Here is a 71,576-nt window from a genome sequence, read left to right as displayed (position 1 = left end):
AGGCCCCGGGGAAGACCGAGGACACGCTGGAGGGATTATATCTCCCGGCTGGCCTTGGAACGCCTCGGGATCCCCCAGAATGAGCTGGAAAGTGTTGCGGGTGAGAGGGAAGCCTGGGTCGGCCTGCTGAACCTGCTGCCACCGCGACCCAACCCCGGATAAGCGGCTGATAATGGATGGATGGATGGAGGTTCTATAAAGTGTCTAATCATGGGGTCAAAACTCTCTGACTTCTCTTTTATCTGCCTCCACCCGACCTTCCCCGTCTCCTCCTCCAGCTGTGAAGGTCATCCAGCCCTACAGAGTGGTGAGCGCCAACGGGGAGGCGCAGGTGAAGTGCCTGGTCCAACCGCGACCCTCCCACGACCTCACCCCGCCTTACCCTCACCCCGACCCCGAGGAGCTGCGCGTCACTCTGCTCAAAGGCCTCTACGGCGCCCGGGAGGCCTGCTCGTCCATCCTCACCCTCACCGGGCAGAGGGAGCCGGCCGTGGAGCACCGGGGAGAGGTGAGCGTGAGGGTGGGCGGACGGTAACGCATTACAACTCAAACTAGAGGGAGGACATCTTAGAGGACATGTTGTGTACCGGCTTCCTGGTAACAGACGGCCGTCCTGCGTCAAAAAACACAAAGTTACTACAGTTTTGCATATTTCACGAGAGAGATTTTATGAACATGGGAAAATGATGATGTCACTTGATTAATTCTGATCCAACCACACACACAGTCCTGATGTTTAACAGTTAATACATATTCTATAATGATATTCCCTGAACTTTGATCTTCTCTTAGATAGTCATGAATTAACCAAATACTTGAGGCAAGTTTACTGATTACAGCCACAAGGCAATTAAAAGTGCTCTATATAATAAAAGCCTCAAAACAAATTGCATTCAAAAACAATTATTATTATTATTATTATTATTATTATTATATAATTCATAAAAGAACCAAGAGAACCATCATCTTCTACAGCCAGCAACATTGTTATTATTATTATTGTTATATAATTCATAAGAGAACCAAGAGAATCATCATCTACTACAGCCAACACCATTTTTATTATTATTATTATTATATAATTCATAAAAGAACCCAGAGAATCATCATCTTCTACAGCCAGCAACATTTTTATTATTCTTATTATATTATATAATTCATAAAAGAACCCAGAGAATCATCATCTTCTACAGCCAACAACATTTTTATTATTCTTATTATATTATATAATTCATAAAAGAACCCAGAGAATCATCATCTTCTACAGCCAACAACATTTTTATTGGATCTGTGTGAACTGACCTCACCATAATCATAATATCCCGGGTCAAAGGTCAATTAAACCAACAGATGAAATTGAAAGAAGAAGACTCTTCTTTTAATGAACACACGCAGCAAAAAAGAAAAAAACATGGCAAAAATAATAAAGCTCAAGTAAAAATATTCTTAAAGGTCACAAGCGCAAACGAGTTGGACTCAAACATAGAAATCTTTCTAGCCTGTAGAGCCCACAGGACATGTTCTCTACTGGGAGGCACATCGGGCCACTGAAGAGGCACTTCATTGGGTTTCATCTCATCCAAAGAGGCACTTCTGATTGTTTGAGTATTTACATTTATTTTTAAAAAAGGTCTCCCAGCAGTGTTCCTTCCTGACACATAACAGCACAAAAGCGATGGATGCATTTGCAACATAGATCCAGTTTTGCTATTTCAAGATCCTTAAAGTTGGAGTAACATTGTCGGCTTGGTCGTGATGGAGGAAAAGTCCATCCATCCTGAGGGGGGCTTTACAAAGTGATTGTGGGTAACATGAATGCATTCAGCTAAATGTATGTCAATTCATCTTTCTGGCCTGAGGGTGGCGCCAGAGTTCACACTGTCCAACGGCTAGAAGGGAGCATTATGTGTGCTGAGTAAAAAAAAGAAGAGATTGTTCCGTCTTAAATCAACATTTGTGACTGCGGTACACGTGTAAGGGTTGTCTTCACACATTCAAAGAACACAAAACGTGCATATTCACGCCTTTTCAACGCCATCAGAACCAGTGGGTGTAGAGGCGCCCCCCGTCACCTTTCCTTTCTACCTGCGTAATTGGCCCTTAGAATATTTGGAATCCTTTATTTTCCGTGTGTAGCCTCTTATTTGCCGTTGTTCCACTTGACAGTAATATATTAATATATCACGATATATATATTAAAAAAAAGACCATTTGTTATCTGCATGGAATGAAACTGGACCGAAACGTGTGTTTCAGGTGCAGTGCTCGGCTCAGATGACAGAGGGCGCCGTGGAGGTGACGGTGACCGGACTGAGGGCCGCGGACACGGATTTGTACCGCTGCGACATCGAGATCTTCTTCCCGCCGCCGTACCGGCGGCTCACCGGCAACGGCACGCTGGTTCACGTCTTAGGTGGGACGGCCCGCACCGAGACCTTCCTGTCTCACTCTCAGTCTCACTCTCCCGTCTCACTCTCACGTCATCCATTTCCTTTTTGTCCACAGGCAGCTCCGACTGTCCCGTGCCGGCGGCTCAGGGACAGATTGCACACCGGGGTGATGATGAGGAGGAGGAGGAGGAAGGTGATGAGAGGTCGGCACCAGTCAGTGTTCCTGTGGTTGTACTGGTGATACTGGTCCTGTTTGTACTCATCATCGTTATCTACTTCCAGGTCAGAACATTATTATTTGATTTTTTTAATTTACACATTTTATTGTTGTTATTTTATGTATTTAGTACTAGCAACAGTTATCACTGATGGATGCAGAAAGTTACAATTTAGCCCACACAACCTGGACTTTAAACTAAATACCATATTTGACACGGTTTAAATCATAAAAAAATCAGTAGGATTTTGAAAATCTATTAAGACTTTAAAATAATGTCAGCTAATGCGATGCTTTAATGGTCCAAATGTCCAAAATGAGTTAAATCAGATTGCCACACAGCAGTAACGCCTTCGCGATGCAGGCTAAATCCTTCCCTGAGCTCCCACAACCGTATTGAACGGAGTCCTCTCCTCTGTCCTTCTTTGCTGTTACTCTCTCTAATAAAAAAGAAAAAGGGAACTATCACCTTTTAGTTTATCGCTGTGTTTTTCTATTTGCAGGCCCGACAGTGGGAACGAGGGCGGAGGGAGGCAGTCGGACCGGTACCTGCTGCTGCACTTCCATGTTGACACTTTGCATGAAACACCCACTGAGTAAACCCCCCCCCCCCCCCCCCCCCCCCCCCCCCCCCCCCCCCCCCCCCCCCCCAAAGCCGAGGAACACAGGGGTCAGCATTGACCGTGTTATGAAATATCACCTCTGTTTTGATTGAGGTTGTTTTTGTTTTTCATACCACAGCTATAGAAAATGATATATTTGGTGTCTGTGGATATCTTACTTATTAAGTATAACATCATGTTTACATTGTTGTAAACACACACTGTATTACAAAGCTGAAAGACTTGTATGAATAACACTGTGAATACATTAAAAAGTGAAACGCTTGAAGTTAAACTTGGCTTAAACAAAATGCAACGCTTTGAATGGTTAAGGTGCATTACAGCTGTAGAAGTTTGCATGCAAAATATACTGTTCACGTTGTGTATTTCCTGACAATAAAAGGTCTTTACTTTAAATTGCATATTTGTGGAATGTATTATTATTATTACCACTTGAGGTGGACTCTAAAAACTAATCAACCCCCATAGACCCTCATGATAAAAAGCCTAACTTTACAGCAAGTAATACAATTTGTATTATATAAATTGTTTCATTCAACATATATATATATATATATATATATATATATATATATATATATATCTCCCCCATAAACATAAACATACACAGGAAGTAATCACAAGCTCAAGAAAACAGAGATGTTGTCAGTTTTAAGACAAATTTAATGAGCTAAATTATGATTTTAATGTTTGTAATTTTGAAAAGCGCTATATAAATCAAATATAAAATATTTCATTTATATAGCGCTTTTCAAGAGACAGAATATTATTATTAAAACCCTCCAATTGTTTGTTTGGTAATCAAGCACAGGGCAATGCAGTTGTTGTCTGTAATCTGTTTGAGACAAAAAGTATGAACGACTTCCTCAGATTCAGCTTGAGATATAAAAAAATTAATTTTCTGATGGTTTTTTTTCAACCCAAAAGTTGCCACATTTTACTGTCTGACTTTTCAGGCTCCCGCTAACGTGTGAGAACATTTCCTGTTTCTGTCTTCTAGCACCTTCTGTACCATAAGTATGTCAGTACTAGGCTCAGAAAAATCAGCGGTCATAGAGATAACGGGGTGAAAATATGAAGATAACTTATGTAAGAACCATAATTTACTAAATGAACATCGTGCTGTATTGAAGAAGACTTTAAACTAGAGATTGAGACCAAAAACTAATGTTTACAATGTTTACTGAGGGAATAAATCAAGAGAAGTAGAGTCATTTATATAGACTTCTATACAACCAGAGGAGTTGCCCCCTGGTGGTCAGGAGAGAGAATGCAGCTTTAACACATGAAGCATAGACTTCTATACAACCAGAGGAGTCGCCCCCTGGTGGTCAGGAGAGAGAATGCAGCTTTAACACATGAAGCATAGACTTCTATACAACAAAGAGGAGTCGCCCCCTGGTGGTCAAGAGAGAGAATGCAGCTTTAACACATGTAGCATAGACTTCTATACAACCAGAGGGGTCGCCCCCTGGTGGTCAGGAGAGAGAATGCAGCTTTAACACATGAATCATAGACTTCTATACAACCAGAGGAGTCGCCCCCTTGTGGTCAGGAGAGAGAATGCAGCTTTAACACATGAAGCATAGACTTCTATACAACCAGAGGAGTCGCCCCCTTGTGGTCAGGAGAGAGAATGCAGCTTTAATACATGAAGCATAGACTTCTATACAACCAGAGGAGTCGCCCCCTTGTGGTCAGGAGAGAGAATGCAGCTTTAACACATGAAGCATAGACTTCTCTACAACCAGAGGAGTCGCCCCCTTGTGGTCAGGAGAGAGAATGCAGCTTTAACACATGAAGCATAGACTTCTATACAACCAGAGGAGTCGCCCCCTGGTGGTCAGGAGAGAGAATGTAGCTTGAACACATGAAGCATAGACCCTGGTGGCCATGACAAAGAATGTACGTTTGAGGCACTTTTGCGTAGGTTTCACTTTTCGGAAACGCTGGTCGCTGCCCTGTGGTAACGGTGCAGATCCTGAGATGGTCTCTCCTGAAAGACGTGTCAGCTGTTCACATGAAAAGCGACAGAAGCACAAACCCCGACTCCTCTATCGCCTCTGCACGGCTGGCCAATCGTTTCCGTGAAGTTGGTGTGAGTGTCCAATCGGTGGTCACGATACTCACAGAAATGGTTAGCGCTTTCCTCCACAACCACCGTATAACCTTATTTCGGCTACAGAGGAAAAGTCAGTCAGCTTTGTCCTCTGGAGGCCATGATCGACTACCTTTACGGCAATGCATCGGGGAGTTGTTGAGATACAGATATTACACTGGAGCAAAGCGTTGGACTTTCTAGTACTGACTAATGCAAAGTCTGAAGGAAACAAGCAAGATTACAAGCAACATTATTTTGCTGCGAGGCCTAAAACCAAAAGGAAAAGGAAAGCAAGACCCAGTTTCATTTATCTCTCAAAGAAGGAGCAGAGCAAAAGTGGACCACACAGTTCAGGCTTTTACATTCTGATTGCGTCTGTGGTTTCCATTTGTCTCAGAGAAACCCGCACAGATTTTACAGAAGCACAAACTTCTGAAAAACAGGATGTGGACTCACACACTGCTGACTTGTTACGCCAAATCAAATGATTCATTTTTTGTAGTTTTTTTTCAAAGAAAACTTCCTGCTGATGAAGATGATGGACAGACTTCAGTGATAGACTGATGCTAATCCCCAGAGCTCTCTGTCAACAGTCACCTGTTGTCACTGAAGTGTAAGATAACCACTGTTGGTACATCTGCTCATGCCGTTTCTTGTCATTTACTTCAGTATTTCAAATGTTCAAGTTTTAAATATTTCTAAATAAAATATTATTAAAACAAATCTATGTAAATTGGCTGATTTAGAGCTAAATGCTAACAGAAGGTTCAAGCTCTGCTCTCCTCTGGCGTAGTCCCCATGGCGATGGGGAGGACGGATCCAAAAATACGAGTACATTTCTCGTTTTTGCAAATTTGGATTTATTCCAATAAACAAACAAATCCAAACTTGGACAGACCTTGTACCTTTAATGTGATTGACAGGCCCTCGGGTTAGCTCTACTTTATCGTCCTCTCATTGGACTGAGAGCAGACTGGACGTACAGTGACTAACAATGGCCTCTGGAGGAACAATCGTTCCATTGAGGTCATTGACATACTGTCAACACCTTAACCTCTTCACTTTCTTTTGATAATTGTGAGCTTACTAAAGTTCTGACCGGATGTCACACGTTGCACCTTTCACTAAAGTGAAGGATCTGGATATTTCTTCTACCGCTGATCTTTACCAACCAGAAGATTGTTGTTGGAAAGAGATATTGATGTTGGGCTTTTCATTTTCAGCACTTTTACTTGAAACCCAGTTCAATTGACCTTTTCACTAAGCCCCGCCCCCCTTCAGAGCCACCATGGAGCCCACACTGTCACTAACTGCACTACCTGAACATATCTACATTTTGGGAAAAGGAAAAGGCGTCTTCATTCACTGTTAATGTCTTTTCTAAAGCAATCTAGTTACATCCATTGTGTGACAATGTTAATCTTGTAAAACAACAAAAGCAAAAGTCCAAGGGGTAAAAAGTAATAGAACCAAATACATGTAATCCAAGCAGACAGGGAACAGGCAAGTGATGTATTGGAGAAGAGACATAAAGGCGTGCAGGCTGGCCGGTGGGTTGAGGACCAGGTCCATGTTCAGGTGGCCGTAAAGCAAGGCATGAACCAGCATTGAACATCGGGCAATGCAGTGAGAAGTGATGGAGAGTGGAAACAGGTGAATGTTCGACAATAACGGAAAAAAAGCCTGCATACAACTTGGCCTAATCTGGTACAAAAAGACACCTTTTTATTTTTTTGTTACTGAATTGAACCAATAACATTTCCTGCAGCACAGGAAGTGGTGTGATCTACAGATCCTGCTGTTCTGTAAAAAAAAACAATGACTTTAAGAGGCTACTGTTTGACGAATGTTCACTACAGGAAAGAGTGCAACCCACAGAAACTCCTCAAACAACAGAAGTTTGGAGTCTTCCAAGCACAGAAACTAACTCGGGTCGGATCCTCATCCGACCTCGAAAAACGTTGTTTTTCCTGTTGAATAAGGAGCTCGGCATCAGACCGAGCCGTTCGAGACGTTGGTTAACGCCGGTGTCTTTGTCCTGTGGTGGATTGTCAGGTTCAGCAGACACGCCGAGATGACAGCCGGCAGCTGTAACATCTTCATCGTCTTCACGGTTTATCTGAGCTCCATCTTCCTCCAAAGCCATGGTAGGACTCTCCATTTGACTAAACACCGTCGGTCGCAACTTCGATAGTTTTACTTTGAATTTGTATGTTCACGTGTTGTATTATAATAAATACAGTATGACCAATAATAGCCTAATAATTCACCTAATGAGCCAATATAATGCCGACTGTTGCTTTGCATATGCTGCTGTTTGTACGAGCTGTGTACAGTTATGTGTATTAGCACACTGAATAAAGAATAATTGTTGACACTTTTCATTTTATTACAAGAAAAATAAATACAGACTGAAAACGTTTCAAAAGAAATCCGAAGTGATTTTTTTTGGGGGGGGGGGGGGTTGAAAATGGACAAAACAATAAAGGCAAACTAGTTTCATCGTAAAGGCGTGAGCTTGATATGTTTTAATAGAGTAGCTGAATCCTTTTCCACTCATCAGGCTTCGAGGTGATTCAGCCTCAGAATCGGACCGTGAACCCAGACCGGTCCGCCTCGATCCGCTGTGAACACGACGCCAACGCCGACTCCGTCGCAGACGTTCGACTCAACGCCATATCACCGTACGTATCCTAATTATTGTTTTATTAACACGTCACACAACTCGAAAAACCACAAAATAACCAAACAGGTGCAAGAAAAATAAATTATGAATACATACAAATGTGAGGTTGTTTGGCGTTAAACCACTAAACAATCACTCTACTCTCAATGGGAACAGTGGGAAACATGGCCACATTTCTTCTTTTTATGGTCTTAAACGACTTTTCAGCCAGCACAGAGGCCAACAGTGGATTCTCTTAAAGAAGTTTCTTGTTTTTCTTCAAGAAAGTGTCTCAGAACACAACACTTACCAGTGTCATGACATATTTTCATAAATATCTGGTGATTTCATCACTTTACTGGCCAAAAGCTACATTTTCTTCTTTTCAGCCAGCACAGAGGCCAAAAGTAAAACAAACAAACTCGACTGGGTCCAAAGCTTACGCAATCACCCAATGAGCACATGTAAAGGTCACACCGAGTTTGTTTAATATGTTTAAAGTTTGCCGTCCTATGGGGGTTATGTGGAGGATTATTTCATGGCCTGGTGTGCTTGCGGTCTTCTCGTCTCCATTTCTTGGCAATAGTGTATCTCTAATTCGTCCGAGTCGGATTGAAGACTTGGTCTATGGTGGGAGACAAACTGTGTGACTCGTCTTTGTGTACCCTCAGAACAGATAAACCTAGAATGCTCTGCCAGAAGGGGAAGAAAAACTGCGAGAACACGGCCATGTACCAGGAGAGTCCCCAACAATGGCTGTTCGTCCTGCTCAACATCGGGCCAGAGGCCATGACTGTGAAGTACGAGTGTGAGGTCACGGTGAACGAAGGTGACTTAGACATCCAAAGGAAAGGAACGCCAACCCAACTCCTGCCCGGTACGTTCAACCCCCTTTCAGAACGTTTGTAGGGAGTAGAGTTGTAGTATTTGTAGAAATATTGTGAAAACGCAACACGTTCATATTCTATATTGGTCTTGATGAAATGAAAAACATAGTAAAATGACAATTATTACCTTTTTGTTTTGCTTGTGTTTTAGATAATCACTTTCCAAATACTTCTCTGTTCGTTGTTGGCGTTTTGAAATGTGGAACCTTGTGTTTGTGTTTGTGGGTCAAACACATCAACGCTGTATTTGTGTTGTGAACCAGAAAAGTTTAAACATGAAGTTTTCTCACCGTGGTTTTTTTATTTAGGTCAACAGGAAGCAGCCTGCCTCCTGCAGCCGTCGCCTTCTCCTTGTCCCCAGGCTCCTCATTCTCCTCAGCTCTTCTGGATTCTGATTGGCCTGCTGGCTCTGATGTTCCTGTGCAGCTGTGTCATCAGCTCCTTCTACATCAGACTGAGGGTGACTATGTGTCTGTCTGACAGTCAGTCTCACTCTAGGTCTTGGTGTCCTAGAGAAAAAAGAAAATCCGCCTGATAAATTCATGGCTACATGTGGGGAAAGTTGGACGGCCAACGGCTGAGAATCGCCACGAGTCTGGAGAACAACAGGGTCACTTAATCACTAAAATCATTTCAAGGGCAAATCCTTATTGTATGCACTAGGATAGGGACGCCTCAAAAACACAAACTGTGGACTCAGTTTGAGGCTATAATGTATTCACAAGTATTGATATACGCAGGCAAAATTTAGCTGTGATAATAAAAATAAAGATACGTTTTTTCTAGCTTCTTTTTTTTTCTTATTTTCTTCCTGCGCTGTATGATAAGAGGTAAAAAGAACAGCGCCACTGAAGCGCATGCGCACTTACTATCTCATAACTTTTGGCTGATGAAACTATAGAGACAAAGTTTTAGAGCATTTTATTTTGAAAGAAAGGGTACCAAAAGGAAACCACATAAGCTATGAACTGTTTAAGGCTCTTACTTCTGCGATCTCTTTTTACATACTTTCTCTGTTTACCCCAACGTCCCCAACCAAACCTAACCATCCTCGGAGAACCCCGCCTTTTATTAAACCTAACCCTAACCCCTAACCCCAACCCTAACCCCTAACCCCAACCCTAACCCCTAAACCCTCAACCCCTAACCCTAACCCTAACCCCAATCCTAACCCCTAACCCCCAACCATAACCCCAACCCCTACATCTGATTAAGAAGAAAAAACCTTAGGTAACCTGTTACTTTTTCGGTTTCTGTGTTTCAGTGCCGCAACGGAAGAACCCGAGAACTCCACCTATGTAGAAATGGTCTGCTCCTCTCGCCTGCCCATTTGCGCCTGGCTCTGCTGTCCTGCGTTTTTTTCCATTTTATTTTATTTTAAAAAAGTTGTAATGGTTTTAATCTGTTCATTTTAATACAATTTTTTAAACACAACCCTCCAAGTGCCAGTGCCCCTCTTGGTTCTCCTCGGAGAACCCCGCTTTTATCAACCCTAACCCCCAACCCCTACCCTAACCCCTAATGCTAACCCCAACCCCTATCCCCTAACCCCAACCCTAATCCTAACCCCTAACCCCCAACCCTAACCCCAACCCCTAATCCCTAACCCTTTTACTTTTCGGTTTCTGTGTTCAGTGCAGCAACGGAGAACCCGAGAACTCCACCTAATGTAGAAATGAGGAAAGCTCCTCGATTAAGGAATCCACCTTTGTGACTCATCTTTCTTCACCTCTGGCCTCATGATCAACATAACGAGAGAGAAAACTGCTTTTTTTATGCAGCTGGCATCGTAGTCTCAAGCTCTGGCATATATATATATATATATATATATATATATGGTCCTGACCTGGAATACCCTTGAATAAAACAGCGAGGGAAAGGAAGGAGGATGATAAATACATACACACATTGATATGATCTCCTTGAACCTTCCTCTCTGCTGCCTGTAGCCAAGGTAGTAATTGTATTCTTCATTACATGTATTATCTATTTTGTCTGTTTTATCCCAATATCTTTAATGTATCTTATATATTACCTTGTATTATTTTTCAAAATCTTTTACATTTCATTAATAAAATTAAACTGGAAAACCTGATCCAAAACTATCCTTCCAAACCGTCATAAAAATAATAAATATACAGAAAGGACATGACAGCCATTTAACTGAAATTACAAAGATTAAAATAAGAAATAATGTATTGTCATTCATCTATATACACAATGAAGAATATTACATAGGATGAACAAAATTATGTTTCCCTGTTCCCATTGCAAAACCAAAAGAATCAACGAATGAACATAAGGTCTGAACAAAAAGATACAATACAGGTACAGAACAATATACGGGACATGGTGCAAACCCATGTGCAATAAACAATCATGTAGTGCAATAATAGAAATATATACTGTACATAGTGTAAATGTCAACTTTAAGGACTAGAACTGTTTCTTTTTAAATGCAGATTTTGGGTAAGAGCATCATGTAGTTTACTGTATCCTCGTGTGGTTAAAGGACAGCAACAGGCTGCATTGCAGATGCAACACTCACAACGGACAACAGAGGGACACCGGAGACAACGAATCCTGATTTGAGTCCACTTCCTTTCCCACCTTGTCAGCCTCACAGTTACTGAAATAGTCTTTAAAGAATAACAATACCTCTAAAAGAATTTCTAAACCAGGGATGGAAAATATATAAATCATAAGATTCAGAGTCCAGCATTTAGGAAATGTATTCCAAAAAAAACTAAATGCAAATGCTTTCTAAGCTGATAGAGAAAAATACTAGTGAGGGCAATAGTAAGAAAAAAAATCAAAGTACTATGTGTCTTTATTACGCAAACAACATTTTTTTTTTTTTTGACAGCAAAGGTTTTTTGATTTGCAGCAACAAATTCTAGTTTCACAAGCAAAACTACCAATTAATTTACTTACAAATGAGAAAGTAGATCTCAAAACATCTTTTTTTTGTTTGCGTAATAAAGATACATATCTACCTTCATATAATACTGAGAGAAAAGAATACCACAAATACCAGACACACACGCACACACACCTCTTCTCACGGTGATGATGTGACACGATCGTGATGATGAAGAACAACAAAGGCAGTCTGCATTCAGAGCCTGACGGCCCGTGAACTGGGTGCATCCATGGAAGTGAGGGTGTGGAGCTGCCTGAAGGCAAACAGCATCTCGTGTGATCTGTGTGAATAGAAACATTCCAGCTATCATGATGAACGAGTCGGTGTAAAAAACCACAACAGCAGGTACACACACACGTGGTCACAGCTCCTTTACACCCCCCCCGGCCCACTTGTTTCATTCCATAATTAAAAATGCATCATCATGTAAATTACTTTAAAGTGCATTTATAGATAGTCAAGTTAAACGCCATCAAGACCGTAAACACACACCTTTTGAGGGGATTCAAGTATGGTCCTTTTTGCATGCAGCCTACTTTGACTCACGGAGCCGGTTGCACCAGTTGTTTGGTAAGTTTCAACAAAAGCATTTTACTAATCTGACTTTTATGCATCGTCCATTTGAAACGAGGTGCACCACTCAAATGCACAGGTGTAACTTGTGTGTGTGACTTAGCCAACTAAACCCAACTGACAAAACATTAGCTTATAATAAAAGAGGTGCACGCAGCACGGCCGATATGACCTGAAACGTAAGGCATTATGTTTAATAATGAATGTTGATTGTGGAGATTTAAAATCACACTTCACAATTGACTCAATGAGTGAAGCAGCCAGTTAGGCTAATCACATATTTTGCTCTCATTATAAATTTTGTCATGTAAGTAATAACAATGCCCTGAAATCTGAGTTAGACTTACATGAATTGTAAATAAATGAAAACATTAAAGTGAGCACTGTGTGTAATTGTTACATCATGTGTTACATTCTTTTGTCTCCTCACAGAGTTTGCATCATGGGTTTGTTTGACATCATCTGTTTGGAAGATGGATGATTTTCTTAACACCTGATCCCTCTGAGATTAAAGAGTTTGCAATCATGTGACGTCGATACAAGAAGGTGTGAATCCTTAACGAGAGCGTTTCACGGATGTTGACACAAATCCAGTCTCATGGGCTTGGCTAAGTCAGGTAGAGGGTTGTGTGTGTGTGTGGTGTGTGAATGAGAGAGAGATGGAGAGAAAATTATTTTGTAGGAGGCAGATTTTCTTAGCAAGAATCAATTTCGGTATAATAAAGACTTCTAGCTCTCTTTGTCTGGCAATGTTTAATCTGGTTAGCTCTCTCCACGAAACTGCATCCTTTTTCTTTTCAAAATAAAAGACCCTTCTGTGGCTTGGCAGTCCCAAAAGTCAAATCCAGACAGCTCAAGTGTCTGTTCGAGAAAAGGCCAAGACAACAGCTGCTAGTTGCTGACAGAAAAACCGTGACCTCTTGGCTACGTAATTGTTTAAGTTGTATTTTCTTGGTGTAGTCAACCAAGGAGATCTCTCGGGAAGGCGAATAAATAGCGCGCCACTTTTAAGGACATGTGCATTTTAGAGCTTTCTTGGATCGTTTAATGTCCAGTTCTTATTCCCAGCTCGTCACATGAGGACTCATGGGCGCAGTTTTAAACACGAGGTTAACGTTGTGAATTCAAACAAAACAATGGAAATAGGTGATCCACTGTTGCAACCCCCTAACGAGGATGCCAGTTTAGGCCTGATGAGTCCCGGCTGCGAGCGGGGTTGTCTGATGTTGAGAGACCGGAAACTCCCTATGCACTAAAGTCATCTCAATGACGATGCGTCCCAGTCAGATTATCTGTTGGCTGTCTCTGCCAATGCTGTCGTATCTTTCAAGCGGCAGTGATGTTGAAGAATGAGGATGAAGGAATCTCCGCGGACACTGTTCTTTCTGTTATAATAGAGTTTATTACAGAGAGGAATCACAGGTCAGGACGAGCGTCTAGATCGCTCGGAGAAGCTTCTCAGCCAAATGGAAGATCTACTGAGACTGCACCGCAGCTCAGTTATATACCCACTTTGTCGTGCTCAGTTCCTGAGATACCTAACGTGACTCAGGAACCCCCAATCTAAACACTTACTTTTCAGACACAGGAATGTGTACCATATATCAAGATTAAGAAGTAACAGACAAGGTCACACAAAGGCCTCTTAACAGGTGCCCTCCGGGCCCAGGGACAGACCCCTCTCCAACAGGTCAAAAGGGCAACTATGTGGAACGGTATCTTATAAGCTGATCTTCTAAGGAAGCGGAGAATACACCACAATGCCCAGCCAGATCTTTGGCTACTTCTGTCGCTGGCCTTCAGCCCTTCACTCCGGTGGTCTACCAGTCCAGCAGACTGCCCCTACCTCTAGCCTTCTTGCCACACTCCTGGGTTCCTCCGCCTACACATCTGGGCACTAGTAGTGACAGACTGGTCAAGAAGCCAAAGCTCAGACTTAGCTTTCATTAGTTTCTATGATTACCAGCCAGCAGAACAAGAACAGCTGCCTTGTTGTTACGTCACCTACTCGGTCTAGGGGAGACGGGGGGGGGGGGGGGGGGAGACGAACACATGGCAGTCAAAGAATAAGTGAAAAGAAGCCAAAAGGAGGAGTAACGGTTTCAAAATAATATTTATTGTGCCTCGGTTTAAACAAATAACCCAAAAGTTCTACTAAGTGGGAGAGGTTGGGACAGTTGTGGTTGTGCCAAACAAAATAAATCAAGATAACAAAACTAGGCCTGGCTAACTACCTCGAAGAAAGAAACAAACAAAATGGCTTCACCTGCATATCTAATAAAAGTCCATCAAAACAATACAGAGGCAGCACCAACCAATAGTATAATGTTTTAGACACAAAGTACCTACGTGAGTGCACAAATGTACAGGGTACCCCAAACTTACCTACTGTCCTCAACCTCCCACCACAAACTTGCACCTCTAGCAGTGTCAGCGTATACATAGAAACAAAAGAACTCCTGAACTCTTCAGGCCATCTCCCTTTTATAACGACCAACCCAGCTGATTGGCTAGCTGGCCTTCTGGAACCCAGGTGCAGCCGGGTTGGCCTGTACAGGTGGCCACTGATGGGCACTTGAAAAGGAAAACATGGAGGGAGAGGAAAACACAACACTGACACGTAACACTTGTAAACTCCTCTGGGCCTGATATGAACATAACAGGAAAAGGTTTTGTTCAAGATGAATCTGCAATTGGGCGACTGCTACCATCATAACTATTTTAAAACATGATCAATACTAAAGCAGCCAGTCATTTATTGAAACTGGCCTGTTCATCTTCAAAATAACTTTTTGGGCTAAAGACTGGTCCTGCAATGCTAAATAGCCTTTCACAGGCCGCTGAGGCAGGAAGAGGTGTGTTCAGCTTCACAGACAGCTGCGTCTACAGCCTGCAAACGCACTCCGACGCGGTTCAAATCCTACTGCTGCGCTCTCGCCACTCCTGTCAATCCTATGGTGTGGTGGCTAGCTAACGTTAAGTTAGCTAACGTTAGCCAATTAGTGCTACAATGATTATAGCTAAGATGACTCAAATCAACAAAATCTCACAACTGTCAACACTTCCTCAGCTCATTAACTCACTAGCGATCTGTCTACTACATTAATTGTGTCATTTGATTTACGGTAGCTAGCGAATGTTAGCCTAACATACACCATGTATAGCTACATTTAAAGATTTATAATTACAATACTTTTTAAAATTAAATTATGTCATTTAGCTGACACTTTTATCCAAAACGACATACATTACATCACATTATATTCATACACTGTAGAAACAGCTACAGAGAGCAATTTAGGATTATGTGTCTTGCTCAAGGACACATCGACTAGGGCAGGGATTGAACTGCCAACCCCCTGATTGAAAGACGGACCTGCTAATCACTGACACACAGTCACGACGAAGATCAGACACTTGTCTCCCCCTCCTACTCCGCCAGAGATATACTCCAATCCGGTGTTGGTCTTCGTCACCAACGTCGTTTGTTGCGGGAGTAGCAGGAGCTTCCATTTCTGCTTCCATCATGAAATCAGTCATCTACTCACTTAGCTAGTCGCCAGCCAGGAATCTTGGTGTTGTTGTAGTTGTGTTTCTGATATGTCTCTCCCCATATTATTGTGTCACTCTTACAGGCCAAGATAACTTGTTCAATACTTTATCTACTTCCATTGTAATCTGTTTGTTCTATTTCAACTCCTGTCTCAACCCTCTGATTTATGCTGTTCTCTATCCCTGGTTTAGAAAATCAATTAAGCTCATAGTTACTCTGAAGATATTGCAGCCCACTTCCTGTCTGGCCAACATGCGTTAGAGTGATGCTGCATGGGGTCTAAGATTAGACCCTAAACCTGAACAGAAATGTGGATAGTTTTATTCATTTTTTAAAACTTATTTACTACAGACAGTCCACATTAATCAACATTTAAGTTTCCACTTCAATTCACATGTGCTAGAGTTAGCTGAGAGAGAGCTCATTTTTGCCTGTAGTCCCTGGTCAGGTTATTAAAGTTTGGTGTGCTAATATCAGTAGAATGCAAAAGCCAACACCAGACTACAACATTGTAGAGCACAATACTTTACATCCATCCATCCATCCATTATCACCCGCTTATCCGTGGTCGGGTCGCGGTGGCAGCAGGTTCAGCAGGCCGACCCAGGCTTCCCTCTCACCTGCAACACTTTCCAGCTCATTCTGGGGGATCCCGAGGCGTTCCAAGGCCAGCCGGGAGATATAATCCCTCCAGAAATATTTTACAATACATTGAAATACATAAAGTCCTTACAAAAGTAGCATTTAAAAAAAAAAAAAAGTATGTCACTGTAGTGCCAGAGATGAGGTAGTATGATTACTTGTGATTTCAGGTTTAGTTTGCTTTAAGCATCTCTCTATTTCTTTTTAAAAATCAGGTAATACGTGCTTTCTCTTGACTCATGAGGAAGACTGTTTCAGTAATGGTGAAAAGCATCTTCAAAATATTTAAAACTATTGAAATCTAATGGATTATGCTTTTGAATTATATGGCAATTGTTGAATGGGATAGGAATTTTAGTTTAGCTCTATTTGAAGAGGTAACGAGATATGTGAAATTGTCTATGAGGGTTGAGTTATTTTTTCATCTGATGACTGATTCACTCAGAGTGAACAAATAAATAAATACCATTGAGTCACGTTAACCACGTATTAATTAAACAGTATAAACATTATAGTGTGAAAAAAAGCTTTACTGACAATAATTTATCGGCCTTTATTTATTTATTAACATGCAATCTGGAGATTGGCCTAGCTGATTTCTAGTTGCTCGTCTGATATTGAAACATTATGAACAAAACTTCTCTGTTGAAATCGGCAGGAGGTTGACACCAACAGTTGTTGGTATTAAGTTTGGAGGAGAGCTATACGACTCTGGTGTGGTGGTTCCATTTAGAAACATTGTGGTGTGTTCAAGCTATAACGTTATAATGGTTGTGGTGAGAAACTTGAGTAAATCCAGTTCTTTGAAGCAGGTGTTTTCAGAGCAACATACATATTAGAGAGGTAATTATGACCTGTTTAACTTACAAACAATATTTCTAACCAGCAGAAAGATTTTCTGAGAATAAAAATCTTTTATTTTCCAAACATTAGAATTGTGTATTTTTATTCCAATCACCACTATAGAGGACTTTTTACAATACACTGAAATACATAAAGTATACAGAACAAATTAAAAGAAAGTAGCTTAGTTTAGTTCATTAACTGGATTCCCATTAGCTGACGCCTTAGTGGCCGCTAATCTTCCTGGGATCCACAGAAAGGACAACATGTAATACATACAAACATCCAAAACATGACGTGAAACAAACAGTTAAAAAGTAGCACAAACAGAGTAATAATAAATAAAGTAAATAAAGTCTACAAAAGTGATAATGTCAAGTAGTTAATAAGTGGTTGATACCCTAAGGTGGGCCTTTAATTGTTTTTTAAATAAATAAAAAAAAGGTTTGTTCTTGGGGTTGGAGATATCAAGTGACCTAAACTAGCGTTCCTTCTGTAATGGTTATGTCTGTTACATGTATATTGTAACTGATTGACGAAATATTCAGGCGTCTGATTAAATACTACCTTTCTAAAAAAACATGAGAAGGTGAAGTTTAATTTCCACTGAGAACCATGATAGGCGAGAGTGCAGATATTATTCATGTCCTTCTTAGCAGCTGCTGACCATATGAATGACAAAAGACCAAGGACTGTAACACCTGACAAACAATAGAGAGTGTTAAATAAGTAAAGCACTTTCTGGTCATAGCTATGCTCCTCCCCATTTTAGTGACAATGCCGTCAATGTACTCCGACCATGAAAACTGTTCGTCCAACACTACACCTGACATTGACAGGTGAAGCTGTGTCAACATTATCCTGATCCTGATTCAGAATGGTTGCAAGTTAATTTTTGTTTGAAGCATAACTATACAGTGTTGTGTCATCTGCATCATTACCATGTTGGCATTCTTAATTGACAAAGGGAGATCATTTGTGAAAATAGAAAAGAGTAAGGAGCCTAAGCAACTTCCTTGTGGAACCCCACAGCTAACGTATCTATCTGATAAACTACCATTATAAAAGACTCTTTGCGATCGCTTAGAAAGATAACCGACTATCCAAGAGAGTGCCATAATGCTGAATCCTTAACTTTCAAGTTTAGTAAATATAATATCATAGTCTATTACATCAAATGCAGCACTAAAGTCAAGCAAGACTGTGCCGACCATTTTCTTATTGTCCATCTGTATCAGCTGAAAGAATATTTCAAAACCTCGGGCCGCAGGAAAATTCTGGATTCAATGAATTAAAGTTTAACAATATTTAATGGCAAAGATGAGAGTCAATTAGGTTCTCGATCGAGGAATTGGAATGAGAAGGGGCGCCACAGACGGACTCAGGTCTCCATAGCTCCTCTTTAAGCCAGGAGCTCCGTGAGCCAGGTGCTGTCTTGGCTCCCCGACTCCAGTTAGAACTCTGAACTCCATAACAAAGGCTACGGCTGTTAGTATAGTCATGCAAATGAGTTCACACCTAAAGGTTAGTACAATTGGCTAGTTTAAAGAATGCTGCCGTTCTGTTCGCTAGGCTAATTCATTCTAAGATGGCGGGGTCAAACGTCACACTTCCGGTCAAGGACAGGAAGTTTCCTCCAGAATAAAACATTATCCTGCCTTCAGAATAAACGTAACATCTCAGGTTTCAATTGGCATCCATTTTAACTATCATCAACTGTCATAACAAACATTTCATAATACATACAGTTAATTGTTACATTTGTCATCAACAAACAGTTACAAAAAAACAGTGATCATCTCTTATGCTTTATAATACATTCCTCCAGAATATTCTTCATAATATCCCTTATTAGTTATCATATATTTCTTTATGTATACATTTAAAACAAATTTTCTTATTTACATGTGCAAGTATATATAAAATCCACTACAACTCTACACAGTCAATCATCAGTTAGCTGGGCAAGTTGCAGTTGCTGTTGAGTGAAACTGTCTGTATGCATGCTGGGAACTAGTAATGAGTTTATTCCGAATAAAATAATCCTGTATTTGTTTGAAAACAATTTTCTCCAATAATTTGCTCAAAATGGGGAGTATACTAATTGGACGGGTATTTGAACATGTGAAGGCTGATTTCTTGTCCTTTGGTATTAGAATCATCTTCACCACTTTCCAGACCTTTGTGCATACACCGTATATAAAGCACTTGCTGAAGATGTGACATATTGGAGTAGATACGTGATCAGAAGCAAATCGCAGGAGTTTACCATAGAGGGAGAATAGCCACGGAGCAGGTCAATGGCACAATCATACTCCCAATGTGGAGGCAGAGAAGTGGCTCGGACCTCCTTACGGTCATGGTAGCATGCCGGCACCTTGGTAGTCGGAATCCAGCAAAGGCAGCAGCTCAGAAGTAGGTAGTAAAGAGGTCAGAGGTGTTCTTGTGGGGAAGCATTTCTCTGAACACTCCCTCCTCCATGCGATCACTGCCCGAAGCCCAGTCCATATGGGGGTTGTGTGGGGACAACCATTGGAAGCCCAGAATAAGTGGGTGTTGCAGGGACTGGAACAGGTGAAAGCAGAAAGTCTCCATCTGGTGGTCAGGGAAGCTTAGCTGTACAGAAGATATGTGAGTTACCCGGGAGTGTAGACGCTCGTCGAGAGCGCTGGCCTCCAGGGTTTTGGAGAGAGGAAGAAACTCTAACCCCAACTTGCGACCCAATCTACTGTCCATCAGGTTAGCGTCAGAACCGGAATCCACCAACACCATCTGACAGAGTGGAGGTTGGAGAAGTGAAACTTTGGGGAATAAACCAGAGGGACTTACGGACAGGGCTATACGACTTACCAGTGCCCTCTTCTTCACTAATGAGCCCGGTCTTTTGCCAGACAAGAGGCAATGAGATGCCCCATCTGACTGCAGTAGAAGGCGCTGTTGTGCTTCTGGTGTCGGCTTGGTCCTTCCAAACTGTGGAGGGGTAGCGTGCGTGGGTCGGAGGAGCACTAGGAAGGAGCTGCGGGAGCGGACTGCCTCCTGTGGACCGGAAGTGACATGTCCCGCCTGACTCTCTCCCTCTCTAAAAGTCTCTTAACAATCTTCATCGCCAGTGCGATGACCGAGTCTAGGCCTGGAAGGAGCTCTAAGGGGATAAGCTGGTCTTGATGTGGTTGAAAGACCAAGCAGGAAGGTTCGAGCAAGGGTCCAAAACTCAATTGCGTAGTCCGAGATCATTCTTTTCCCCTGTTGTAAACCAGATATGGTCCTGGCAGCCTCTGTACCAGGCACGGTATGCTAAAGAATTCTAGAGAGTGTCTCAGTGAATATGTCCAATGAATCGCATAACGGCGACCTCCGATTCCACTTCGGCAGTATCCCGGGCCTCGGCTCGACCCGAGAGGTGAGAGATGATATATGCCATATTGGCTCTCTCCGTGGGATAGGGGGCAGCCTGGAGCTCAAAGAGCAGGCCGCACTGAACCAAAAATACCGGAAATCGCCGGAGTCCCCGAAGAACCGTTCGGGTCTGGACAGGTGAGGAGACAGAGTTGGGGCAGAAGCAAGAGGCGCCGTGGGTGGTGGGACAGGGGCCTTTGTTGGATGTCTAGGTGCTGGCGGTGTCTAGAGCTTCTGGTCGTTCTCGACCAGTAAGTGGATCTGGCCCCCAACACACTCAGCTGTCTCTCCGCCATGTCTTTCATCTCTTGATGGAGGACAGCTAGTTGCTCCTACTGCTGGAGAATATGACCACCCTGAGCCTGAACGGCGGCTCGTAAAGTGTTGGAGTCCACAGAGTCCATATTCAACTTTCAAGTTTTTATTTGCCATTTGTGCCTAGACCAACAGTCCAGACGCATTGGAAATCTTGTGCAGGGCTCTCTGAGTCAACAGTTCAGAAATAACACTTTAATAAGAAAGACATAGAAAAAATAGAAAAGAAAACACTATACAGAAGGTGGTAGTGTGAACAGAAAGGTGGTACTATGTACAAGAACAGGAACAAGAAAGGTCCTAATATGTACAGCTAGGCTACAGTTTTCAATTATATAGTTTTAAGTAATAATATGCCACATATGTGGACAGTTTGTACTGTTAGGGAACTGGGAACCACAGGGGGCAGGACTCAAAAGCAGATACAAGGCTTGGTAGTCAGGTGCAAAAACTGGATAAAAGGGCAAATACTCAGTAGTGAAAAAAAACAGGTTGAAGCACAGGAAAGATACACCGGGGAAATCGCTGGTAAGCTCATAGTACGTATGGAGACACACTGGCACAGAACAAGGAGCTGACAGACTAAATACACTGGGGAAGGCAGGCAACGAGGCACAGGTGGAAACAATGAGGGTGAGGCTTTCAATCACACAAGAGGAAGGCACCCGAGGAGGGAGTTGTCTAGAGACAAGGTGAGTGACAGAAAACAGAACAGAAACAGACAGTGACAACCAAACTACCCAGAAGGTCCGGACGTTACACAATTAAAATTGGACATCATTGGACACTGTTTAATGGAGTGCAATCACAGAGAAGTGATCAATCAGATAATGTCTCTCGAAGTATGTATGGCTATGAACTAGATGCAGTAGTCTGACTCATGCTTCACATGGATTCAACTGCATGTCCGGTATCCTCAAATTGTTGACATAATCAAAGAAACACCGTATTGAGTGAAGTACAAGATCATCAACTTCCTTAAGTCAACACCCACTTACCTACACTTAAGCAATGACAAATAAGCACGGTTGGAATTGTACAATATCTTTTCCATCAAATTCAAGTTGTTTTGAGTCAGAAATATGAAGGTCTGGACCACAGTGGTCAAATTGGTGGGAACCAAACTCCTGGAGAGGCGACTTATCTGGAGGGACATTCTACTTCTGCCGGAGGTCTTCAACACATGGGCAATGATAGAGGAACCTGAAGGGGGAGGATTGGGATGAATCGCTTGCTCAGTGTGAAAACCAGTGCTGCTTTGTTACTGGACTTATGTGCCAGTTATGGATTGGCCATAAGAAACACCAGGTTATAGCAGAGGGTGATTCATGAAGGCACTTGGTACTAGAACACCTTTTGCTAAAGATCAATGATGGATTTTGTGATCATATTATCAGATCTGTCGCCATATGCCTTGGACACTTGGGTTAAGCTGTAAACTGAACTGTGGTGAGTTAAATAAGATCGGGGGGAGACTGCCTGACAGACCTTAAATGTATTCTGATGTGTACAAACAAAATATATCAGTATGCCCTTTTCCTGACATGAACTGGTATGTATCAAGGATGAATGTGCAGTGAGATTGTGCACACCTCACACAACATTCAGACAGTTGCAACTTATCAGGGCAGGGCATCACAGAGATGGATAGGATCTTAAGGTGCAGCCAGAGTTAAGAGATAATCCAGTTTGATGACCTTACTTTTCTGCTTTTTGCAGATGATGTGATTGTGTTGACTGAGATCGGTGGAGCAGCTCAGGACATGGAACAAGAGGCCAGAAGCACGGATGGCACTACACAGGAAGTTTGCCGGCAGACATAAAGAACAAACAGACTCGGCTTGGAGGGTAGAGTCATTCCCAAAACCGAGTTACAGCAGAATCACAGAAACAGGAAATAAGGAAGCAACTACTTCTAGTTAGTCTTTGTTGCGTTTACAACCCAGTCCAAATATATTTATTAACCTTGGTTGTTGGATGTTGTAACAGGTTCGAATCTCGGGCAGGCACCAAAGAGGCAACACACACACAATTGTGAGGGCAGTAACAGTTTATATTTATTTGTCACGCTTCTGGTAGCGACCGATCCGGGCCTCCGCTACCCGCTCTTTCTCCTCTCCAGCTACTCCTGTTCTTATATGGAACACAGAACATAATTGATCCCAGGTGAAGTTCATTTACACATCATGACACTGTTCCCTGAACCCCCCACCCTCGCTCCACCCACTCTGCAGCTGAGCCTAGCCACACCCCGCTGTCACATACCTCCACCGCCCGTCTTAGGCCAGGGTGCCATCCGGCCTAACCTACTCCCCCCCCCCCCCCCCCCCCCCCCACGAGAGCGGGAGAGGAAGTCTGCCACGACCATCTGCATCCCCGGCCTATGGATCACTTTGAAATTAAAAGGCTGTAAAGCCAGATACCACCGAGTTATCCGGGCGTTGGTATCTTTCATGCGGTGGAGCCACTGCAGCGGCGCGTGGTCCGACCAGAGGGTGAATGAGCGCCCCAGGAGGTAGTAGGGCAGGGAGTCGACCGCCCACCGGATGGCCAGGCACTCCTTCTCTACTGTGCTGTACCTGGCCTCTCTCTCTGACAGCTTCCGGCTGATGTACAGGACCGGGCGGTCAACCCCCTCTACCTGCTGGGACAAAACGGCCCCCAGCCCTCTGTTCGACGCATCAGTCTGCAGTGTAAAAGGGAGAGAAAAGTTAGGTGTGTGAAGGAGTGGTTCCCCACAGAGAGCCTGTTTTACCTTCTCAAACGCCAACCGGCACTGCTCCGTCCACTGGACCGGATCTGAGGCACCTTTCCGGGTCAAGTCAGTCAAGGGGCTGGTCAGTTCTGCAAAATTCGGAATGAACCTCCTGTAATAACCCGCCAACCCCAAAAACTGCCTCACCTCTTTTTTCCTCTTGGGCGGCGGGCAGGCGGCGATGGCAGCCGTCTTGTCCACCTGAGGGCGCACCTGCCCGGCGCCCAAGTGGTACCCCAGATACCGTACCTCCCTCCGTCCAACTGCACACTTCCCCGGGTTGGCAGTCAGCCCCGCCTGCCTCAGGGACTCCAGCACTGCGCCCACCCGCTGCATATGCTCCGCCCAGGTTGTGCTGTGGATGATCACATCATCCAAGTAGGCGGCAGCATATGCAGCATGCGGACGAAGCACCCGGTCCATGAGGCGTTGAAAGGTGGCTGGGGCCCCGAACAACCCAAAGGGAAGCGTGGTGAATTGGTACAAACCAAACGGAGTGGAGAAGGCCGTTTTTTCCTTGGACTCTGGCGATAGAGGAATCTGCCAGTAGCCCTTGGTTAAATCCAGGGTCGTAAAGAAACGCGCAGTGCCCAGTCGGTCCAGGAGTTCGTCGACCCGGGGCATTGGGTAAGCATCGATCGTGACACATCGTTCACCCTGCGATAGTCCACACAGAACCGAATAGAACCATCCTTCTTGTGTTACTCTTCTATTACCCCCATCTCCAGCATAGCAGCCAATTCCCTCTGAACCACTTTTCTCTTGTGTTCAGGTAACCTGTAGGGCCACAACCGCACCGTCACGCCCGGAGGAGTCTCAATCTGGTGCATGATGAGGTTTGTGCATCCTGGCAGGAGAGAAAACCGCTCTTGCAACTGGGCAATGTCTGTTCTCTGGGTCCCGGAGAGATGGTCTTCACAAAGGAGCGAGGCCGGATTGGTGGATTTTGGGACCTCAGGCCCCAGCTCCTCTCTCTCAGATACCGCGGACACCAGAGAAACAGACTCCGCCTCCCTCCACGCTTTCAGAAGGTTGAGGTGATAAATATGTGTAGCTCCACCCCTGTCAGAACACACCACCTCATAGTCGACATCCCCCACTCGCCGTGTGACCACAAAGGGCCCTTGCCACTTGGCGAGGAGTTTAGACCTGGAAGAAGGAAGCAATACAAGTACCTTCTCTCCCGGTGTGAATTGTCTCAGCCTGGCCCCTCTGTCGTACAGGCGTTGTTGACGCTCTTGGGCCTGGAGCAAATTCTCACGTGACATCCTACCCAGCGTGTGGAGCTTTGCTCGCAGGTCCAGGACTTACTGGATCTCGTTTTTGCTGGTGCTCGGCCCCTCCTCCCAGTTTTCCTTAATCAGGTCGAGCACCCCCCTCGGAGTCCTGCCGAACAAAAGTTCAAAGGGAGAAAATCCCGTGGAGGCCTGGGGAACCTCCCGCACTGCAAACAACAGAGAGTCAAGCCATTTATCCCAATTACGTTCATCGTCATTAATAAATTTACGGACCATGGACTTCAAAGTCTTATTCAGACGCTCCACCAGACCGTCTGTCTGTGGGTGGTACACACTGGTCCGAATAGACTTAATGCCCAATAACCCGTAAAGTTCTCTGTGTTCTTGACATGAACTGGGTGCCCTGGTCAGTCAGAATCTCTTTCGGGATTCCGACTCGGGAGATGATCTGAAACAGCGCCTGCGCGACACTCTTTGCAGAAATGTTGCGCAACGGCACTGCCTCCGGATATCGCGTTGCGTAATCCACCAGGACTAATACAAAGCGATATCCGCGTGCACTCCGGTGAAATGGCCCGATGAGGTCCATAGCGATTCGCTTGAACGGAACCTCCATTAATGGCAGAGGACGCAAAGGCGCCCTCGGAATGGCCGCGGGATTTACCAATTGACACTCCGGGCAGGACGCACACCAGCGGCGCACATCCGCCCGGATGCCCGGTCAATAAAATCGGATCATTATCCGGTCCAGTGTTTTTTCATATCCCATGTGACCAGCCATCGGGTTATAATGAGCTCTTCGGCACCAGCAACTGGGTGCTTTCCTCTCCTGTCTGAGCGTCACTGCTCACTCAGTACAGTCTGTCCCTAATCAATGAAAAGTGCGGATATGACTGCGCTGCGTCAGGGCACACCAACTGACCATCAATTCGTATCACTTGGTCGAAGGCTGAGCGTAGAGTATCGTCACGAGACTGCTCGAGTGGAAAATCCTCCATCGAGTGAAACTCGGGAGCGGGTGGAGTCTCCACAGGAGGCTCCGCCGGTTCCCCCTCCCCGTCTGCAGTGTCGGACGACCTCGCGTCGGCGCTGAGCACAGCACAGATATCACATATCCCTGTCGGCCGTGAACGCACCCTCGCCGCCTGTCCCATTAATTTATTAAACCCCGGCCAATCTGTTCCCAAGATTAGGGGGTACGTAAGGTGGGAGCTAACCGCGACCTTCACATTATGCTTTTTCCCCCCGTATCTAATTTCCGCTGACACCATAGGACATGAACATCCCCATGCACACACCTTATTTTCACCCACAATGCCTCCACCAATGCCCCGGGCCGAACCAGACTCTGGTGGATCATAGACTGCGTACAGCCCGAATCCACCATCGCCTGATGTGTACCCCCCTGGATTCTTACCGGAACGGGGTACGTCGCTCCCGGACCGGGGGACGGTGTTGGAGGGCCGGCAACCCGGATCACCTGGCCCACCTCCATCAGCGGACACTCTCTCCGGAGGTGCCCGGGCTGCCCGCACCTCCAACACTCCTGCCCTGGTGTTTGAGAACCCCCCTGTAGGTCAGGAAGAGTGCCGATGTTGGCCGTGGTTGGTGGATTGGGGACCCGAGGGAGGGGTGCTGGCCTCGGCGCCAGCCGTGCCCGAAGCTGCGGAGGTAGCGTCCTCCGTGGGGCGGGTATAGGCCGGGCCGTAGCCGCCGCACGACCACCGTCCCGCTGCCCGGGGGAATGAACGGCCAGGTGATCTTCCGCCAAGGGGATGGCGGTCTCTAGTTCCGCCGGCCGGTGACAGCGGACCCAGGCTGAGGTTCGGGACGGCAGGCCGCCCACAAACTGTTCCAGGACCACCTTCTCCGCTACCTCCTGTGCCCCCACCGAGCCTCCCGGTTGCAGCCATCTGGTGGCGGCGTCCTTCAGCTGCTGGGCGAAAACAAATGGTCGGTCCTCGGACCCCAGCCTGGCCTCCCGGAACCTCCGCCGGTGGTCCTCCGGAGACAGGCCCAGCCGCTCTATGACGGCTTTACGCACGTCAGCGTGCACCTGCCTGCTTACCGGGGGCAGCCCCAGAGCCGCTGTCTGTGCCTCCCCGGCCAGAAGAGGCAGGAGGCGGACCGCCCACTCTGCCTCCGGCCAGCCACACCCCCCGCTGTAGCCTCGAATCAGTCCAGGAACGACTGTGAGTCATCCGCTGCGGTCATCCTGTGCAGGGTGATCCCCGCCAGCGCGGAGGGCCTCGCTGCCGGTGGAGCTGCAGCTGACCGGGCGGCGATCTGCTCCAGGGCGAAGGTCTGCCTCTCAGCCTGGTTGGAGAGCCCTCAGAAAAAGTCGGTTCATCTCCGCCTGCTCGTGCTGCATGGCTGCGATCCCCGCCAGCATCTGCCCCAGCGCCACGATCGGCTGGGTCGGCCCCTCGGCGTGCTGCTCCTGGTGCTCCATATGCCCACCCACGTTTGGCTCCACTGTAACAAGTTCGAGTCTCGGGCAGGCACCAAAGAGGCAACACACACACAATTGTGAGGGCAGTGACAGTTTTTATTTATTTGTCATGCTTCTGGTAGCGACCGATCCGGGCCTCCGCTACCCGCTCTTTCTCCTCTCCAGCTACTCCTGTTCTTATATGGAACACAAAACATAATTGATCCCAGGTGAGGCTCATTTACACATCATGACACTGTTCCCTGAACCACACCCCCGCTCCACCCACTCTGCAGCTGAGCCTAGCCACACCCCGCTGCCACAGATGTCTACTTGAAAATATATACCACATAACACCGTGTAACAGGTTCTTGTTGCCCCGCGAGTCTTCCCCAGAACAAAGATACTCCGCAGTCAAGATAGCATTCTCAACACGTTGCTTTATTGGTTGCTACACTTTCATGCTTTCTCTGGCAGTGCGCTCTCGGCGTCGTTCCCGAGCGCACCTGCTGGGTCTGGTTCCTCCATAGGCCGATTGTCGTATCTTGTCTGCCGCTCAGGCAGAATGTGTCCCTGCTCTCCTCTCTCGCTTCGCCGTCCCTACTGTAGATTATATAGGGGAGAGACATAAACCAAAGTAGACCCATCTGCATCATTATTAGACAGTCCGAGCAACTGACGAAGTATAAAGAGTGAGAACGTATGTGTAGGGTAAGTGGGAACTGTGGTTCGAATGGTCAAACAAACACTGGCCTTTCACTCAGACTACTTATTGTGTTTTGCTGGAAACCAAGTCTTCATTTACTTATTTTCATTAATTTTCTTAAGTATTTTATGACTTAATCCAGATCCAAGCACTTTTGTTTTACAAGTTAACCTAAAAACTAAGTAACCCAACATTTCAAGTTTATTTTGAAATGAGACTGTATGTATGTGACAAGGAGAAACTGTACTGTGAACAAGGAATTGGATTTTAACAAGTCACAATGCAGGAAACTGACACTGTCCCTGATGCGTCCAAAACTGACACGAGAGGGGTACCTTGTCTTAGAGTGTCATAGTTTGTAGCACCACTGACCAAGCATTTCAATTTGAAGAATTGGGAGTAAGAATGTGTTTGAGGGAGAGTGGGACATTTAGGAGTCTAATAGAAGAGCTAATTGGCAGATTAACAAGAGGGGAAAGGGGATATCCAGCCGGAGACTGGGACAAGCGACCAGCTGAAGATGAATCTGGTTGTCTGAGCAATTGGGGGCCTGAAGGTGCAGATGCAACCTGGCAGAGGTGACTGGAGATCAGAAACATATAAAGGGGTTTCCTGAGTAGTGATCAGAGAAAAATATTGAGGTGGGGAAGCAGGGAATCAGTGCAGGGGCATAAGTTCAACAACACGACATAACTACGAACTCATCAAGTTAAATCTCTTTATTGCAAAAGGTTTGAAAATATGCTTTTATCTATAGCCTTTTCAGGTTCATGGCATGATAGTAACCAGACGCTGTGCTCTCCCTTATTTTCGTCTTGGTCACGACTGTCCAAGACGAAAATAAATGAAACTTTGCAATGTGATGTGCCTTGCTGTTCCCCGTTGAAGAGTATGATGGAAATTGTAATTGTTTAGGTAAAAAAGGAAAAAAGTGGAGGGGAAATACAGGAAAACATCCAATGAAGATAGATGAAACAGTCAGGTGGAAGTTCAGTCACTCCGACTGATGTCACTAAGTTGTCACCAGAGTAAAAGAAGGAGGATGTGGAGGAAGAAAATAGATCAATCAGTTGTCTGACGAGCTCAGCATCATCTCGTCTCCTCTTCCTGAGAATGAAAACCCTTGAAGAAGCCGAACTTTGCTTTCCACAACTCCTCAACTCCTCCTGCAGGAAGAACATGCGTCCTCACTATGTATTTATGCTCAATTACATTTTACTGCCCTCCATCTCTCTGCTCACTGTGACTCTCAACCTGTTGGTCATCATCTCCATCTCCCACTTCAGGTATTCAAATGTTTTACCTCTTTGTAAAATTGGTATACAGAAAGGAAATGGTTGATGGAATGAAAGAAAACATATTAACATATCTTTCAGGGAAATATGTTTATGTGTTTCAGTCATTGCTTTTATCTTTTAATCACAATTTAAGCTACTAATAACGATCAGCATGTTGTTCTCTTATCTCTCCAGGCACCTCCACACACCCACCAACCTCCTCCTCCTCTCTCTGGCTGTCTCAGATTCTCTCATGGGTCCCCTTTTGTTTTTTCAAATTGTGTCCATAGACGGCTGCTGGTTTCTCGGTGACCTCATGTGTACTTTGTATACTGTTCTGAGTTATATTATTACTTCTACTTCATTAGGAACCATGGTTCTCATATCAGTTGACCGATATGTGGCTATTTGTGATCCTCTACATTATTCCTACAAAGTCACACAAAAAAGAGTTCAAGTCTGTGTTTGTCTGTGTTGGATATTTTCTATTTTCCTTAACAGTCTGCTGCTGAAGAATAACCTGGAACAACCAGGCAGGTATACTTCCTGCTTAGGAGAGTGTGTTGTTATCATTAACTACATTGCTGGTCTTGCAGATATTTTTTTGTCCTTTATTGGTCCTGTCACTGTCATCATAGTTCTGTATATGAGAGTTTTTGTGGTGGCTGTGTCTCAGGCTCGTGCCATGCGCTCTCAGATTGCATCTTTCCCTCTCAAGTGTTCCGTGAGTGTAACTGCTAAAAAATCTGAAATTAAAGCAGCCAGGAATCTGGGTGTTGTTGTTGTTGTGTTTCTATTGTGCATCTGCCCATATTATTGTCTTGTACTCACAGGCCAGGACACTATACTTAATGCCTCATCTGCCACCTTTGTATCATATCTGTTCTATTTCAACTCCTGTCTTAACCCTGTGATCTATGCCTTTTTTTACCCCTGGTTTAGAAAATCTATCAAGTTCATTGTCACATTTAAGATACTGCAGCCTGGCTCATGTCAGACCAACATGATGTAGAGCAGGGGTCACCAACCTTTTTGAAACTGAAAGTGTAAACAATAGTACGAAGGGCTACTTGTTTGATACAAACTTCCTGAATAACAAAGTTTCACAGATAACCTTTGAATTACATTAATGTATGTAATGTGACTGATCACACATTAATGTTAATTATTCCTCACAATTGTTATTGACAATGATTTCCACAACAATGATGGTAGGAAACACAGATATATGTAAACATTTATTTCTGTTAATCTGTTCCAACATTTGAAAGTCAGAGGTATCCTATCTCTGATATTTTTGTAAATATATTTGACAGTTTTGTTTGAAGCACATTGTAGTTGTGAAACTGATCAGCAACTGTACTTAGTTATCCTCAGTTTGGTTGGACCACACAGTGTGAGGGGAAATAAAATCTGTTCTCTCTCACGCAAGTTTACAAAATCACTCCAATGTACCTTGACTCTGATAAGAAAATAATCTTTCGATGTTTTGGCCACCGGATGATGGCACATGCACTTGAATGGTGGCCAAACAATAGTAATAATGATCTAAAATGCAAGTTCGTAAATCCTTACAACTTCTGAAGTCAGGAGAGAAAAAAATAAATATTGATTGCCTTGAGGCCTTACGCATTCTAATGCTGCGTTCACACCAAAAGCGTTGCGAATATTGACATCCATTTGCGTCTGTGCATTGACTTTCCATGGAATCTACTCTCGAGAAAAATTTGCAATGTTTTTGGTCCGAACGCAACATAAGAATGAAGACTAGAATACTGATGATTTAAATGTAAATTGGAGAAAATGTTAAACAACACTTTTTCTCACACGGCCTGAATCTCTTTTCCCCTCCCTCTGTCACAGAAACACAGAGATACATTGACGCCGTCTCTCTTCCCTGTCACACTCTTATCGGCACATCGCTTTATTCGAATTGCAGTTTTGGTCACGTTTTATTTCTTCTTAGTCCTGCAGACCAGAAGGCTACCATCTTTGCCTTAGATGACGTAACAAACCTTAACAACCCTCTCTCTCTACAAGTATCAGTCACAATTGCAAATCATTTTGGGTGGATTTCACCGAAAAGCTATTTATTAAATGTTATTTCCGTGGCTACACAATAAACCCTATAGCTCAAACCTCATTAACCCTGTTTTTATATAAATATATACGCAGGTCCAGAAATTATTTCTTTGACTTAAATATGTGCATGTAAGATGTTTAAATAGCAAATATTGTAAAACAAAACAATTTAAAACCATGTGAGTGGGCATTAGTATACATTATTTGTTTAGCTGTATTACATAAGAATCAAGTTAAATGTTGCAATGACTGATCCAAACTATAATCTGAAAATAGTCTGTATACTGCTTGGCCCTTTCTCTGTCGCTTGTCTCTCTTTTTAATAAAGTGATATACGCCTTGTCTATTTCATCTTTGTGCATGAGTTTGACTGAATTATACAAATATGTCTCGAACAGGACATAATCATAAGCAAAATGTGTGTTTTCAATAATATATTCATGTAATAATAATACTATGATTATGCAAGGTGTTTTGTTAAATTGAACCTATAATTTCCACTGTATAACCCAAATAACATACTTATATTTATCTAGTAATCACAGGGTTTAACCTAGAAACCATCTCACGCCTTTTGCTGATGGATTTAATACTAGATAAAAAGTTCTTCAAAACCCCAGTACTGGTAGGTTTTAGAATACATTTTAGTATTGAACCTTTAAAGCCATTACCGGTTTAGCTCCCAGTTACATTGCTGAACTGCTGCCCCCTCTAAGCAGAGCACAGCCTGAGATCCACAGGCAAGGCTCTGCTGGCTGTCCCCAAGTCCCTTAGTGGGCTTTTGCTGTCATTGCCCCTCAGCTCTGTTAGATTGAGGTCCTTGTGTTGGTAAAATAGAAACCAATACTGTTTCTGTTTGTCACATCTTAATATTAGACTTAACACATTTACATCTTACAGTTGGCTCTATTTTAACTTTATCTACTTACAGATTTACACATAACATCATAACATTTTAAGTGGACACTCGACATCGAAAATCCCCACTTTGTAGAGAAAGGGAGCAAAAAAACTGCTCTGTATTGTACTTCGACCAATTATTCATAAACATTTAATCGAAATGGCTTTAATTTTAGGGTTTGCTTGTGCAAACTGTCCTTTTATTTTGGACTTGAATTTATTTAAATTTAATTTAAGAGCAGCAAATACAGAAATACTTTTTTCTCATGTGCGGGAACGCCATTAAACGACATGTCAAACGTTTAACTGTTAAATAGTGTCGGGTTTTTATTTTATTTTGATATGTGGAGAACGTGCGTGAACCTGCAGCGCTGCTGTGGAACCACACGACCTTCATCTTTAAACACAGGAAGTGACGTGTGGGTGTGCAGAGTTCTTTAGGATTTTTGTATGTCACCTCTGGCAGAGCTGATTAATTTTAATAAAATAAAATAAAGTATAGTAATGACATTTATTATCTTTTACGTAACTGTGAAAAAGAAAAATAAGCAGCCAATGACCATTTTTCCACTGTCCACCTCTGACCTTTAAACTTTAAAGTGAATATTTTGCTCCTTTGCAGAAAGCTATAATAAGTTAATTATGTTCTCCTCCTATGAATCGCCACCTTAACGTGGTGGAGGAGTTTGAGTGGCTCAGTGATCCTGGGAGCTATGTTGTCCGGGGCATCAGCCCCTGGTAGGGTTTCCCAAGGCAAACAGGTCTCGGGGGAGAGCCCAGACTAAGAGTGGTTCAATAAACCCTGATGAACAGCAGCCCACGGACTGAAGCTACCTTGCCCGGACAAGGGAAACCGGGGCACCCTTCCGGAGCCAGACCCAGGAGTGGAGCTCGTCGGCGAGCGTCTGGTGGCCGGGCTTTCGCCCATGGGGCCCTGTCGGGCTCAGCCCGAAAAAACACCATGGAGCAGCAGTCACCCTGTGGACGCACCACCCGCAGGGAAAATTATCGGGGTCGGGTGGTATGTAGACCGGGCGGCGGGCCAGGCGGGAGACCTGAGCGGGCCGATCGCCGGCGGCATATACTAGCTCTAGGGACGTGGCTGAGCGCCGCTGTGTTGGAGTTTCCCCGGGGAACGAGAGGGTCGCCTCCCTGCGCCAACGGGTTGCGGGGAGTAAGGCTCTGACTGTTGTTTGTGCTTATGCACCGAACAGCATTTCGGAGTATCCGGCCTTCTTGGAGTCGGTGGGAGGGGTCCTGGAAAGGGCGCCGCCTGCCGACTCCATAGTTCTCCTGGGAGACTTCAACGCTCACGTGGGCAATGACAGAGAAACCTGGCGGGGCATGATTAGGAGGAACGGCTTGCCCGATCTGAACCCGAATGGTGTTTTGTTGTTGGACTTCTGTGCTAGCCACAGTTTGTCCATAATGAACACCATGTTCGAACATAAGGTGGCTCATAAGTTTACCTGGTACCAGAACACCTTAGGCCGGAGATCAATGATCGACTTTGTAATCGTATCATCTGATCTGTGGCGGTATGTCTTGGACACTCGGGTGAAGAGAGGAGCAGAGCTGTCAACTGATCACCACCTGGTGGTGAGTTGGATCAGATGGCGGGGGAGTCGGCTAGAAAGACCTGGCAAGCCCAAACGTGTAGTGAGGGTGAACTGGGAACGTCTGGCAGAGGATCCTGTCCGGGAGGTCTTCAACTCCCACCTCCGGAAGAACTTCTCACAAATCCCGAGGGAGGCTGGGGACATGGAATCCGAGTGGACCTTGTTCAAAGCCTCTATTGTGGACGCGGCTGCTCGGGGCTGTGGCTGGAAGGTCATCGGTGCCTGTCGTGGCGGCAACCCGAGAACCCGGTGGTGGACACCGGGGGTGAGGGAAGCCGTCAAACTGAAGAAGGAGGCCTTTCGGACCTGGCTGGCCCAGGGGTCTCCTGAAGCAGCTGACGGGTACCGGCGGGCCAGAAGGGCTGCAGCTGCGATGGTCGCGGAGGCTAAAACTCGGGCATGGGAGGAGTTCGGGGAGGCCATGGAGAAGGACTTTCGGTTGGCCTCAAGGAAGTTCTGGCAAACCATCAGACGGCTCAGGAAGGGAAAGCAGGGTCTACCCCAGGCTGTTCTCAGCAGGGGGGGGGAACTGCTGACCCGGACTGGGAACATCGTCGGGCGGTGGAAAGAGCACTTTGAGGAACTCCTAAACCCGGCCAACATGTCCCCCGGAGAGGGGACAGCGCCGGAAGACTTTGGGGTGGTTTCACCCATATCCCTGGCAGAGGTCGCTAAGGTAGTCAAAAAGCTCCTTGGTGGCAAGGCGCCAGGGGTGGATGAGATCCGCCCTGAGATGCTGAAAGCGCTGGACATTGTTGGGCTGTCTTGGTTGACACGCCTTTTCAGTGTCGGATGGGGGTCGGGAACAGTGCCCATGGACTGGCAGACCGGGGTGGTGGTTCCCATCTTCAAGAAGGGGGACCGGAGAGTGTGCTCGAACTATCGTGGTATCACACTGCTCAGCCTCCCGGGAAAAGCTTATGCCAGGGTGCTGGAGAGGAGGCTCCGACCGCTTGTCGAACACTGGGGCGTTTTGCAGCCGAGTGCGAAGCAGCAGGGATGAGAGTTAGCACCTCCAAATCTGAGGCCATGGTGCTCTGCCGGAAACCGGCGGATTGCTCCCTCCAGGTGGGGGCAAACTGCCTACCCCAAGCGAAGGAGTTCAAGTATCTCGGAGGGATCTGGAGGGATTATATCTCCCGGCTGGCCTTGGAACGCCTCGGGATCCCCCAAAATGAGCTGGAAAGTGTTGCGGGTGAGAGGGAAGCCTGGGTCGGCCTGCTGAACCTGCTGCCATCGCGACCCGACTCGGATAAGCGGGTGATAATGGATTGATGGATGGATGTTCTACCCTTAAAAATAAAGTGTATAATCATGGGGTCAAAACTCTCTGACTTCTCACTACTTTTTATTTCTTCTTAGTCCTGCAGACCAGAAGGCTACCATCTTTGCCTTAGATGACGTAACAAACCTTAACAACCCTCTCTCTCTACAAGTATCAGTCACAATTGCAAATCATTTTGGGTGGATTTCACCGAAAAGCTATTTATTAAATGTTATTTCCGTGGCTACACAATAAACCCTATAGCTCAAACCTCATTAACCCTGTTTTTATATAAATATATACGCAGGTCCAGAAATTATTTCTTTGACTTAAATATGTGCATGTAAGATGTTTAAATAGCAAATATTGTAAAACAAAACAATTTAAAACCATGTGAGTGGGCATTAGTATACATTATTTGTTTAGCTGTATTACATAAGAATCAAGTTAAATGTTGCAATGACTGATCCAAACTATAATCTGAAAATAGTCTGTATACTGCTTGGCCCTTTCTCTGTCGCTTGTCTCTCTTTTTAATAAAGTGATATACGCCTTGTCTATTTCATCTTTGTGCATGAGTTTGACTGAATTATACAAATATGTCTCGAACAGGACATAATCATAAGCAAAATGTGTGTTTTCAATAATATATTCATGTAATAATAATACTATGATTATGCAAGGTGTTTTGTTAAATTGAACCTATAATTTCCACTGTATAACCCAAATAACATACTTATATTTATCTAGTAATCACAGGGTTTAACCTAGAAACCATCTCACGCCTTTTGCTGATGGATTTAATACTAGATAAAAAGTTCTTCAAAACCCCAGTACTGGTAGGTTTTAGAATACATTTTAGTATTGAACCTTTAAAGCCATTACCGGTTTAGCTCCCAGTTACATTGCTGAACTGCTGCCCCCTCTAAGCAGAGCACAGCCTGAGATCCACAGGCAAGGCTCTGCTGGCTGTCCCCAAGTCCCTTAGTGGGCTTTTGCTGTCATTGCCCCTCAGCTCTGTTAGATTGAGGTCCTTGTGTTGGTAAAATAGAAACCAATACTGTTTCTGTTTGTCACATCTTAATATTAGACTTAACACATTTACATCTTACAGTTGGCTCTATTTTAACTTTATCTACTTACAGATTTACACATAACATCATAACATTTTAAGTGGACACTCGACATCGAAAATCCCCACTTTGTAGAGAAAGGGAGCAAAAAAACTGCTCTGTATTGTACTTCGACCAATTATTCATAAACATTTAATCGAAATGGCTTTAATTTTAGGGTTTGCTTGTGCAAACTGTCCTTTTATTTTGGACTTGAATTTATTTAAATTTAATTTAAGAGCAGCAAATACAGAAATACTTTTTTCTCATGTGCGGGAACGCCATTAAACGACATGTCAAACGTTTAACTGTTAAATAGTGTCGGGTTTTTATTTTATTTTGATATGTGGAGAACGTGCGTGAACCTGCAGCGCTGCTGTGGAACCACACGACCTTCATCTTTAAACACAGGAAGTGACGTGTGGGTGTGCAGAGTTCTTTAGGATTTTTGTATGTCACCTCTGGCAGAGCTGATTAATTTTAATAAAATAAAATAAAGTATAGTAATGACATTTATTATCTTTTACGTAACTGTGAAAAAGAAAAATAAGCAGCCAATGACCATTTTTCCACTGTCCACCTCTGACCTTTAAACTTTAAAGTGAATATTTTGCTCCTTTGCAGAAAGCTATAATAAGTTAATTATGTTCTCCTCCTATGAATCGCCACCTTAACGTGGTGGAGGAGTTTGAGTGGCTCAGTGATCCTGGGAGCTATGTTGTCCGGGGCATCAGCCCCTGGTAGGGTTTCCCAAGGCAAACAGGTCTCGGGGGAGAGCCCAGACTAAGAGTGGTTCAATAAACCCTGATGAACAGCAGCCCACGGACTGAAGCTACCTTGCCCGGACAAGGGAAACCGGGGCACCCTTCCGGAGCCAGACCCAGGAGTGGAGCTCGTCGGCGAGCGTCTGGTGGCCGGGCTTTCGCCCATGGGGCCCTGTCGGGCTCAGCCCGAAAAAACACCATGGAGCAGCAGTCACCCTGTGGACGCACCACCCGCAGGGAAAATTATCGGGGTCGGGTGGTATGTAGACCGGGCGGCGGGCCAGGCGGGAGACCTGAGCGGGCCGATCGCCGGCGGCATATACTAGCTCTAGGGACGTGGCTGAGCGCCGCTGTGTTGGAGTTTCCCCGGGGAACGAGAGGGTCGCCTCCCTGCGCCAACGGGTTGCGGGGAGTAAGGCTCTGACTGTTGTTTGTGCTTATGCACCGAACAGCATTTCGGAGTATCCGGCCTTCTTGGAGTCGGTGGGAGGGGTCCTGGAAAGGGCGCCGCCTGCCGACTCCATAGTTCTCCTGGGAGACTTCAACGCTCACGTGGGCAATGACAGAGAAACCTGGCGGGGCATGATTAGGAGGAACGGCTTGCCCGATCTGAACCCGAATGGTGTTTTGTTGTTGGACTTCTGTGCTAGCCACAGTTTGTCCATAATGAACACCATGTTCGAACATAGGTGGCTCATAAGTTTACCTGGTACCAGAACACCTTAGGCCGGAGATCAATGATCGACTTTGTAATCGTATCATCTGATCTGTGGCGGTATGTCTTGGACACTCGGTGAAGAGAGGAGCAGAGCTGTCAACTGATCACCACCTGGTGGTGAGTTGGATCAGATGGCGGGGGAGTCGGCTAGAAAGACCTGGCAAGCCCAAACGTGTAGTGAGGGTGAACTGGGAACGTCTGGCAGAGGATCCTGTCCGGGAGGTCTTCAACTCCCACCTCCGGAAGAACTTCTCACAAATCCCGAGGGAGGCTGGGGACATGGAATCCGAGTGGACCTTGTTCAAAGCCTCTATTGTGGACGCGGCTGCTCGGGGCTGTGGCTGGAAGGTCATCGGTGCCTGTCGTGGCGGCAACCCGAGAACCCGGTGGTGGACACCGGGGGTGAGGGAAGCCGTCAAACTGAAGAAGGAGGCCTTTCGGACCTGGCTGGCCCAGGGGTCTCCTGAAGCAGCTGACGGGTACCGGCGGGCCAGAAGGGCTGCAGCTGCGATGGTCGCGGAGGCTAAAACTCGGGCATGGGAGGAGTTCGGGGAGGCCATGGAGAAGGACTTTCGGTTGGCCTCAAGGAAGTTCTGGCAAACCATCCGACGGCTCAGGAAGGGAAAGCAGGGTCTACCCCAGGCTGTTCTCAGCAGGGGGGGGGAACTGCTGACCCGGACTGGGAACATCGTCGGGCGGTGGAAAGAGCACTTTGAGGAACTCCTAAACCCGGCCAACATGTCCCCCGGAGAGGGGACAGCGCCGGAAGACTTTGGGGTGGTTTCACCCATATCCCTGGCAGAGGTCGCTAAGGTAGTCAAAAAGCTCCTTGGTGGCAAGGCGCCAGGGGTGGATGAGATCCGCCCTGAGATGCTGAAAGCGCTGGACATTGTTGGGCTGTCTTGGTTGACACGCCTTTTCAGTGTCGGATGGGGGTCGGGAACAGTGCCCATGGACTGGCAGACCGGGGTGGTGGTTCCCATCTTCAAGAAGGGGGACCGGAGAGTGTGCTCGAACTATCGTGGTATCACACTGCTCAGCCTCCCGGGAAAAGCTTATGCCAGGGTGCTGGAGAGGAGGCTCCGACCGCTTGTCGAACACTGGGGCGTTTTGCAGCCGAGTGCGAAGCAGCAGGGATGAGAGTTAGCACCTCCAAATCTGAGGCCATGGTGCTCTGCCGGAAACCGGCGGATTGCTCCCTCCAGGTGGGGGCAAACTGCCTACCCCAAGCGAAGGAGTTCAAGTATCTCGGAGGGATCTGGAGGGATTATATCTCCCGGCTGGCCTTGGAACGCCTCGGGATCCCCCAAAATGAGCTGGAAAGTGTTGCGGGTGAGAGGGAAGCCTGGGTCGGCCTGCTGAACCTGCTGCCATCGCGACCCGACTCGGATAAGCGGGTGATAATGGATTGATGGATGGATGTTCTACCCTTAAAAATAAAGTGTATAATCATGGGGTCAAAACTCTCTGACTTCTCACTACTTTTTATTTCTTCTTAGTCCTGCAGACCAGAAGGCTACCATCTTTGCCTTAGATGACGTAACAAACCTTAACAACCCTCTCTCTCTACAAGTATCAGTCACAATTGCAAATCATTTTGGGTGGATTTCACCGAAAAGCTATTTATTAAATGTTATTTCCGTGGCTACACAATAAACCCTATAGCTCAAACCTCATTAACCCTGTTTTATATAAATATATACGCAGGTCCAGAAATTATTTCTTTGACTTAAATATGTGCATGTAAGATGTTTAAATAGCAAATATTGTAAAACAAAACAATTTAAAACCATGTGAGTGGGCATTAGTATACATTATTTGTTTAGCTGTATTACATAAGAATCAAGTTAAATGTTGCAATGACTGATCCAAACTATAATCTGAAAATAGTCTGTATACTGCTTGGCCCTTTCTCTGTCGCTTGTCTCTCTTTTTAATAAAGTGATATACGCCTTGTCTATTTCATCTTTGTGCATGAGTTTGACTGAATTATACAAATATGTCTCGAACAGGACATAATCATAAGCAAAATGTGTGTTTTCAATAATATATTCATGTAATAATAATACTATGATTATGCAAGGTGTTTTGTTAAATTGAACCTATAATTTCCACTGTATAACCCAAATAACATACTTATATTTATCTAGTAATCACAGGGTTTAACCTAGAAACCATCTCACGCCTTTTGCTGATGGATTTAATACTAGATAAAAAGTTCTTCAAAACCCCAGTACTGGTAGGTTTTAGAATACATTTTAGTATTGAACCTTTAAAGCCATTACCGGTTTAGCTCCCAGTTACATTGCTGAACTGCTGCCCCCTCTAAGCAGAGCACAGCCTGAGATCCACAGGCAAGGCTCTGCTGGCTGTCCCCAAGTCCCTTAGTGGGCTTTTGCTGTCATTGCCCCTCAGCTCTGTTAGATTGAGGTCCTTGTGTTGGTAAAATAGAAACCAATACTGTTTCTGTTTGTCACATCTTAATATTAGACTTAACACATTTACATCTTACAGTTGGCTCTATTTTAACTTTATCTACTTACAGATTTACACATAACATCATAACATTTTAAGTGGACACTCGACATCGAAAATCCCCACTTTGTAGAGAAAGGGAGCAAAAAAACTGCTCTGTATTGTACTTCGACCAATTATTCATAAACATTTAATCGAAATGGCTTTAATTTTAGGGTTTGCTTGTGCAAACTGTCCTTTTATTTTGGACTTGAATTTATTTAAATTTAATTTAAGAGCAGCAAATACAGAAATACTTTTTTCTCATGTGCGGGAACGCCATTAAACGACATGTCAAACGTTTAACTGTTAAATAGTGTCGGGTTTTTATTTTATTTTGATATGTGGAGAACGTGCGTGAACCTGCAGCGCTGCTGTGGAACCACACGACCTTCATCTTTAAACACAGGAAGTGACGTGTGGGTGTGCAGAGTTCTTTAGGATTTTTGTATGTCACCTCTGGCAGAGCTGATTAATTTTAATAAAATAAAATAAAGTATAGTAATGACATTTATTATCTTTTACGTAACTGTGAAAAAGAAAAATAAGCAGCCAATGACCATTTTTCCACTGTCCACCTCTGACCTTTAAACTTTAAAGTGAATATTTTGCTCCTTTGCAGAAAGCTATAATAAGTTAATTATGTTCTCCTCCTATGAATCGCCACCTTAACGTGGTGGAGGAGTTTGAGTGGCTCAGTGATCCTGGGAGCTATGTTGTCCGGGGCATCAGCCCCTGGTAGGGTTTCCCAAGGCAAACAGGTCTCGGGGGAGAGCCCAGACTAAGAGTGGTTCAATAAACCCTGATGAACAGCAGCCCACGGACTGAAGCTACCTTGCCCGGACAAGGGAAACCGGGGCACCCTTCCGGAGCCAGACCCAGGAGTGGAGCTCGTCGGCGAGCGTCTGGTGGCCGGGCTTTCGCCCATGGGGCCCTGTCGGGCTCAGCCCGAAAAAACACCATGGAGCAGCAGTCACCCTGTGGACGCACCACCCGCAGGGAAAATTATCGGGGTCGGGTGGTATGTAGACCGGGCGGCGGGCCAGGCGGGAGACCTGAGCGGGCCGATCGCCGGCGGCATATACTAGCTCTAGGGACGTGGCTGAGCGCCGCTGTGTTGGAGTTTCCCCGGGGAACGAGAGGGTCGCCTCCCTGCGCCAACGGGTTGCGGGGAGTAAGGCTCTGACTGTTGTTTGTGCTTATGCACCGAACAGCATTTCGGAGTATCCGGCCTTCTTGGAGTCGGTGGGAGGGGTCCTGGAAAGGGCGCCGCCTGCCGACTCCATAGTTCTCCTGGGAGACTTCAACGCTCACGTGGGCAATGACAGAGAAACCTGGCGGGGCATGATTAGGAGGAACGGCTTGCCCGATCTGAACCCGAATGGTGTTTTGTTGTTGGACTTCTGTGCTAGCCACAGTTTGTCCATAATGAACACCATGTTCGAACATAAGGTGGCTCATAAGTTTACCTGGTACCAGAACACCTTAGGCCGGAGATCAATGATCGACTTTGTAATCGTATCATCTGATCTGTGGCGGTATGTCTTGGACACTCGGGTGAAGAGAGGAGCAGAGCTGTCAACTGATCACCACCTGGTGGTGAGTTGGATCAGATGGCGGGGGAGTCGGCTAGAAAGACCTGGCAAGCCCAAACGTGTAGTGAGGGTGAACTGGGAACGTCTGGCAGAGGATCCTGTCCGGGAGGTCTTCAACTCCCACCTCCGGAAGAACTTCTCACAAATCCCGAGGGAGGCTGGGGACATGGAATCCGAGTGGACCTTGTTCAAAGCCTCTATTGTGGACGCGGCTGCTCGGGGCTGTGGCTGGAAGGTCATCGGTGCCTGTCGTGGCGGCAACCCGAGAACCCGGTGGTGGACACCGGGGGTGAGGGAAGCCGTCAAACTGAAGAAGGAGGCCTTTCGGACCTGGCTGGCCCAGGGGTCTCCTGAAGCAGCTGACGGGTACCGGCGGGCCAGAAGGGCTGCAGCTGCGATGGTCGCGGAGGCTAAAACTCGGGCATGGGAGGAGTTCGGGGAGGCCATGGAGAAGGACTTTCGGTTGGCCTCAAGGAAGTTCTGGCAAACCATCCGACGGCTCAGGAAGGGAAAGCAGGGTCTACCCCAGGCTGTTCTCAGCAGGGGGGGGGAACTGCTGACCCGGACTGGGAACATCGTCGGGCGGTGGAAAGAGCACTTTGAGGAACTCCTAAACCCGGCCAACATGTCCCCCGGAGAGGGGACAGCGCCGGAAGACTTTGGGGTGGTTTCACCCATATCCCTGGCAGAGGTCGCTAAGGTAGTCAAAAAGCTCCTTGGTGGCAAGGCGCCAGGGGTGGATGAGATCCGCCCTGAGATGCTGAAAGCGCTGGACATTGTTGGGCTGTCTTGGTTGACACGCCTTTTCAGTGTCGGATGGGGGTCGGGAACAGTGCCCATGGACTGGCAGACCGGGGTGGTGGTTCCCATCTTCAAGAAGGGGGACCGGAGAGTGTGCTCGAACTATCGTGGTATCACACTGCTCAGCCTCCCGGGAAAAGCTTATGCCAGGGTGCTGGAGAGGAGGCTCCGACCGCTTGTCGAACACTGGGGCGTTTTGCAGCCGAGTGCGAAGCAGCAGGGATGAGAGTTAGCACCTCCAAATCTGAGGCCATGGTGCTCTGCCGGAAACCGGCGGATTGCTCCCTCCAGGTGGGGGCAAACTGCCTACCCCAAGCGAAGGAGTTCAAGTATCTCGGAGGGATCTGGAGGGATTATATCTCCCGGCTGGCCTTGGAACGCCTCGGGATCCCCCAAATGAGCTGGAAAGTGTTGCGGGTGAGAGGGAAGCCTGGGTCGGCCTGCTGAACCTGCTGCCATCGCGACCCGACTCGGATAAGCGGGTGATAATGGATTGATGGATGGATGTTCTACCCTTAAAAATAAAGTGTATAATCATGGGGTCAAAACTCTCTGACTTCTCTTTTATCTGCCTCCACCCGACCTTCCCCGTCTCCTCCCCCAGCTTTGAAGGTCATCCAGCCCTACAGAGTGGTGAGCGCCAACGGGGAGGCGCAGGTGAAGTGCCTGGTCCAACCGCGACCCTCCCACGACCTCACCCCGCCTTACCCTCACCCCGACCCCGAGGAGCTGCGCGTCACTCTGCTCAAAGGCCTCTACGGCGCCCGGGAGGCCTGCTCGTCCATCCTCACCCTCACCGGGCAGAGGGAGCCGGCCGTGGAGCACCAGGGAGGGGTGAGCGTGAGGGTGGGCGGACGGTAACGCATTACAACTCAAACTAGAGGGAGGACATCTTAGAGGACATGTTGTGTACCGGCTTCCTGGTAACAGACGGCCGTCCTGCGTCAAAAAACACAAAGTTACTACAGTTTTGCATATTTCACGAGAGAGATTTTATGAACATGGGAAAATGATGATGTCACTTGATTAATTCTGATCCAACCACACACACAGTCCTGATGTTTAACAGTTAATACATATTCTATAATGATATTCCCTGAACTTTGATATTCTCTTAGATAGTCATGAATTAACCAAATACTTGAGGCAAGTTTACTGATTACAGCCACAAGGCAATTAAAAGTGCTCTATATAATAAAAGCCTCAAAACAAATTGCATTCAAAAACAATTATTATTATTATTATTATTATTATTATTATTATTATTATTATTATTATATAATTCATAAGAGAACCAAGAGAATCATCATCTACTACAGCCAACACCATTTTTATTATTATTATTATATTATATAATTCATAAAAGAACCCAGAGAATCATCATCTTCTACAGACAACAACATTTTTATTATTCTTATTATTCTTATAATATAATTCATAAGAGAACCAAGAGAATCATCATCTTCTACAACCAACACCATTTTTATTATTATTATTATATTATATAATTCATAAAAGAACCCAGAGAATCATCATCTTCTACAGCCAACAACATTTTTATTGGATCTGTGTGAACTGACCTCACCATAATCATAATATCCCGGGTCAAAGGTCAATTAAACCAACAGATGAAATTGAAAGAAGAAGACTCTTCTTTTAATGAACACACGCAGCAAAAAAGAAAAAAACATGGCAAAAATAATAAAGCTCAAGTAAAAATATTCTTAAAGGTCACAAGCGCAAACGAGTTGGACTCAAACATAGAAATCTTTCTAGCCTGTAGAGCCCACAGGACATGTTCTCTACTGGGAGGCACATCGGGCCACTGGAGAAGGCACTTCATTGGGTTTCATCTCATCCAAAGAGGCACTTCTGAGTTGTTTGACTATTTACATTTATTTTTTAAAAAGGTCTCCAGCAGTGTTCCTTCCTGACACATAACAGCACAAAAGCGATGGATGCAATTTGCAACATAGATCCAGTTTTGCTATTTCAAGATCCTTAAAGTTGAAGTAACATTGTCGGCTTGGTCGTGATGGAGGAAAAGTCCATCCATCTGAGGGGGCTTTACAAAGTGGTTGTGGGTAACATGAATGCATTCAGCTAAATGTATGTCAATTCATCTTTCTGGCCTGAGGGTGGTGCCAGAGTTCACACTGTCCAACGGCTAGAAGGGAGCATTATTTGTGCTGAGTAAAAAAAAGAAGGAGATTGTTCCGTCTTTAATCAACATGTGTGACTGCGGTACACGTGTAAGGGTTGTCTTCACACATTCAAAGAACACAAACGTGCATATTTCACGCCTTTTCAACGCCATCAGAACCAGTGGGTGTAGAGGCGCCCCCCGTCACCTTTCTTTTTACCTGCGTAATTTGGCCCTTAGAATATTTGGAATCCTTTATTTTCCGTGTGTAGCCTCCTATTTGCCGTTGTTCCACTTGACAGTAATATATTAATACATCACGATATATATAAAAAAAAAAGACCATTTGTTATCTGCATGGAATGAAACTGGGCCGAAACGTGTGTTTCAGGTGCAGTGCTCGGCTCAGATGACAGAGGGCGCCGTGGAGGTGACGGTGACCGGACTGAGGGCCGCGGACACGGATTTGTACCGCTGCGACATCGAGATCTTCTTCCCGCCGCCGTACCTGCGGCTCACCGGCAACGGCACGCTGGTTCACGTCTTAGGTGGGACGGCCCGCACCGAGACCTTCCTGTCTCACTCTCAGTCTCACTCTCCCGTCTCACTCTCACGTCATCCATTTCCTTTTCGTCCACAGGCAGCTCCGACTGTCCCGTGCCGGCGGCTCAGGGACAGATTGCACACCGGGGTGATGATGAGGAGGAGGAGGAGGAAGGTGATGAGAGGTCGGCACCAGTCAGTGTTCCTGTGGTTGTACTGGTGATACTGGTCCTGTTTGTACTCATCATCGTTATCTACTTCCAGGTCAGAACATTATTATTTGATTTTTTTAATTTACACATTTTATTGTTGTTATTTTATGTATTTAGTACTAGCAACAGTTATCACTGATGGATGCAGAAAGTTACAATTTAGCCCACACAACCTGGACTTTAAACTAAATACCATATTTGACACGGTTTAAATCATAAAAAAATCAGTAGGATTTTGAAAATCTATTAAGACTTTAAAATAATGTCAGCTAATGCGATGCTTTAATGGTCCAAATGTCCAAAATGAGTTAAATCAGATTGCCACACAGCAGTAACGCCTTCGCGATGCAGGCTAAATCCTTCCCTGAGCTCCCACAACCGTATTGAACGGAGTCCTCTCCTCTGTCCTTCTTTGCTGTTACTCTCTCTAATAAAAAAGAAAAGAAAAAGGGAACTATCACCTTTTAGTTTATCGCTGTGTTTTTCTATTTGCAGGCCCGACAGTGGGAACGAGGGCGGAGGGAGGCAGTCGGACCGGTACCTGCTGCTGCACTTCCATGTTGACACTTTGCATGAAACACCCACTGAGTAAACCCCCCCCCCAAAAGCCGAGGAACACAGGGGTCAGCATTGACCGTGTTATGAAATATCACCTCTGTTTTGATTGAGGTTGTTTTTGTTTTTCATACCACAGCTATAGAAAATGATATATTTGGTGTCTGTGGATATCTTACTTATTAAGTATAACATCATGTTTACATTGTTGTAAACACACACTGTATTACAAAGCTGAAAGACTTGTATGAATAACACTGTGAATACATTAAAAAGTGAAACGCTTGAAGTTAAACTTGGCTTAAACAAAATGCAACGCTTTGAATGGTTAAGGTGCATTACAGCTGTAGAAGTTTGCATGCAAAATATACTGTTCACGTTGTGTATTTCCTGACAATAAAAGGTCTTTACTTTAAATTGCATATTTGTGGAATGTATTATTATTATTACCACTTGAGGCGGACTCTAAAAACTAATCAACCCCCATAGACCCTCATGATAAAACGCCTAACTTTACAGCAAGAAATACAATTTGTATTATATAAATTGTTTCATTCAACATATATATATATATATATATAATATATATATATATATATATATATATATATATATATATATATATATATATATATATATATATATATATCCCCCATAAACACACACAGGAAGTAATCACAAGCTCAAGAAAACAGAGATGTTGTCAGTTTTAAGACAAATTTAATGAGCTAAATTATGATTTTAATGTTTGTAATTTTGAAAAGCGCTATATAAATCAAATATAAAACATTTCATTTATATAGCGCTTTTCAAGAGACAGAATATTATTGTTAAAACCTTCCAATTGTTTGTTTGGTAATCAAGCACAGGGCAATGCAGTTGTTGTCTGTAATCTGTTTGAGACAAAAAGTATGAACGACTTCCTCAGATTCAGCTTGAGATATAAAAAATTAAATGTTCTGATGTTTTTTTTTCAACCCAAAAGTTGGCACATTTTACTGTCTGACTTTTCAGGCTCCCGCTAACGTGTGAGAACATTTCCTGTTTCTGTCTTCTAGCACCTTCTGTACCATAAGTATGTCAGTACTAGGCTCAGAAAAAACAGCGGTCATAGAGATAACGGGGTGAAAATATGAAGATAACTTATGTAAGAACCATAATTTACTAAATGAACATCGTGCTGTATTGAAGAAGACTTTAAACTAGAGATTGAGACCAAAAACTAATGTTTACAATGTTTACTGAGGGAATCAAGAGAAGTAGAGTAATTTATATAGACTTCTATACAACCAGAGGAGTCACCCCCTGGTGGTCAATAGAGAGAATGCAGCTTTAACACATGAAGCATAGACTTCTATACAACCAGAGGAGTCGGCCCCTGGTGGTCAGTAGAGAGAATTCAGCTTTAACACATGAAGCATTGACTTCTATACAGCCAGAGGAGTCGCCCCCTGGTGGTCACGAGAGAGAATGCAGCTTTAACACATGAAGCATAGACTTCTATACAACCAGGGGAGTCACCCCCTGGTGGTCAGGAGAGAGAATGTAGCTTTAACACATGAAGCATAGACTTCCATACAACCAGAGGAGTCGCCCTCTGGTGGTCAGGAGAGAGAATGCAGCTTTAACACATGAAGCATAGACTTCTATACAACCAGAGGAGTCGCCACCTTGTGGTCAGGAGAGAGAATGCAGCTTTAACACATGAAGCATAGACTTCTATACAACCAGGGGAGTCACCCCCTGGTGGTCAGGAGAGAGAATGTAGCTTTAACACATGAAGCATAGACTTCCATACAACCAGAGGAGTCGCCCTCTGGTGGTCAGGAGAGAGAATGCAGCTTTAACACATGAAGCATAGACTTCTATACAACCAGAGGAGTCGCCCCCTTGTGGTCAGGAGAGAGAATGCAGCTTTAATACATGAAGCATAGACTTCCATACAATCAGAGGAGTCGCCCCCTGGTGGTCAGAAGAGAGAATGCAGCTTTAAGACATGAAGCATAGACGTCTATACAACTAGAGGAGTCGCCCCCTGGTGGTCAGTAGAGAGAATGCAGCTTAAACACATGAAGCATAGCCTTCTATACAACTAGAGGAGTCACCCCCTGGTGGTCAGTAGAGAGAATGCAGCTTTAATACATGAAGCATAGACTTCTATACAACCAGAGGAGTCGTCCCATGGTGGTCAGGAGAGAGAATGCAGCTTTAACACATGAAACATAGACTTCTATACAACTAGAGGAGTCGCCCCCTGGTGGTCAGTAGAGAGAATGCAGCTTTAATACATGAAGCATAGACTTCTATACAACCAGAGGAGTCGTCCCCTGGTGGTCAGTAGAGAGAATGCAGCTTTAACACATGAAGCATAGACTTCTATACAACCAGAGGAGTCGTCCCATGGAGAGAGAATGTAGCTTTAACACATGAAGCATAGACCCTGGTGGCCATGACAAAGAATGTACGTTTGAGGCACTTTTGCGTAGGTTTCACTTTTCGGAAACGCTGGTCGCTGCCCTGTGGTAACGGTGCAGATCCTGAGATGGTCTCTCCTGAAAGACGTGTCAGCTGTTCACATGAAAAGCGACAGAAGCACAAACCCCGACTCCTCTATCGCCTCTGCACGGCTGGCCAATCGTTTCCGTGAAGTTGGTGCGAGTGTCCAATCGGTGGTCACGATACTCACAGAAATGGTTAGCGCTTTCCTCCACAACCACCGTATAACCTTATTTCGGCTACAGAGGAAAAGTCAGTCAGCTTTGTCCTCTGGAGGCCATGATCGACTACCTTTACGGCAATGCATCGGGGAGTTGTTGAGATACAGATATTACACTGGAGCAAAGTGTTGGACTTTCTAGTACTGACTAATGCAAAGTCTGAAGGAAACAAGCAAGATTACAAGCAACATTATTTTGCTGCGAGGCCTAAAACCAAAAGGAAAAGGAGAGCAAGAACCAGTTTCATTTATCTCTCAAAGAAGGAGCAGACCAAAAGTGGACCACACAGTTCAGGCTTTTACATTCTGATTGCGTCTGTGGTTTCCATTTGTCTCAGAGAAACCCGCACAGATTTTACAGAAGCACAAACTTCTGAAAAACAGGATGTGGACTCACACACTGCTGACTTGTTACGCCAAATCAAATGATTCATTTTTTGTCGTTTTTCACAACAGCAGGTACACACACACACACATGGTCACAGCTCCTTTACACCCCCCGCCCACTTGTTTCATTCCATAATTAAAAAATGTATCATCATGTAAATGACTTTAAAGTGCATTTATAGATAGTCAAGTTAAACGCCATCAAGACCGTAAACACACATCTTTTGAGGGGATTCAAGTATTGGTCCTTTTTGCATGCAGCCTACTTTGACTCACGGAGCCGGTTGCACCAGTTGTTTGGTAAGTTTCAACAAAAGCATTTACTAATCTGACTTTTATGCATCGTCCATTTGAAACGAGGTGCACCACTCAAATGCACAGGTGTAACTTGTGTGTGTGACTTAGCCAACTAAACCAACTGACAAAACATTAGCTTATAATAAAAGAGGTGCACGCAGCACGGCCGATATGACCTGAAACGTAAGGCATTATGTTTAATAATGAATGTTGATTGTGGAGATTTAAAATCACACTTCACAATTGACTCAATGAGTGAAGCAGCCAGTTAGCTAATCACATATTTTGCTCTCATTATAAATTTTGTCATGTAAGTAATAACAATGCCCTGAAATCTGAGTTTAGACTTACATGAATTGTAAATAAATGAAAAACATTAAAGTGAGCACTGTGTGTAATTGTTACATCATGTGTTACATTCTTTTGTCTCCTCACAGAGTTTGCATCATCTGTTTGGAAGATGGATGATTTTCTTAACACCTGATCCCTCTGAGATTAAAGAGTTTGCAATCATGTGACGTCGATACAAGAAGGTGTGAATCCTTAATGAGAGCGTTTCACGGATGTTGACACAAATCCAGTCTCATGGGCTTGGCTAAGTCAGGTAGAGGGTGTGTGTGTGTGTGTGTGTGTGTGAATGAGAGAGAGATGGAGAGAAAATTATTTTGTAGGAGGCAGATTTTCTTAGCAAGAATCAATTTCGGTATAATAAAGACTTCTAGCTCTCTTTGTCTGGCAATGTTTAATCTGGTTAGTGCTCTCTCCACGAAACTGCATCCTTTTTCTTTTCAAAATAAAAGACCCTTCTGTGGCTTGGCAGTCCCAAAAGTCAAATCCAGACAGCTCAAGTGTCTGTTCGAGAAAAGGCCAAGACAACAGCTGCTAGTTGCTGACAGAAAAACCGTGACCTCTTGGCTACGTAATTGTTTAAGTTGTATTTTCTTGGTGTAGTCAACCAAGGAGATCTCTCGGGAAGGCGAATAAATAGCGCGCCACTTTTAAGGACATGTGCATTTTAGAGCTTTCTTGGATTGTTTAATGTCCAGTTCTTATTCCCAGCTCGTCACATGAGGACTCATGGGCGCAGTTTTAAACACGAGGTTAACGTTGTGAATTCAAACAAAACAATGGAAATAGGTGATCCACTGTTGCAACCCCCTAACGAGGATGCCAGTTTAGGCCTGATGAGTCCCGGCTGCGTCACCTGAGCGGGGTTGTCTGATGTTGAGAGACCGGAAACTCCCTATGCACTAAAGTCATCTCAATGACGATGCGTCCCAGTCAGATTATCTGTTGGCTGTCTCTGCCAATGCTGTCGTATCTTTCAAGCGGCAGTGATGTTGAAGAATGAGGATGAAGGAATCTCCGCGGACACTGTTCTTTCTGTTATAATAGAGTTTATTACAGAGAGGAATCACAGGTCAGGACGAGCGTCTAGATCGCTCGGAGAAGCTTCTCAGCCAAATGGAAGATCTACTGAGACTGCACCGCAGCTCAGTTATATACCCACTTTGTCGTGCTCAGTTCCTGAGATACCTAACGTGACTCAGGAACCCCCAATCTAAACACTTACTTTTCAGACACAGGAATGTGTACCATATATCAAGATTAAGAAGTAACAGACAAGGTCACACAAAGGCCTCTTAACAGGTGCCCTCCGGGCCCAGGGACAGACCCCTCTCCAACAGGTCAAAAGGGCAACTATGTGGAACGGTATCTTATAAGCTGATCTTCTAAGGAAGCGGAGAATACACCACAATGCCCAGCCAGATCTTTGGCTACTTCTGTCGCTGGCCTTCAGCCCTTCACTCCGGTGGTCCACCAGTCCAGCAGACTTCCCCTACCTCTAGCCTTCTTGCCACCCTCCTGGGTTCCTCCGCCTACACATCTGGGCACTAGTAGTGACAGACTGGTCAAGAAGCCAAAGCTCAGACTTAGCTTTCATTAGTTTCTATGATTGCCAGCCAGCAGTGCTGGTGGGCATATAAATCTGTCAACCTGTGAACACGGTTGCATTTTTCCAATTGCTAGATGTCTTAGTGTTGTGATCATTTTCATTTCTGGCATAAAGCCTTATTGCGTTGGACAGGAGATGCTTACATCTCTAATATCCTATCCCTGTGTGATCTATTCTGGAGCATTTATTTAACTCACTGTAATTTAGGGGGAGACGAACACATGGCAGTCAAAGAATAAGTGAAAAGAAGCCAAAAGGAGGAGTAACGGTTTCAAAATAATATTTATTGTGCCTCGGTTTAAACAAATAACCCAAAAGTTATACTAAGTGGGAGAGGTTGGGACAGTTGTGGTTGTGCCAAACAAAATAAATCAAGATAACAAAACTAGGCCTGGCTAACTACCTCTAAGAAAGAAACAAACAAAATGGCTTCACCTGCATATCTAATAAAAGTCCATCAAAACAATACAGAGGCAGCACCAACCAATAGTCTAATGTTTTAGACACAAAGTACCTACGTGAGTGCACAAATGTACAGGGTACCCCAAACTTACCTACTGTCCTCAACCTCCCACCACAAACTTGCACCTCTAGCAGTGTCAGCGTATACATAGAAACAAAAGACACTCCTGAACTCTTCAGGCCATCTCCCTTTTATAACGACCAACCCAGCTGATTGGCTAGCTGGCCTTCTGGAACCCAGGTGCAGCCGGGTTGGCCTGTACAGGTGGCCACTGATGGGCACTTGAAAAGGAAAACATGGAGGGAGAGGAAAACACAACACTGACACGTAACACTTGTAAACTCCTCTGGGCCTGATATGAACATAACAGGAAAAGGTTTTGTTCAAGATGAATCTGCAATTGGGCGACTGCTACCATCATAACTATTTTAAAACATGATCAATACTAAAGCAGCCAGTCATTTATTGAAACTGGCCTGTTCATCTTCAAAATAACTTTTTGGGCTAAAGACTGGTCCTGCAATGCTAAATAGCCTTTCACAGGCCGCTGAAGCAGGAAGACGTGTGTTCAGCTTCACAGACAGCTGCGTCTACAGCCTGCAAACGCACTCCGACGCGGTTCAAATCCTACTGCTGCGCTCTCGCCACTCCTGTCAATCCTATGGTGTGGTGGCTAGCTAACGTTAAGTTAGCTAACGTTAGCCAATTAGTGCTACAATGATTATAGCTAAGATGACTCAAATCTAGGGCTGCACGGTGGTGTAGTGGTTAGCACTGTCGCCTCACAGCAAGAGGGCCGCGGGTTCAATCCCCGGTCGGAGCGGTCCTTCTGTGTGGAGTTTGCATGTTCTCCCCGTGGCAGCGTGGGTTCTCTCCGGGCTCTCCGGCTTCCTCCCACAGTCCAAAGACATGCTGCAGGTTAATTGATCTCTAAAATTGCCCATAGGTGTGAATGTGAGAGTGAATGGTTGTATGTCCCTACATGTGCCCTCGATGGACTGGCGGCCTGTCCAGGGTGTCCCCTGCCTTCGCCCTATGTCAGCTGGGATAGGCTCCAGCGCCCCGGCGACCCTAATGAGGATAAGCGGTATTGAAAATGGATGGATGGATGACTCAAATCAACAAAATCTCACAACTGTCAACACTTTCTCAGCTCATTAACTCGCTAGCGATCTGTCTACTACATTAATTGTGTCATTTGATTTACGGTAGCTAGCGAATGTTAGCCTAACATACACCATGTATAGCTACATTTAAAGATTTATAATTACAATACTTTTTAAAATTAAATTATGTCATTTAGCTGACACTTTTATCCAAAATGACATACATTACATCACATTATATTCATACACTGTAGAAACAGCTACAGAGAGCAATTTAGGATTAAGTGTCTTGCTCAAGGACACATCGACTAGGGCAGGGATTGAACTGCCAACCCCCTGATTGAAAGACGGACCTGCTAATCACTGACACACAGTCACGACGAAGATCAGACACTTGTCTCCCCCTCCTACTCCGCCAGAGATATACTCCAATCCGGTGTTGGTCTTCGTCACCAACGTCGTTTGTTGCGGGAGTAGCAGGAGCTTCCATTTCTGCTTCCATCATGAAATCAGTCATCTACTCACTTAGCTAGTCGCCAGCCAGGAATCTTGGTGTTGTTGTAGTTGTGTTTCTGATATGTCTCTCCCCATATTATTGTGTCACTCTTACAGGCCAAGATAACTTGTTCAATACTTTATCTACTTCCATTGTAATCTGTTTGTTCTATTTCAACTCCTGTCTCAACCCTCTGATTTATGCTGTTCTCTATCCCTGGTTTAGAAAATCAATTAAGCTCATAGTTACTCTGAAGATATTGCAGCCCACTTCCTGTCTGGCCAACATGCGTTAGAGTGATGCTGCATGGGGTCTAAGATTAGACCCTAAACCTGAACAGAAATGTGTATAGTTTTATTCAGTTTTTTAAAACTTATTTACTACAGACAGTCCACATTAATCAACATTTAAGTTTCCACTTCAATTCACATGTGCTAGAGTTAGCTGAGAGAGAGCTCATTTTTGCCTGTAGTCCCTGGTCAGGTTATTAAAGTTTGGTGTGCTAATATCAGTAGAATGCAAAAGCCAACACCAGACTACAACATTGTAGAGCACAATACTTTACATCCATCCATCCATCCATTATCACCCGCTTATCCGTGGTCGGGTCACGGTGGCAGCAGGTTCAGCAGGCCGACCCAGGCTTCCCTCTCACCTGCAACACTTTCCAGCTCATTCTGGGGGATCCCGAGGCGTTCCAAGGCCAGCCGGGAGATATAATCCCTCCAGAAATACTTTACAATACATTGAAATACATAAAGTCCTTACAAAAGTAGCAGATTTGTGAAAAAAAAAAGTATGTAACTGTAGTGCCAGAGATGAGGTAGTATGATTACTTGTGATTTCAGGTTTAGTTTGCTTTAAGCATCTCTCTATTTCTTTTTTAAAAATCAGGTAATACGTGCTTTCTCTTGACACATGAGGAAGACTGTTTCAGTAATGGTGAAAAGCATCTTCAACATATTTAAAACTATTGAAATCTAATGGATTATGCTTTTGAATTATATGGCAATTGTTGAATGGGATAGGAATTTTAGTTTAGCTGTATTTGACGAGGTAACGAGATATGTGAAATTGTCTATGAGGGTTGAGTTATTTTTTCATCTGATGACTTCACTCAGAGTGAACAAATAAATACCATTGAGTCACGTTAACCACGTATTAATTAAACAGTATAAACATTATAGTGTGAAAAAAAGCTTTACTGACAATAATTTATCGGCCTTTATTTATTTATTGACATGACTCGTCTGATATTGAAACATTATGAACAAAACTTGTCCGTTGAAATCGGCAGGAGGTTGACACCAACAGTTGTTGGTATTAAGTTTGGAGGAGAGCTATACGACTCTGGTGTGGTGGTTCCATTTAGAAACATTGTGGTGTGTTCAAGCTATAACGTTATAATGGTTGTGGTGAGAAACTTGAGTAAATCCAGTTCTTTGAAGCAGGTGTTTTCAGAGCAACATACATATTAGAGAGGTAATTATGACCTGTTTAACTTACAAACAATATTTCTAACCAGCAGAAAGATTTTCTGAGAATAAAAATCTTTTATTTTCCAAACATTAGAATTGTGTATTTTTATTCCAATCACCACTATAGAGGACTTTTTACAATACACTGAAATACATAAAGTATACAGAACAAAGTAAAAGAAAGTAGCTTAGTTTAGTTCATTAACTGGATTCCCATTAGCTGACGCCTTAGTGGCCGCTAATCTTCCTGGGATCCACAGAAAGGACAACATGTAATACATACAAACATCCAAAACATGACGTGAAACAAACAGTTAAAAAGTAGCACAAACAGAGTAATAATAAATAAAGTAAATAAAGTCTACAAAAGTGATAATGTCAAGTAGTTAATAAGTGGTTGATGCCCTGAGGTGGGCCTTTAATTGTTTTTTAAATAAATAAATAAATAAAAAAAAGGTTTGTTCTTGGGGTTGGAGATATCAAGTGACCTAAACTAGCGTTCCTTCTGTAATGGTAATGTCTGTTACATGTATATTGTAACTGATTGACGAAATATTCAGGTGTCTGATTAAATACTACCTTTCTAAAAAAACATGAGAAGGTGAAGTTTAATTTCCACTGAGAACCATGATAGGCGAGAGTGCAGATATTATTTATGTCCTTCTTAGCAGCTGCTGACCATATGAATGACAAAAGACCAAGGACTGTAACACCTGACAAACAATAGAGAGTGTTAAATAAGTAAAGCACTTTCTGGTCGTAGCTATGCTCCTCCCCATTTTAGTGACAATGCCGTCAATGTGCTCCGACCATGAAAACTGTTCGTCCAACACTACACCTGACATTGACAGGTGAAGCTGTGTCAACATTATCCTGATCCTGATTCAGAATGGTTGCAAGTTAATTTTTGTTTGAAGCATAACTATACAGTGTTGTGTCATCTGCATACATTACCATGTTGGCATTCTTAATTGACAAAGGGAGATCATTTGTGAAAATAGAAAAGAGTAAGGAGCCTAAGCAACTTCCTTGTGGAACCCCACAGCTAACGTATCTATCTGATAAACTACCATTATAAAAGACTCTTTGCGATCGCTTAGAAAGATAACCGACTATCCAAGAGAGTGCCATAATGCTGAATCCATAACTTTCAAGTTTAGTAAATATAATATCATAGTCTATTACATCAAATGCAGCACTAAAGTCAAGCAAGACTGTGCCGACCATTTTCTTATTGTCCATCTGTATCAGCTGAAAGAATATTTCAAAACCTCGGGCCGCAGGAAAATTCAGGATTCAATGAATTAAAGTTTAACAATATTTAATGGCAAAGATGAGAGTCAATTAGGTTCTCGATCGAGGAATTGGAATGAGAAGGGGCGCCACAGACGGACTCAGGTCTCCATAGCTCCTCTTTAAGCCAGGAGCTCCGTGAGCCAGGTGCTGTCTTGGCTCCCCGACTCCAGTTAGAACTCTGAACTCCATAACAAAGGCTACGGCTGTTAGTATAGTCATGCAAATGAGTTCACACCTAAAGGTTAGTACAATTGGCTAGTTTAAAGAATGCAGCCGATCTGTTCGTTAGGCTAATTAATTCTAAGATGGCGGGGTCAAACGTCACACTTCCGGTCAAGGACAGGAAGTTTCCTCCAGAATAAAACGTATTATCCTGCCTTCAGAATAAACGTAACATCTCAGGTTTCAATTGGCATCCATTTTAACTATCATCAACTGACATCAACAAACAGTTACAATAATAAAACAGTGATCACCAGAATATTCTTCATAATATCCCTTATTAGTTATCATATCTTTCTTTATGTATAGATTTAAAACTAATTTTCTTATTTACATGTGCAAGTATATATAAAATCCACTACAACTCTACACAGCCAATCATCAGTTAGCTGGGCAAGTTGCAGTTGCTGTTGAGTGAAACTGTCTGTATGCATGCTGGGAACTAGTAATGAGTTTATTCCGAATAAAATAATCCTGTATTTGTTTGAAAACAATTTTCTCCAATAATTTGCTCAAAATGGGGAGTATACTAATTGGACGGGTATTTGAACATGTGAAGGCTGATTTCTTGTCCTTTGGTATTAGAATCATCTTCACCACTTTCCAGACCTTTGTGCATACACCGTATATTAAGCACTTGCTGAAGATGTGACATATTGGAGTAGATACGTGATCAGAAGCAAATCGCAGGAGTTTACCATAGAGGGAGAATAGCCACGGAGCAGGTCGATGGCACAATCATACTCCCAATGTGGAGGCAGAGAAGTGGCTCGGACCTCCTTACGGTCATGGTAGCATGCCGGCACCTTGGTAGTCGGAATCCAGCAAAGGCAGCAGCTCAGGAGTAGGTAGTAAAGAGGTCAGAGGTGTTCTTGTGGGGAAGCATTTCTCTGAACACTCCCTCCTCCATGCGATCACTGCCCCGAAGCCCAGTCCATATGGGGGTTGTGTGGGGACAACCATTGGAAGCCCAGAATAAGTGGGTGTTGCAGGGACTGGAACAGGTGAAAGCAGAAAGTCTCCATCTGGTGGTCAGGGAAGCTTAGCTGTACAGAGGATATGTGAGTTACCCGGGAGTGTAGACGCTCGTCGAGAGCGCTGGCCTCCAGGGTTTTGGAGAGAGGAAGAAACTCTAACCCCAACTTGCGACCCAATCTACTGTCCATCAGGTTAGCGTCAGAACCGGAATCCACCAACACCATCTGACAGAGTGGAGGTTGGAGAAGTGAAACTTTGGGGAATAAACCAGAGGGACTTACGGACAGCGCTATACGACTTACCAGTGCCCTCTTCTTCACTAATGAGCCCGGTCTTTTGCCAGACAAGAGGCAATGAGATGCCCCATCTGACTGCAGTAGAAGGCGCTGTTGTGCTTCTGGTGTCGGCTTGGTCCTTCCAAACTGTGGAGGGGTAGCGTGCGTGGGTCGGAGGAGCACTAGGAAGGAGCTGCGGGAGCGGACTGCCTCCTGTGGACCGGAAGTGACATGTCCCGCCTGACTCTCTCCCTCTCTAAAAGTCTCTTAACAATCTTCATCGCCAGTGCGATGACCGAGTCTAGGCCTGGAAGGAGCTCTAAGGGGATAAGCTGGTCCTTGAGGTGGTTGAAAGACCAAGCAGGAAGGTTTCGAGCAAGGGTCCAAAACTCAATTGCGTAGTCCGAGATCATTCTTTTCCCCTGTTGTAAACCAGATATGGTCCTGGCAGCCTCTGTACCAGGCACGGTATGCTAAAGAATTCTAGAGAGTGTCTCAGTGAATATGTCCAATGAATCGCATAACGGCGACCTCCGATTCCACTTCGGCAGTATCCCGGGCCTCGGCTCGACCCGAGAGGTGAGAGATGATATATGCCATATTGGCTCTCTCCGTGGGATAGGGGGCAGCCTGGAGCTCAAAGAGCAGGCCGCACTGAACCAAAAATAGCCGGAAATCGCCGGAGTCCCCGAAGAACCGTTCGGGTCTGGACAGGTGAGGAGACAGAGTTGGGGCAGAAGCAAGAGGCGCCGTGGGTGGTGGGACAGGGGCCTTTGTTGGATGTCTAGGTGCTGGCAGTGTCTAGAGCTTCTGGTCGTTCTCGACCAGTAAGTGGATCTGGCCCCCAACACACTCAGCTGTCTCTCCGCCATGTCTTTCATCTCTTGATGGAGGACAGCTAGTTGCTCCTACTGCTGGAGAATATGACCACCCTGAGCCTGAACGGCGGCTCGTAAAGTGTTGGAGTCCACAGAGTCCATATTCAACTTTCAAGTTTTTATTTGCCATTTGTGCCTAGACCAACAGTCCAGACGCATTGGAAATCTTGTGCAGGGCTCTCCGAGTCAACAGTTCAGAAATAACACTTTAATAAGAAAGAAATAGAAAAAATAGAAAAGAAAACACTATACAGAAGGTGGTAGTGTGAACAGAAAGGTGGTACTATGTACAAGAACAGGAACAAGAAAGGTCCTAATATGTACAGCTAGGCTACAGTTTTCAATTATATAGTTTTAAGTAATAATATGCCACATATGTGGACAGTTTGTACTGTTAGGGAACTGGGAACCACAGGGGGCAGGACTCAAAAGCAGATACAAGGCTTGGTAGTCAGGTGCAAAAACTGGATAAAAGGGCAAATACTCAGTAGTGAAAAAAAACAGGTTGAAGCACAGGAAAGATACACCGGGGAAATCGCTGGTAAGCTCATAGTACGTATGGAGACACACTGGCACAGAACAAGGAGCTGACAGACTAAATACACTGGGGAAGGCAGGCAACGAGGCACAGGTGGAAACAATGAGGGTGAGGCTTTCAATCACACAAGAGGAAGGCACCCGAGGAGGGAGTTGTCTAGAGACAAGGTGAGTGACAGAAAACAGAACAGAAACAGACAGTGACAACCAAACTACCCAGAAGGTCCGGACGTTACACAATTAAAATTGGACATCATTGGACACTGTTTAATGGAGTGCAATCACATAGAAGTGATCAATCAGATAATGTCTCTCGAAGTATGTATGGCTATGAACTAGAGGCAGTAGTCTGACTCATGCTTCACATGGATTCAACTGCATGTCCGGTATCCTCAAATTGTTGACATAATCAAAGAAACACCGTATTGAGTGAAGTACAAGATCATCAACTTCCTTAAGTCAACACCCACTTACCTACACTTAAGCAATGACAAATAAGCACGGTTGGAATTGTACAATATCTTTTCCATCAAATTCAAGTTGTTTTGAGTCAGAAATATGAAGGTCTGGACCACAGTGGTCAAATTGGTGGGAACCAAACTCCTGGAGAGGCGACTTATCTGGAGGGACATTCTACTTCTGCCGGAGGTCTTCAACACATGGGCAATGATAGAGGAACCTGAAGGGGGAGGATTGGGATGAATCGCTTGCTCAGTGTGAAAACCAGTGCTGCTTTGTTACTGGACTTATGTGCCAGTTATGGATTGGCCATAAGAAACACCAGGTTATAGCAGAGGGTGATTCATGAAGGCACTTGGTACTAGAACACCTTTTGCTAAAGATCAATGATGGATTTTGTGATCATATTATCAGATCTGTCGCCATATGCCTTGGACACTTGGGTTAAGCTGTAAACTGAACTGTGGTGAGTTAAATAAGATCGGGGGAGACTGCCTGACAGACCTTAAATGTATTCTGATGTGTACAAACAAAATATATCAGTATGCCCTTTTCCTGACATGAACTGGTATGTATCAAGGATGAATGTGCAGTGAGATTGTGCACACCTCACACAACATTCAGACAGTTGCAACTTATCAGGGCAGGGCATCACAGAGATGGATAGGATCTTAAGGTGCAGCCAGAGTTAAGAGATAATCCAGTTTGATGACCTTACTTTTCTGCTTTTTGCAGATGATGTGATTGTGTTGACTGAGATCGGTGGAGCAGCTCAGGACATGGAACAAGAGGCCAGAAGCACGGATGGCACTACACAGGAAGTTTGCCGGCAGACATAAAGAACAAACAGACTCGGCTTGGAGGGTAGAGTCATTCCCAAAACCGAGTTACAGCAGAATCACAGAAACAGGAAAAAAGAAAGCAACTACTTCTAGTTAGTCTTTGTTGCGTTTACAACCCAGTCCAAATATATTTATTAACCTTGGTTGTTGGATGTTGTAACAGGTTCGAATCTCGGGCAGGCACCAAAGAGGCAACACACACACACAATTGTGAGGGCAGTAACAGTTTATATTTATTTGTCACGCTTCTGGTAGCGACCGATCCGGGCCTCCGCTACCCGCTCTTTCTCCTCTCCAGCTACTCCTGTTCTTATATGGAACACAGAACATAATTGATCCCAGGTGAAGTTCATTTACACATCATGACACTGTTCCCTGAACCCCCCACCCTCGCTCCACCCACTCTGCAGCTGAGCCTAGCCACACCCCGCTGCCACATACCTCCACCGCCCGTCTTAGGCCAGGGTGCCATCCGGCCTAACCTACTCCCCCCCCCCCCCCCCCCCCCCCCCCACCACGAGAGCGGGAGAGGAAGTCTGCCACGACCATCTGCATCCCCGGCCTATGGATCACTTTGAAATTAAAAGGCCAGATACCACCGAGTTATCCGGGCGTTGGTATCTTTCATGCGGTGGAGCCACTGCAGCGGCGCGTGGTCCGACCAGAGGGTGAATGAGCGCCCCAGGAGGTAGTAGGGCAGGGAGTCGACCGCCCACCGGATGGCCAGGCACTCCTTCTCTACTGTGCTGTACCTGGCCTCTCTCTCTGACAGCTTCCGGCTGATGTACAGGACCGGGCGGTCAACCCCCTCTAACTGCTGGGACAAAACGGCCCCCAGCCCTCTGTTCGACGCATCAGTCTGCAGTGTAAAAGGGAGAGAAAAGTTAGGTGTGTGAAGGAGTGGTTCCCCACAGAGAGCCTGTTTTACCTTCTCAAACGCCAACCGGCACTGCTCCGTCCACTGGACCGGATCTGAGGCACCTTTCCGGGTCAAGTCAGTCAAGGGGCTGGTCAGTTCTGCAAAATTCGGAATGAACCGCCTGTAATAACTCGCCAACCCCAAAAACTGCCTCACCTCTTTTTTCCTCTTGGGCGGCGGGCAGGCGGCGATGGCAGCCGTCTTGTCCACCTGAGGGCGCACCTGCCCGGCGCCCAAGTGGTACCCCAGATACCGTACCTCCCTCCGTCCAACTGCACACTTCCCCGGGTTGGCAGTCAGCCCCGCCTGCCTCAGGGACTCCAGCACTGCGCCCACCCGCTGCATATGCTCCGCCCAGGTTGTGCTGTGGATGATCACATCATCCAAGTAGGCGGCAGCATATGCAGCATGCGGACGAAGCACCCGGTCCATGAGGCGTTGAAAGGTGGCTGGGGCCCCGAACAACCCAAAGGGAAGCGTGGTGAATTGGTACAAACCAAACGGAGTGGAGAAGGCCGTTTTTTCCTTGGACTCTGGCGATAGAGGAATCTGCCAGTAGCCCTTGGTTAAATCCAGGGTCGTAAAGAAACGCGCAGTGCCCAGTCGGTCCAGGAGTTCGTCGACCCGGGGCATTGGGTAAGCATCGATCGTGACACATCGTTCACCCTGCGATAGTCCACACAGAACCGAATAGAACCATCCTTCTTGTGTTACTCTTCTATTACCCCCATCTCCAGCATAGCAGCCAATTCCCTCTGAACCACTTTTCTCTTGTGTTCAGGTAACCTGTAGGGCCACAACCGCACCGTCACGCCCGGAGGAGTCTCAATCTGGTGCATGATGAGGTTTGTGCATCCTGGCAGGAGAGAAAACCGCTCTTGCAACTGGGCAATGTCTGTTCTCTGGTTCCCGGAGAGATGGTCTTCACAAAGGAGCGAGGCCGGATTGGTGGATTTTGGGACCTCAGGCCCCAGCTCCTCTCTCTCAGATACCGCGGACACCAGAGAAACAGACTCCGCCTCTCTCCACGCTTTCAGAAGGTTGAGGTGATAAATATGTGTAGCTCCACCCCTGTCAGAACACACCACCTCATAGTCGACATCCCCCACTCGCCGTGTGACCACAAAGGGCCCTTGCCACTTGGCGAGGAGTTTAGAGCTGGAAGAAGGAAGCAATACAAGTACCTTCTCTCCCGGTGTGAATTGTCTCAGCCTGGCCCCTCTGTCGTACAGGAGTTGTTGACGCTCTTGGGCCTGGAGCAAATTCTCACGTGACATCCTACCCAGCGTGTGGAGCTTTGCTCGCATGTCCAGGACTTACTGGATCTCGTTTTTGCTGGTGCTCGGCCCCTCCTCCCAGTTTTCCTTAATCAGGTCGAGCACCCCCCTCGGAGTCCTGCCGAACAAAAGTTCAAAGGGAGAAAATCCCGTGGAGGCCTGGGGAACCTCCCGCACTGCAAACAACAGAGAGTCAAGCCATTTATCCCAATTACGTTCATCGTCATTAATAAATTTACGGACCATGGACTTCAAAGTCTTATTCAGACGCTCCACCAGACCGTCTGTCTGTGGGTGGTACACACTGGTCCGAATAGACTTAATGCCCAATAACCCGTAAAGTTCTCTGTGTTCTTGACATGAACTGGGTGCCCTGGTCAGTCAGAATCTCTTTCGGGATTCCGACTCGGGAGATGATCTGAAACAGCGCCTGCGCGACACTCTTTGCAGAAATGTTGCGCAACGGCACTGCCTCCGGATATCGCGTTGCGTAATCCACCAGGACTAATACAAAGCGATATCCGCGTGCACTCCGGTGAAATGGCCCGATGAGGTCCATAGCGATTCGCTTGAACGGAACCTCCATTAATGGCAGAGGACGCAAAGGCGCCCTCGGAATGGCCGCGGGATTTACCAATTGACACTCCGGGCAGGACGCACACCAACGGCGCACATCCGCCCGGATGCCCGGTCAATAAAATCGGGTCATTATCCGGTCCAGTGTTTTTTCATATCCCATGTGACCAGCCATCGGGTTATAATGAGCCGCCTGGAAAATCATTTCCAGGCGGCTCTTCGGCACCAGCAACTGGGTGCTTTCCTCTCCTGTCTGAGCGTCACTGCTCACTCAGTACAGTCTGTCCCTAATCAATGAAAAGTGCGGATATGACTGCGCTGCGTCAGGGCGCACCAACTGACCATCAATTCGTATCACTTGGTCGAAGGCTGAGCGTAGAGTATCGTCACGAGACTGCTCGAGTGGAAAATCCTCCATCGAGTGAAACTCGGGAGCGGGTGGAGTCTCCACAGGAGGCTCCGCCGGTTCCCCCTCCCCGTCTGCAGTGTCGGACGACCTCGCGTCGGCGCTGAGCACAGCACAGATATCACATATCCCTGTCGGCCGTGAACGCACCCTCGCCGCCTGTCCCATTAATTTATTAAACCCCCCAATCTGTTCCCAAGATTAGGGGGTACGTAAGGTGGGAGCTAACCGCGACCTTCACATTATGCTTTTTCCCCCCGCATCTAATTTCCGCTGACACCATAGGACATGAACATCCCCATGCACACACCTTATTTTCACCCACAATGCCTCCACCAATGCCCCGGGCCGAACCAGACTCTGGTGGATCATAGACTGCGTACAGCCCGAATCCACCATCGCCTGATGTGTACCCCCCTGGATTCTTACCGGAACGGGGTACGTCGCTCCCGGACCGGGGGACGGTGTTGGAGGGCCGGCAACCCGGATCACCTGGCCCACCTCCATCAGCGGACACTCTCTCCGGAGGTGCCCGGGCTGCCCGCACCTCCAACACTCCTGCCCTGGTGTTTGAGAACCCCCCTGTAGGTCAGGAAGAGTGCCGATGTTGGCCGTGGTTGGTGGATCGGGGACCCGAGGGAGGGGTGCTGGCCTCGGCGCCAGCCGTGCCCGAAGCTGCGGAGGTAGCGTCCTCCGTGGGGCGGGTATAGGCCGGGCCGTAGCCGCCGCACGACCACCGTCCCGCTGCCCGGGGGAATGAACGGCCAGGTGATCTTCCGCCAAGGGGATGGCGGTCTCTAGTTCCGCCGGCCGGTGACAGCGGACCCAGGCTGAGGTTCGGGACGGCAGGCCGCCCACAAACTGTTCCAGCACCACCTTCTCCGCTACCTCCTGTGCCCCCACCGAGCCTCCCGGTTGCAGCCATCTGGTGGCGGCGTCCTTCAGCTGCTGGGCGAAAACAAATGGTCGGTCCTCGGACCCCAGCCTGGCCTCCCGGAACCTCCGCCGGTGGTCCTCCGGAGACAGGCCCAGCCGCTCTATGACGGCTTTACGCACGTCAGCGTGCACCTGCCTGCTTACCGGGGGCAGCCCCAGAGCCGCTGTCTGTGCCTCCCCGGCCAGAAGAGGCAGGAGGTGGACCGCCCACTCTGCCTCCGGCCAGCCACACGCCCCCGCTGTAGCCTCGAATCAGTCCAGGAACGACTGAGTCATCCGCTGCGGTCATCCTGTGCAGGGTGATCCCCGCCAGCGCGGAGGGCCTCGCTGCCGGTGGAGCTGCAGCTGACCGGGCGGCGATCTGCTCCAGGGCGAAGGTCTGCCTCTCAGCCTGGTCCTGGAGAGCCCTCAGAAAAAGTCGGTTCATCTCCGCCTGCTCGTGCTGCATGGCTGCGATCCCCGCCAGCATCTGCCCCAGCGCCACGATCGGCTGGGTCGGCCCCTCGGCGTGCTGCTCCTGGTGCTCCATATGCCCACCCACGTTTGGCTCCACTGTAACAAGTTCGAGTCTCGGGCAGGCACCAAAGAGGCAACACACACACAATTGTGAGGGCAGTGACAGTTTTTATTTATTTGTCATGCTTCTGGTAGCGACCGATCCGGGCCTCCGCTACCCGCTCTTTCTCCTCTCCAGCTACTCCTGTTCTTATATGGAACACAGAACATAATTGATCCCAGGTGAGGCTCATTTACACATCATGACACTGTTCCCTGAACCACACCCCCGCTCCACCCACTCTGCAGCTGAGCCTAGCCACACCCCGCTGCCACAGATGTCTACTTGAAAATATATACCACATAACACCGTGTAACAGGTTCTTGTTGCCCCGCGAGTCTTCCCCAGAACAAAGATACTCCGCAGTCAAGATAGCATTCTCAACACGTTGCTTTATTGGTTGCTACACTTTCATGCTTTCTCTGGCAGTGCGCTCTCGGCGTCGTTCCCGAGCGCACCTGCTGGGTCTGGTTCCTCCATAGGCCGATTGTCGTATCTTGTCTGCCGCTGAGGCAGAATGTGTCCCTGCTCTCCTCTCTCGCTTCGCCGTCCCTACTGTAGATTATATAGGGGAGACATAAACCAAAGTAGACCCATCTGCATCATTATTAGACAGTCCGAGCAACTGACGAAGTATAAAGAGTGAGAACGTATGTGTAGGGTAAGTGGGAACTGTGGTTCGAATGGTCAAACAAACACTGGCCTTTCACTCAGACTACTTATTGTGTTTTGCTGGAAACCAAGTCTTCATTTACTTATTTTCATTAATTTTCTTAAGTATTTTATGACTTAATCCAGATCCAAGCACTTTTGTTTTACAAGTTAACCTAAAAACTAAGTAACCCAACATTTCAAGTTTATTTTGAAATGAGACTGTATGTATGTGACAAGGAGAAACTGTACTGTGAACAAGGAATTGGATTTTAACAAGTCACAATGCAGGAAACTGACACTGTCCCTGATGCGTCCAAAACTGACACGAGAGGGGTACCTTGTCTTAGAGTGTCATAGTTAGTAGCACCACTGACCAAGCATTTCAATTTGAAGAATTGGGAGTAAGAATGTGTTTGAGGGAGAGTGGGACATTTAGGAGTCTAATAGAAGAGCTAATTGGCAGATTAACAAGAGGGGAAAGGGGACATCCAGCCGGAGACTGGGACAAGCGACCAGCTGAAGATGAATCTGGTTGTCTGAGCAAATGGGGGCCTGAAGGTGCAGATGCAACCTGGCAGAGGTGACTGGAGATCAGAAACATATAAAGGGGTTTCCTGAGTAGTGATCAGAGAAAACTATTGAGGTGGGGAAGCAGGGAATCAGTGCAGGGGCATAAGTTCAACAACACGACATAACTACGAACCCATCAAGTTAAATCTCTTTATTGCAAAAGGTTTGAAAATATGCTTTTATCTATAGCCTTTTCAGGTTCATGGCATGATAGTAACCAGACGCTGTGCTCTCCCTTATTTTCGTCTTGGTCACGACTGTCCAAGACGAAAATAAATGAAACTTTGCAATGTGATGTGCCTTGCTGTTCCCCGTTGAAGAGTATGATGGAAATTGTAATTGTTTAGGTAAAAAAGGAAAAAAGTGGAGGGGAAATACAGGAAAACATCCAATGAAGATAGATGAAACAGTCAGGTGGAAGTTCAGTCACTCCGACTGATGTCACTAAGTTGTCACCAGAGTAAAAGAAGGAGGATGTGGAGGAAGAAAATAGATCAATCAGTTGTCTGACGAGCTCAGCATCATCTCGTCTCCTCTTCCTGAGAATGAAAACCCTTGAAGAAGCCGAACTTTGCTTTCCACAACTCCTCAACTCCTCCTGCAGGAAGAACATGCGTCCTCACTATGTATTTATGCTCAATTACATTTTACTGCCCTCCATCTCTCTGCTCACTGTGACTCTCAACCTGTTGGTCATCATCTCCATCTCCCACTTCAGGTATTCAAATGTTTTACCTCTTTGTAAAATTGGTATACAGAAAGGAAATGGTTGATGGAATGAAAGAAAACATATTAACATATCTTTCAGGGAAATATGTTTATGTGTTTCAGTCATTGCTTTTATCTTTTAATCACAATTTAAGCTACTAATAACGATCAGCATGTTGTTCTCTTATCTCTCCAGGCAGCTCCACACACCCACCAACCTCCTCCTCCTCTCTCTGGCTGTCTCAGATTCTCTCGTGGGTCCCCTTTTGTTTTTTCAAATAATGCTCATAGACAACTGCTGGTTTCTTGGTGACCTCATGTGTACTTTGTATACTGTTGTGGACTTTATTATTACTTCTGCTTCAATAGGAACCATGGTTCTCATAGCAGTTGACCGATATGTGGCTATTTGTGATCCTCTACATTATTCCTACAAAGTCACACAAAAAAGAGTTCAAGTCTGTGTTTGTCTGTGTTGGATATTTTCTGCTTTCCTTAACAGTCTGCTGCTGAAGAATAACCTGGAACAACCAGGCAGGTATAATTCATGCTTAGGAGAGTGTGTTGTTGTCATTAACTACATTGCTAGTCTTGCAGATATTTTTTTGTCCTTTATTGGTCCTGTCACTGTCATCATAGTTCTGTATATGAGAGTTTTTGTGGTGGCTGTGTCTCAGGCTCGTGCCATGCGCTCTCAGATTGCATCTTTCCCTCTCAAGTGTTCCGTGACTGTAACTGCTAAAAAATCTGAAATGAAAGCAGCCAGAACTCTTGGTGTTGTTATTGTTGTGTTTCTATTGTGCATCTGCCCATATTATTGTGTTGTACTCACAGGCCAGGACACCTTGTTTAATGCCTCATCTGTCGCCTTTGTAATTTGTCTGTTCTATTTCAACTCCTGTCTTAACCCTGTGATCTATGCCTTTTTTTACCCCTGGTTTAGAAAATCTATCAAGCTCATTGTTACTCTTAAGATACTGCAGCCTGGCTCATATCAGACCAACATGATGTAGAGCAGGGGTCACCAACCTTTTTGAAACTGAAAGTGTAAACAATAGTACGAAGGGCTACTTGTTTGATACAAACTTCCTGAATAACAAAGTTTCACAGATAACCTTTGAATTACATTAATGTATGTAAAGTGACTGATCACACATTAATGTTAATTATTCCTCACAATTATTATTGACAATGATTTCCACAACAATGATGGTAGGAAACACAGATATATGTAAACATTTATTTCTGTTAATCTGTTCCAACTCTGATATTTTTGTAAATATATTTGACAGTTTTGTTTGAAGCACATTGTAGTTGTGAAACTGATCAGCAACTGTACTTAATTATCCTCAGTTTGGTTGGACCACACAGTGTGAGGGGAAATAAAATCCGTTCTCTCTCACGCAAGTTTACAAAATCACTCCAATGTACCTTGACTCTGATAAGAAAATAAGCTTTCGATGTTTTGGCCACCGGATGATGGCACATGCACTTGAATGGTGGCCAAACAATAGTAATAATGACCTAAAATGTAAGTTCGTAAATCCTTACAACTTCTGAAGTCAGGAGAGAAAAAAATAAATATTGATTGCCTTGAGGCCTTACGCATTCTAATGCTGCGTTCACACCAAAAGCGTTGCGAATATTGACATCCATTCGCGTCTGTGCATTGACTTTCCATGGAATCTACTCTCGAGAAAAATTTGCAATGTTTTTGGTCCGAACGCAACATAAGAATGAAGTCTAGAATACTGATGATTTAAATGTAAATTGGAGAAAATGTTAAACAACACTTTTTCTCACACAGCCTGAATCTCTTTTCCCCTCCCTCTGTCACAGAAACACAGAGATACATTGACGCCGTCTCTCTTCCCTGTCACACTCTTATCTGCACATCGCTTTATTCGAATTGCAGTTTTGGTCACGTTTTATTTCTTCTTAGTCCTGCAGACCAGAAGGCTACCATCTTTGCCTGAGATGACGTAACAAACCTTAACAACCCTCTCTCTCTACAAGTATCAGTCACAATTGCAAATCATTTTGGGTGGATTTCACCGAAAAGCTATTTATTAAATGTTATTTCCGTGGCTACACAATAAACCCTATAGCTCAAACCTCATTAACCCTGTTTTTATATAATATATACGCAGGTCCAGAAATTATTTCTTTGACTTAAATATGTGCATGTAAGATGTTTAAATAGCAAATATTGTAAAACAAAACAATTTAAAACCATGTGAGTGGGCATTAGTATACATTATTTGTTTAGCTGTATTACATAAGAATCAAGTTAAATGTTGCAATGACTGATCCAAACTATAATCTGAAAATAGTCTGTATACTGCTTGGCCCTTTCTCTGTCGCTTGTCTCTCTTTTTAATAAAGTGATATACGCCTTGTCTATTTCATCTTTGTGCATGAGTTTGACTGAATTATACAAATATGTCTCGAACAGGACATAATCATAAGCAAAATGTGTGTTTTCAATAATATATTCATGTAATAATAATCCTATGATTATGCAAGGTGTTTTGTAAAATTGAACCTATAATTTCCACTGTATAACCCAAATAACATACTGTATATATTTATCTAGTAATCACAGGGTTTAACCTAGAAACCATCTCACGCCTTTTGCTGATGGATTTAATACTAGATAAAAAGTTCTTCAAAACCCCAGTACTGGTAGGTTTTAGAATACATTTTAGTATTGAACCTTTAAAGCCATTACCGGTTTAGCTCCCAGTTACATTGCTGAACTGCTGCCCCCTCTGAGCAGAGCACAGCCTGAGATCCACAGGCAAGGCTCTGCTGGCTGTCCCCAAGTCCCTTAGTGGGCTTTTTCTGTCATTGCCCCTCAGCTCTGTTAGTCCCGACCTGAAAATCTGAGACTTTAAAAATCAACATGTTTTAAAACACTTTTCAAATGGTGTTCTTGGCAAATAATCCGACACGTTTTCAGTAGGGGTCTGAAATGCAGCCAGGACTCTTGGTGTTGTTATTGTTGTGTTTCTTTTGTGCATCTGTCCATATTTTAGTGTTTTGCTCACAGGCCAGGACACCTTGCTTAATGCCTCATATGCTTTCTTTGTAACATGTCTGTTCTATTTCAACTCCTGTCTTAACCCTGTGATCTATGCCTTTTTTTTAAACCCTGGTTTAGAAAAGCTATTAAGCTCATTGTTACACTTAAGATACTGCAACCTGGCTCATGTCAGACCAACATGCTTTAGAAAGACACATGGTGGCTGAAATTCGACAGACAAATTGGTCATGCTAATTTCCAATTGTAAGGTGTAATAAAGAGATGATTTCAGATTGAATTGTTTTATTCACAAGGTTTAACACGTGAAAAAATGAATAATTATTTTAATGTGGAAGCAGAATGCAACTTTTAATAAAAAACCTACGTATCGTATCACACATAGACAACATGTTCCAGACTTTGATGGCACCGAACACAATTATACTAAATAAACTAAATATCAAAAACATGAGCAAGTCAAAAGTTTCCAATAGAGTTATTTGCAAAGAGGTTGAATAATTTTCAATTTTTTTTCAGATGCATATCAACCAGTTTCAGGAACATTATTTGGTTGCTGTTTCTTTCATTTTCTTCCTGTGAATAAGACTAAAAAGTAGTCTTCTGCTCAGCTTTCCTGCAGAACCACAGCTCGGTAAACCTGCCGTCTCCCTTTACTGGCAAAAACGACCGTCATCGTCATCATTTCCTGTGCTTGGCACTCGCTTTCCATGACAGCTGAGAGAAAAGTGCACAAACATAAAAGGCACGTTTCACAGTTTTTTTCTTTGCTGTATTCTAATAGCATTTGTTCAGTGCACTCACGAGCCTCTGTGTGACACGGTGTGAGACACACTGCAGGATGCTCCTGGCCCACTGTGTGATGCCGTGGGTTGTGTTGACGGTCCTCAGCCGGCCGGCGTGGAGCGGTGAGTACCAACAGACCTTTACTGGGGTTTAGTTTGGTGACACTTGTTGTTGTCACGGGACAAAAGATGACAAACATTTAGCTGGACGTCTGGTGGCCCTCGCAGCTGGAAACCCTCCACGGTGACTCCACCTCAACCAATAAATAGTACTTTTGTATATTTTCCTAAAATAAAACATTCTGTATCAGCACTGTACGAACACTAATGTTACACTCGTGTGCTCTGGTTGAGCAGACCAGTTATGAGAAGACACTTCTGTCCTTTATGTTTATTTTAAGT

General features: G+C 45.1%; 5 protein-coding genes across 5 annotated transcripts in view; all 5 read left to right on the top strand.

Moving 5' to 3' along the window:
* Positions 1-3,213, top strand: part of LOC117750771 (cytotoxic T-lymphocyte protein 4-like) — a 5,901-nt gene extending 2,688 nt beyond the window's left edge. The window contains exons 2-5 of the mRNA XM_034562121.1: positions 279-508; positions 2,257-2,413; positions 2,506-2,672; positions 3,111-3,213. Coding sequence (XP_034418012.1) covers positions 279-508; positions 2,257-2,413; positions 2,506-2,672; positions 3,111-3,179 — 623 coding nt within the window. The 3' untranslated portion in view covers positions 3,180-3,213. The remainder of the gene's footprint in view (positions 1-278; positions 509-2,256; positions 2,414-2,505; positions 2,673-3,110) is intronic.
* Positions 3,214-29,261: 26,048 nt separating this feature from the next.
* Positions 29,262-30,547, top strand: LOC117750729 (trace amine-associated receptor 13c-like). The gene is made up of 2 exons (XM_034562052.1): positions 29,262-29,544; positions 29,731-30,547. Exons 1-2 carry the CDS (start codon positions 29,372-29,374, stop codon positions 30,545-30,547), a joined length of 990 nt encoding a protein of 329 aa, XP_034417943.1. The 5' UTR covers positions 29,262-29,371.
* A 12,940-nt stretch (positions 30,548-43,487) lies between these two features.
* LOC117750746 (T-cell-specific surface glycoprotein CD28-like) lies at positions 43,488-46,401 on the top strand. The gene is made up of 4 exons (XM_034562079.1): positions 43,488-43,738; positions 45,439-45,595; positions 45,688-45,854; positions 46,298-46,401. Exons 2-4 carry the CDS (start codon positions 45,457-45,459, stop codon positions 46,364-46,366), a joined length of 375 nt encoding a protein of 124 aa, XP_034417970.1. The 5' UTR covers positions 43,488-43,738; positions 45,439-45,456; the 3' UTR covers positions 46,367-46,401.
* A 20,672-nt stretch (positions 46,402-67,073) lies between these two features.
* LOC117750698 (trace amine-associated receptor 13c-like) lies at positions 67,074-68,359 on the top strand. The gene is made up of 2 exons (XM_034561985.1): positions 67,074-67,356; positions 67,543-68,359. The coding sequence occupies exons 1-2, from the start codon at positions 67,184-67,186 to the stop codon at positions 68,357-68,359; spliced, it is 990 nt and encodes a 329-aa protein (XP_034417876.1). The 5' UTR covers positions 67,074-67,183.
* A 2,838-nt stretch (positions 68,360-71,197) lies between these two features.
* The window catches only part of LOC117750513 (cytotoxic T-lymphocyte protein 4-like), a 5,316-nt gene continuing 4,937 nt past the window's right edge, over positions 71,198-71,576 (top strand). The window contains exon 1 of the mRNA XM_034561766.1: positions 71,198-71,297. Within this exon, the coding sequence (XP_034417657.1) occupies positions 71,231-71,297 (67 nt within the window). The 5' untranslated portion in view covers positions 71,198-71,230. The remainder of the gene's footprint in view (positions 71,298-71,576) is intronic.

The sequence above is a fragment of the Cyclopterus lumpus genome, chromosome 21 (assembly GCF_009769545.1).
Source record: "Cyclopterus lumpus isolate fCycLum1 chromosome 21, fCycLum1.pri, whole genome shotgun sequence".
NCBI lineage: Eukaryota > Metazoa > Chordata > Actinopteri > Perciformes > Cyclopteridae > Cyclopterus > Cyclopterus lumpus.
The sequence above is the reverse complement of the archived record's forward strand: the minus strand, read 5'-3'. Positions and strand labels throughout refer to the sequence as shown.

Excerpts from the sequence above, each read along its gene's own strand:
- LOC117750729 (XM_034562052.1), top strand. The coding sequence starts at position 29,372 with ATGAAAACCCTTGAAGAAGCCGAACTTTGCTTTCCACAACTCCTCAAC. Across the intron at positions 29,545-29,730 it reads ATCTCCATCTCCCACTTCAG|GCACCTCCACACACCCACCA; the intron begins GTATTCAAATGT and ends TTATCTCTCCAG.
- LOC117750746 (XM_034562079.1), top strand. The coding sequence starts at position 45,457 with ATGACAGAGGGCGCCGTGGAGGTGACGGTGACCGGACTGAGGGCCGCG. Across the intron at positions 45,596-45,687 it reads CACGCTGGTTCACGTCTTAG|GCAGCTCCGACTGTCCCGTG; the intron begins GTGGGACGGCCC and ends TTTCGTCCACAG. Across the intron at positions 45,855-46,297 it reads TCATCGTTATCTACTTCCAG|GCCCGACAGTGGGAACGAGG; the intron begins GTCAGAACATTA and ends TTCTATTTGCAG.
- LOC117750698 (XM_034561985.1), top strand. The coding sequence starts at position 67,184 with ATGAAAACCCTTGAAGAAGCCGAACTTTGCTTTCCACAACTCCTCAAC. Across the intron at positions 67,357-67,542 it reads ATCTCCATCTCCCACTTCAG|GCAGCTCCACACACCCACCA; the intron begins GTATTCAAATGT and ends TTATCTCTCCAG.